Source organism: Panicum virgatum, chromosome 9N (genome assembly GCF_016808335.1).
Source record: "Panicum virgatum strain AP13 chromosome 9N, P.virgatum_v5, whole genome shotgun sequence".
Classification (NCBI taxonomy): Eukaryota; Viridiplantae; Streptophyta; class Magnoliopsida; order Poales; family Poaceae; genus Panicum; species Panicum virgatum.
Window position 1 is genome coordinate 75,800,643 of NC_053153.1, and position 60,948 is coordinate 75,861,590.

The 60,948-nt window shown below is 47.2% G+C and overlaps 8 protein-coding genes and 1 long non-coding RNA gene across 29 annotated transcripts; 4 read left to right on the forward strand and 5 right to left on the reverse strand.

Annotated features, from left to right (window-relative positions):
* Positions 1 to 12,981: 12,981 nt before the first annotated feature.
* LOC120691483 (cytochrome b561 and DOMON domain-containing protein At4g12980-like) lies at positions 12,982 to 15,323 on the reverse strand. Its single transcript, XM_039974556.1, has 2 exons — positions 14,575 to 15,323; positions 12,982 to 13,807 (listed from the first exon to the last, which is right to left on the reverse strand). The coding sequence occupies exons 1-2, from the start codon at positions 15,190 to 15,192 to the stop codon at positions 13,253 to 13,255; spliced, it is 1,173 nt and encodes a 390-aa protein (XP_039830490.1). The 5' UTR covers positions 15,193 to 15,323; the 3' UTR covers positions 12,982 to 13,252.
* Positions 15,324 to 22,668: 7,345 nt separating this feature from the next.
* On the forward strand, positions 22,669 to 24,217 carry LOC120691486. The gene is made up of 2 exons (XR_005682258.1): positions 22,669 to 23,596; positions 23,928 to 24,217. It is a non-coding gene; the product is annotated as an uncharacterized LOC120691486 (long non-coding RNA).
* A 660-nt stretch (positions 24,218 to 24,877) lies between these two features.
* LOC120691485 (cytochrome b561 and DOMON domain-containing protein At5g35735-like) lies at positions 24,878 to 25,836 on the reverse strand. The gene has a single exon (XM_039974558.1). It carries the CDS (start codon positions 25,689 to 25,691, stop codon positions 25,059 to 25,061), a length of 633 nt encoding a protein of 210 aa, XP_039830492.1. The 5' UTR covers positions 25,692 to 25,836; the 3' UTR covers positions 24,878 to 25,058.
* Positions 25,837 to 26,318: 482 nt separating this feature from the next.
* On the reverse strand, positions 26,319 to 27,151 carry LOC120691484 (cytochrome b561 and DOMON domain-containing protein At4g12980-like). Its single transcript, XM_039974557.1, has one exon. The coding sequence runs from the start codon at positions 27,121 to 27,123 to the stop codon at positions 26,470 to 26,472; it is 654 nt and encodes a 217-aa protein (XP_039830491.1). The 5' UTR covers positions 27,124 to 27,151; the 3' UTR covers positions 26,319 to 26,469.
* Positions 27,152 to 27,704: 553 nt separating this feature from the next.
* LOC120691616 (mitochondrial import inner membrane translocase subunit TIM22-3-like) lies at positions 27,705 to 30,512 on the reverse strand. Its single transcript, XM_039974755.1, has 5 exons — positions 30,239 to 30,512; positions 29,430 to 29,494; positions 29,251 to 29,323; positions 29,113 to 29,166; positions 27,705 to 28,189 (listed from the first exon to the last, which is right to left on the reverse strand). The coding sequence occupies exons 1-5, from the start codon at positions 30,411 to 30,413 to the stop codon at positions 27,960 to 27,962; spliced, it is 597 nt and encodes a 198-aa protein (XP_039830689.1). The 5' UTR covers positions 30,414 to 30,512; the 3' UTR covers positions 27,705 to 27,959.
* Positions 30,513 to 32,707: 2,195 nt separating this feature from the next.
* LOC120693444 (protein ROOT PRIMORDIUM DEFECTIVE 1-like) lies at positions 32,708 to 43,835 on the forward strand. 21 transcript variants are annotated; one of them, XM_039976877.1, is made up of 14 exons: positions 32,708 to 34,412; positions 35,066 to 35,215; positions 36,316 to 36,438; positions 37,656 to 37,789; positions 37,886 to 38,395; positions 38,499 to 38,588; positions 39,417 to 39,518; positions 39,589 to 39,690; positions 40,055 to 40,109; positions 40,198 to 40,245; positions 40,391 to 40,476; positions 41,427 to 41,501; positions 42,515 to 42,788; positions 43,417 to 43,835. In XM_039976877.1, exon 1 carries the CDS (start codon positions 32,753 to 32,755, stop codon positions 34,100 to 34,102), a length of 1,350 nt encoding a protein of 449 aa, XP_039832811.1. In that variant the 5' UTR covers positions 32,708 to 32,752; the 3' UTR covers positions 34,103 to 34,412; positions 35,066 to 35,215; positions 36,316 to 36,438; positions 37,656 to 37,789; positions 37,886 to 38,395; positions 38,499 to 38,588; positions 39,417 to 39,518; positions 39,589 to 39,690; positions 40,055 to 40,109; positions 40,198 to 40,245; positions 40,391 to 40,476; positions 41,427 to 41,501; positions 42,515 to 42,788; positions 43,417 to 43,835. The 21 variants fall into 21 exon arrangements, with proteins under 21 accessions (XP_039832811.1, XP_039832808.1, XP_039832812.1 ...); XM_039976874.1 differs by having other exon boundaries at positions 32,708 to 34,647; positions 37,886 to 38,588; XM_039976878.1 differs by having other exon boundaries at positions 37,886 to 38,588; positions 40,198 to 40,252.
* A 2,568-nt stretch (positions 43,836 to 46,403) lies between these two features.
* Positions 46,404 to 47,804, forward strand: LOC120687281 (probable long-chain-alcohol O-fatty-acyltransferase 4). The gene has a single exon (XM_039969265.1). The coding sequence runs from the start codon at positions 46,522 to 46,524 to the stop codon at positions 47,530 to 47,532; it is 1,011 nt and encodes a 336-aa protein (XP_039825199.1). The 5' UTR covers positions 46,404 to 46,521; the 3' UTR covers positions 47,533 to 47,804.
* A 1,923-nt stretch (positions 47,805 to 49,727) lies between these two features.
* LOC120691916 (N-acetyltransferase 9-like protein) lies at positions 49,728 to 53,134 on the reverse strand. The gene is made up of 6 exons (XM_039975119.1): positions 52,082 to 53,134; positions 51,911 to 51,982; positions 51,155 to 51,242; positions 50,459 to 50,591; positions 50,347 to 50,385; positions 49,728 to 50,131 (listed from the first exon to the last, which is right to left on the reverse strand). The coding sequence occupies exons 1-6, from the start codon at positions 52,323 to 52,325 to the stop codon at positions 50,066 to 50,068; spliced, it is 642 nt and encodes a 213-aa protein (XP_039831053.1). The 5' UTR covers positions 52,326 to 53,134; the 3' UTR covers positions 49,728 to 50,065.
* Positions 53,135 to 56,470: 3,336 nt separating this feature from the next.
* On the forward strand, positions 56,471 to 58,351 carry LOC120692628 (cytochrome b561 and DOMON domain-containing protein At2g04850-like). Its single transcript, XM_039976010.1, has one exon. The coding sequence runs from the start codon at positions 56,777 to 56,779 to the stop codon at positions 58,001 to 58,003; it is 1,227 nt and encodes a 408-aa protein (XP_039831944.1). The 5' UTR covers positions 56,471 to 56,776; the 3' UTR covers positions 58,004 to 58,351.
* Positions 58,352 to 60,948: the final 2,597 nt, after the last annotated feature.

Here is a 60,948-nt window from a genome sequence, read left to right on the forward strand (position 1 = left end):
ATGCAGGTGCCTTTTCTCCAGGCAGGAGGCCGGTCGGCGAAAGCAAGCCGGCCCGTTTGTTCGGCGAGAGGGTGGGTCGTCGTTTCGCGGCTCCTGCTGCGTCGTTTCCACTGTTGTTCGGCGCCATCTGCTCGCTCGTACGAGCGGACGGCGACGTCGCGCTACTGGCCGGCTGGTGTCCGAGATGGCTGGGCTGGATATCCGGTGGGCTAGCGCGCCGCGGTGAGAGTTCCCATGCGAGATATGCCTCCTCATCGAGCGCTCGCGGCTCGTCGCTGGTGTGGAAGGGAGGCTTCCTTCCTCCCGAATTTCCATCCAGGGCGCGTCCCTTTCCCCGGCCGGCCGCCTCCGCGTGCGTGCACGCATCGGGACGAGCACGGCGGCGCCGCGTGGCCGGCCGCTCCGGATCGGACGAAAGGAAGGAAGACGAGGGAACGGGCCGGGCGAGGAGACCGGCCGGAGCCCGCGGGCCCACCCGAGTCGCGCTCGCGCTTGTCTCCCCGCAGTTGGAACGGGCGGCGGCGCTCGACCTGACCAGAAATGCGGTCGCGGACGGACGCGGGCCACCACGTGCGCGCGCGGGGCGGCGAGAACCCCACGCAACGCAAGCTTGGGGTGCTCGTCGCATTGACTCGTGCGGTCGTGGCGGCCTGACGCAAGCGGGGATCCAGCTGATGACGTCTCGCGCGCCAGCGTGTCTAGAAGCAGGACGGTCTTCACGGACTGGCCTAGCCACAGGACCAGCACGAAAGAGTGACAAGGGTAGCTTGCGTTTGAACCTGACGGAATGGACCCGACCCGATGCATGGAAGGGGTGTGTTATTATGCAGTTCTTGTTCGGAGAACCGAAGGCGTTCCAAGTTTCTCTTCTCGTGTGGACCATGGACTTGAATTTTGAACTGAACGTCCTGTTTGATTTCTGGGAATTTATGGTATTCATGTAGCTGAATTTTGAACGACCCTTTTCTTTCTGAAGATTTTTGACCTGGTCCCTTTTTAAACTTTGGAATGGGTTCCGAGGTTCGTTAGACCAGGCGACACGTTACTGTGGTGAGCGTAGCTCCTGACGCAATTGTCATGTTCATCTCTGGAGCTGACATTGTCAAAAAATCAGGTCCTTTAAAAAAATTGCCGAAAAAAGAGAAACAAATTACAAATTTCTCGAGTCTTATAAGGCCGGAGCAGCGGAGTTTGGGCCTGCCCTACCAGGCTACCATACTGTCGTCCAGAGACTCCTTCCTGTTCACTTTCTGCAGGCCCATCTACAAGACCAAGTTGGCGCACAGGCCAGAGATGATGGGCCCGTGTAAGCCGTCCCACGCACTGTTGGTGAGTCGCCCGCACGGCACGACCGGGCCTCCATCATCGTCTGGCCCAGTCTGCTTGACTACACACAACAATGGGGTAAAATCTGTTGACGGGCCGAATTTATTGCGGCAACTACTACTCCGTACTACATTTAAGGAAATAAAGCACGCCTGGCCACGCTGCCACATGCGCGACCCGCCAATCCTATGTATTTTCCGGAAGGTAGGAACCCCCCTCACCTTCCGATGTTTGAGATTCGTGCGGGCCACGGGAGCCGCACGATCTCCTTCTTCTCCTCTCTTCTTGCTCGGTTCCTTCCTCCGCCGAGCGCCGCCGCCGGCGTCCGCCACCGTTGAGGTGTTAGGGTTAGGGTTCGGGGTTGGGGGCTGGGGGCAGGAGGTGGGGGAGCGGCCGGCGGCGAGGTCGCCGTCGGCCGGGTGGTGGTCGAGGCCGGCGGCGGTTAGGGTTTGGGGTTACCGGGGTCGGGGGGCTTCAATGGCCTCCAGCCATAGAAGAGAAGGGGGTGGGGGGGAGGAATCGACATGCGGTGGTCGGTGGTTGGTGGGCGGGCAGCGAGGCGGCGGAGCGCCGCCGGCCGGGGTGGTGGTTGCCGGCGGTCGGGCCAGGTCCCGGGCGGGGAGTGGTGCCGGAGAGGTTAGGGAGGGCGGGGGTGCTACAGTTTACAGTACGTATTTATTACATATTTAAATTTAATTGTTACAATTCACATGTTTCATTGTCAGTTGAAACCATTAATCTTAATTGTTTATGCAGCCTGCTCTGTTGGCTGCGGATGCCGACGAGTACAGTGTGACTAGATTACTGGATGCGTACCTACTTTGGTTGTTTGGTTACATCATGTTCAACAACACTCATGGCAACTCGGTCGATAGGATTCTCCTTCCGTATGCACGGGAGATTGCGGATGGGGACGAGGACGTACCGCCCTACAGCTGGGGTGAGGCGGTACTTGCAGCCACTTACCATGGACTCTGCGACGGCTGCATGAAGACACATGGGAACGCTATCCTGGCAGGGTGCCTACTACTGCTACAGTTTTGGTCGTACGAGAGGCTAGCCGTTGGTCGGCCCATGGTCAGCCACGAGCCTTACCACGGGGCCATGTACGGCGACGAGGAGGACGACAGGCCCACTATGGGAACTATCTGGCTCTGGCATCAGGTACGTTCGCAACAAATTTAATTTTGTTATTCATTGTTACATGATGCATTAGTGCACTTTTAATTTTACTTATTCGGAATGCAGAGGTCCTGGGCGCATGCGCAGGTTCGACGCGCATATCCTGACGCCCGAGGACATTGTCTGGGAGCCTTACAGCCCAGAGGTTGTGGCTACCCGTGCACCAGCAGGCCTGTCTTCGCACTGCTCCGCGAATGCGAGCCTGTGGCTTACTACAGCCGTCCTGGTTTATGACATCGCGGTTGAGGCATATTGCCCCTGGAGAGTCAGGAGACAGTTTGGCCAGCGCCAGGAGTTTCCAGTGCCCACCGCATTGGAGCGTGTCAGTCGCCAGGACCACAGGTAATTATGAATGAACTTGGCTCATACATTCGTGTCGAATGTAACGATTCTTCATGGTCCACTTTTATAGGTTCTCAAGGAGTGGCTTGTCGTGCTCTGATGATTGGCTCACCAAGATGCAGCCGTGGCTGGACCAATGGGAACAGGTAGACGAGCACTTGGTCCATCCAACAGGACCACACGAGCGTACGCTAACATCCGCATTTTATGCGTAGGATTCTACCCCGATGCGGGCGCCGGACCTTCTTCTTCCTCCTTTCCACCAGATAACGAGGGCTTCACCTTAGACGACATCGACAGCTTGACTCCAGACGAGCCTGCCGCGCAAGATGACCCCGATGTCTTGTGGTATTCACAGCTAGGAGGAGCACCACTTGGGATCTCTCAGCAGCAGACACTGCAGCCCCTTTCGTGTCCTGAGCGACAGGTGAGGTCTCCGGATGTTCTCACCTACTCCGAGGGCCATGTCCGTGCCCAACAGAGGGCTAAGAGGGTCCGACGCCCTAGGGGTGGTTAGATATATCTGATGTTTATTTGTAATGAGATAGCTGTGGACCGCTTATTTGTATCCGATGTTTATGATTTTGCTAGTTTACTTGTCATTTGTTTCTATAGATACTATTGATGTGAACTTGTTATGTTTGTGGGTTCCATAATGCTCGTGAAATAAGGGAAGTTCTGGCGAATTTTTTCCGTGATTTAATGAAGGACAAGTTAGGTGCGGTAGGAGTTAGCGGCCGAGATCCCGTCGACGATGACGACGACTACCGCATACAGTGTAAACTTCGTGACACGCTCGAATAGCTCAAAATAGGAACCATAGTGTATCTAGCTACGAGTACGAGATCACAGGTTGCCACTGCTCAGCACGGCGATCACGGGTTTCCCAAATGTCGCATTCTTTGCCCAGACATACGTGACAAAAGATGACAACCCAATAGCAGTGCCCTTCCACCATTTCAAAAAGATGTGACAACACGGCAACCACACCAGCTCACCTTCAAAGCTGTCTCTCTGGCGAGGACGACGGACCTGTCATTCTACAGCGAAAGTCTGTGGCCTGTAGTAGGGAAGGCGGCATCTAAGCGCGATCGACCGAGCCGTAGCAATGCAGTGCTGTGAGTCTGCATGCACAGAGATGCATCGAGTAGTCATTTCGAGAATCGAATCTAGCCTTTTCAGTGTTAGGTCAGCTAGTCTCTTCACTGTGTTGTCATGTAGGATTTTTAGGTGCATTTACACTCCACACTCCGGGTATCAGACATTTGTGCGCCTATAAATACTCCGAAGTTTGTGAATTCCCAACAGCACTCAAACACCAAAGCTCATTGTATACCCAATATCTGGAGGTGGGTCTAGCGGGAAGAATTACTACGGTTTTGGGAAAGGAAAAGAGGGAAGAAAGGGAGACCCCATAATATGAGAGGGGCATCTTGGACCTGATTTCTTTCCGGAACTAGTGTTTGAGTTTCCGCCACAGCACAAGAGTGAATTTACCAATGAAAATCCTTTTCGACAATACGATAACCGTAGAGAACCATGGCCAAAATGCAGACATGGTGAGGACTGCTTAGTGCAGATGTGCACCGACGGGATGGATGGAGGTCGGCGTTTCTTTAAATGTCCACACGCATGGGTTACACTCGGTTGTTTCATTTCTTTATCTTCAATGAGACACCTTACATGAAATTTGTTTTGCAGTATTCCAATGCTGTCGGTTCACAGGATGAACCATGCACTATTCCTTACTGCAACTGCCCTTGTCACAAGAAGAAGGGTCCTGCGCCTCCGGCACCACCGCCTGCACCACCTGCAATGGGTGGATACTGCGGAGAAGGCTCAACGCAGTTTGCTACGTGGGGGTACGGCTACTAGGACTACCCTAGTGCTAGTGACATGCTGCATCGTTGTGTTTGTTGTGTTTTTTTTTTAAATTACCTAAGGCATGTTAGGTTAGTCCAGAATCTATTTACCGTAGTTTGCAACGGGTTCTGCCATGCCACTGCATGTGTGATGTGTGTTCCATTATCGTTGTATTATGATGTAAATTTGATGGTTCAAATTATGTAATACATTTCTTAGTTCTTATTTCTTATCGTTATATTAATTAAATGTGTGCTTTTTAGTATTCTAGTGACATGAAAAACTCCGAAAATATTAAGGACAAGTTCAAAGATTTCATAGATTCCCGGCTACAACTGCAAATTAATGGTAAAAGTTACAACACACTGAGTCAAGCTCTCAACTGAAAACATAAACAACTAATTGTATTGACATGTGCACGCGACAAGGTAATTTCTTGTTGCATCTAAACCTACCATGCCTTATGGAATGTAAAATGTCGGGATTACATGGTACTACTCTACTGAGTGCACCGAGAATATTTGCCCTTCCTAATTGCTTTGGGCCCGGCTTCCTTCGCACGGCTTGCCCTCTATCGCTTTCTCTCTCTGTCAGCTTCACGTTCGGCCGCCACCTTACGATCCATCTCCTCCATCCTCTTGCGGATCTCTTCTTGCTCTTTCTTGCGCTTCTCCTCTTGCTGTTCCTCGTGCTTCATTCGGCGCCAACGTTCTGCAACCCACCTTGCTTGTTGTTCCACAAAGTCCTTTGCCTGCTGCGACTGCACGGTGTCGAACCACTGCATAAAATCACAAAGATGCGGAGGAGACTTTATCCAACAAAAGTTAGAATCATAACTCAATGTTAGGTCACAAAGAAAAATAGCGTATGTTGTCCTGCTACCTTGGCCCGGTCTTTGCCGTATCGCTTAGGTGGATCATATTCGTAGTTCTCACACATAAATAACCTCATGCCGTAGTCATCTCCTAAAACCTCAGATTGTATGAACTTGCATAACGAATCGCAGAAGCACATTGGCACATCAATTCCTTCAGGTACGATGGCTACACACTTGCTCCACGGAATATAGGTTGATCCTGACGAAGACATTGGTGCTATAGTGTGGTGCGCCAAATGATGAACAATGATTTAAATAATGCACATATCGTATACCAAATCGATGCGTGAAAATATAGGCACTGTCGTAATTCTATTGTCTTATGCTGCAATATCAATAAGGTACTGTCATAATTCTATTCTAATAATTCTATTGTCTTATGCTGCAATATCAATAAGGTACTGTCATAATTCTATTCTAATGCATAATTAATTTAAAAACAACTCTGTAATAGTACTCAAATTGTAATACTAAACGAGTGTTCTAAAGCACCAAATCTAATTCAGCTAATCCGCTAATTAAATTAAATTGTTATACAATATCAACGGATTCATACGGAAGTTACCGGTAGATCACAAGTGCGGAATTCGGCAGAGCTTCGCCGCTTTCCTTCTCTTCACCCCTCTCTTTTTTCCCGAATTTTTAGGCTCAAATGACAAGGGAATGGCGGCCAGATCTTATATAGGAGGGAGGGACTCTGTCGCCCCTGGGGTGGGTGACAGGCCCCTGTCGCCCGTTGGGGGGCGACAGACCCCCTTTCAATTTTTTTCGGTCATGGACCTCATTGCAAATTTGAAAAAAAAAATTACAACTAGGGCCTGTCGCCCCCATAGGGCGACCGGTGGTATTTTTGAAATTTTTCAAAACAGACATATATTTTTAAAATTTTGTTTTTTTTAAATATAAAAAAGAAAAAAGTCCGCGATTGGTTGCATGAATGGGCTCATGTGGATGCAGCTTTTGTACATACATGTGCTCTCGCTGCGCCCGCGTGAGCCAGACCCTATGGAAACGGCCGATTTCCACGTTTCCTGGAGCCTGGCCGCGGTGCTGCTTTTGCATGCGATGGGCCTGGCCCGATACCTGGTGCACCTAACCAAACTAGCTAGCCAGTGCTCGCTCCGTTCAGGCAACCAATCGCCTCAGTATTTGCGTCGTGGCGCAGCAATCTACGTGCCATACTATGCTTTGATCTGCTTTATGTCTACGGCCCAACATCCCACGCCCATACGCGCTATTTATAGTTGCCCATGCACGCACCATGTGTGAGTAGGCAATGAACCTTTTTTTCTTTATAAAACTATTCTAAAAATATTTTATCTACTTCATATTAATCTGTTTGCATAATCGATTGCACTAACGTATTCTACTTGACGAGACGAATAAAACAAGACCCCACTTACATATATTTTAATAATATCTTATACTAATAGCAACTTATGTGATGACTTGCTCTAGTTTTCGTAGCAACTTATGTGTATATCATATTATTGTAGTAATAATTTATGTACATGACACATTATATTTTTTGACAACTTGTGTCTATAAAAAAAAGCTTTTGTGCCCACTTTATTTTTATAACAACTTATAAATATTTTTTTATAAGTATTATCTTATATGTGTGGCAGCTTTTATTTTAGATTTGTGACAACTTTTATGTTTGATAAGTATTATCTTATATGTGTGGCAGCTTTTATTTTAGGTTTGTGACCATTCTTATAAGTTCGATACTTACTCTTTTTTTACTATTTATGTATATGCTATTTTTTGTTTGTGACAACTTATGTATATGATAGATTTTGTTTGTTACAACTTGTGTTTATAACAGATTATGCTTTTATGGTAAATTTGTTTTTTATGATAACTTTTATCTTATATGTGTGGCAACTTATATCTTCTATGCGTGACAAGTTATATGTATAAAATTTTCTGTTTTGTGGCAACTTATGTGTATAACATATAACAACTTGCTATCAATGTAAAATATTCTCAAAATATATGCAGGGGATCTAGTTTTTAACGTCTCATACACGTATAACACAACGGTGCAATTGATATTTAAAACTGCACTATACAAAGGTGATAATTTTTTTTTGGAAAGCTAGATATGAATTTGAGTAATACTGCGAATGGAAAGTAAAACCAGAGAGCGCCCTGCGCCTGCCGCGCGACCGGTCGCGCGCATCGTCCGACGTCCTACGTTTAACATGGATAACCAGCCCGCCCATCGACGTCATTACAGCATCATGCTTGCATTGCATACACCGTCTTGACCTTGGACGAAATGCATGAGCAGGTCGATTCTTCGTTGGCGTGTCAACCATGGCAACTCATTCCCTGCGACTGTCTCCAGAGAGTCAGAGAGACATTCGTAGGCAACTTTTTTATTAAAAAGAAATCGTAAAGACTAGGACCGGGTTAAGATAGGATTTTTTTTAAAAAAAACGGCCCTGTAAATTTACTCGTGTGAGGATTCAAACCTGGACTTACTAGTTGCTACTCCGATTTTCTAACCGTTGGATTAAAGGCTCTTTCCCAAGAAATCGTTTGAGACCAACAGCAATACCACTATGTCAGGGCAAGAATCATTTAACTCGCCTTCATCTTCAGGGACCGTATACCATGGTCCATGGCCGAATGTCTGATAGACCAGAGTGAACCGCCTCTACATGTGTACAAGTTTGAATTCACAAGAGGATTATTTTCGTCCTTTTATTGTCCCTAATCTATTATCTTAATACAATAGTGTTAAAAGAATCCACTACGTTTGCCGAGAGGGTCTAGAAATTCTCACGTTAATCCAAAAAAAGAAGGATATATACCGTTAGATTTTATAAAGATCTAACGGTCTATATTACTCTAAAGAATTCATATCACATAAATATTGGATAAAAGGTTTGTATTTCCTATTTGACTCAGCACGTCAATTAGACTCGGACTCCAATTAGAGACTCAGCACATCAATTAGACTCGGACTCCATTAAGGAAACATCACATCATAGATACATGTATGTCCGTTTATGGATACAACAAAGTTTGAGCACCTTTTGTGTCCAGAATTTTTTTTAAAAAAAGAAAACGTCACATCATAGCTTCCACCGCCAAACCTTTAGATAGATAAACTTGGAACTAGAAAATAGTGTTAAAAGAAGCCACCACGTTCGCCGAGAGGGTTTAGAAATTTTCACGTTAATCCAAAAAAGAGAAAGATATATACCATTAGATTTTATGAAAATCTAACGGCCTATATTACTCTAAAGAATCCATATCACATAAATATTGGATAAAAGGTTTGTATTTCCTATTTGACTCAGCACGGCAATTAGACTCGGACTCCAATTAGAGACTAAGCACATCAATTAGACTCGGACTCCATTAAGGAAACATCACATCATAAATACATGCATGTCCGTTTATGGATACAACAAAGTTTGAGCACCCTTTGTGTCTAGAATTTTTTTTAAAAAAAAACGTCACATCATAGCTTCTATCGCCAAACCTTTAGATAGATAAACTTGGAACTAGAAAAATAAGAAAATTAGGATTTAATCCAATTATTAGTAAATAGCTAATTTAAGAATTAAAAAATTAGAAAAATATAAGACAGGATCAAAGAATCCATGTCAAATACGATTAGTAGATAACTAAATTAAATAAAAAATTAGAACTTAACACATTTGAAATTAAAAGATTAAGAAGCCACTACGTTCACCGAGTGGGTCTAGAAATTAGCTCGGTCTATAAATTACCATGTCAATTAAAAAAAAGGAAAGAGTTACACTATTGGATTTTTATGTAAATCTGTCGGGTCTACTCAACTAACATGTATATTATCTTAATACAATAGTGTTAAAAAAAGCCACCACGTTCGCCGAGAGGGTCTAGAAATTCTCATATTAATTCAAAAAAGAGAAGGATATATACCGTTAGATTTTATGAAGATCTAATGGTCTATATTACTCTAAAGAATCCATATCACATAAATATTGGATAAAAGATTTGTATTTCCTATTTGACTCAGCACGTCAATTAGACTCGGACTCCAATTAGAAACTCAGCACATCAATTAGACTCGGACTCCATTAAGAAAACATCACATCATAGATACATGCATGTCTATTTATGGATACAACAAAGTTTGAGCACCCTTTGTGTCCAGAATTTTTTTTTAAAAAAAAAAGAAAACATCACATCATAGCTTCCACCGCCAAACCTTTAGATAGATAAACTTGGAACTAGAAAAATAAGAAAATTAGGATTTAATCCAATTATTAGTAAATAGCTAATTTAAGAATTAAAAAATTAGAAAAACATAAGACAGGATCAAGGAATCCATGTCAAATACGATTAGTAGATAACTAAATTAAATAAAAAATTAGAACTTAACACATTTGAAATTAAATGATTAAGAAGCCACTACATTCACCGAGTGGTCTAGAAATTAGCTCGGTCTATTACCATGTCAATTAAAAAAAGGGAAGAGTTACACTATTGGATTTTTATGTAAATCTGTCGGGTCTACTCAACTAACCTGTATCTGATACATCTAATATATATATATATATATATTCAAAATTTAACAAATAATCTTTCTCTTCCTAACTTAATTGGTGTCTTGATCAACCTAGATTTCGAAGTTCCCACATTAATTAAAAATATGACCATCTATTTTTAGAATCTTTTTAATCGTGTGATCAAGATTCAAGCAGATGTATTATATAATTTAATTCGGCCACCTCATCTTGCTGTTGCACCAAAACAACAAAAAAGAAAGTACATGCATTATAAGCATCCACTATATGGATTGAAAGTTGCAAAGAAAGAGGAGAGTCCGGCTAGAGAAAAAGCAAATGCATTTGATTGCAAAAGCAAACCACGCCAAATAATTGAACTCAAATTTTGCAGCCGACTTGCACAAAAGACCAAGCACCCGAGCTAAACTGTCACTTCGATGGATTAGCCTTGAGCAAAAAGTTACCACACGATAACCTCATATTTATACATTTGACATAATTCAGCAAACCTGAATTACAACTAACGGTTTGACATTATAATTTGCCGAATGATGCTTTGATGTTAATTTATGGTTATGGTGTAACAAGTGATCCATGTTCGATTAGACATAGCATTACCATGGTGCCAGAAAGCAATTGCGGGATTTGACTAGCAAACAGTCACCCGTAAAGCTGCCCTCAACCAGGGATCCAACTAATCGAGAAAAAACCAGACTTCTATACAAGATGGATTGAATCAGTACCGTTATTCCTAAGAGAAACCTAGACTACGTCTAGCAATTTTTACCATAGCATACGAGACTAATCAAACGCTACCAGCGCTGATGGAAAGGGAACACATCATTTTGTACGTACCGGTGTGTAACTTAAAAATGTAATAGCTGATTATATGGGTAGCTGCAGTGCAGATCACATGATGCAATGATGGTTCACATACGCGAGCTGTGATCTTAGATGATGCTTATAGCACATGTATGTGCTTCCTACGATAAAAAGATTTATAGTTATAGCCTTTGTTGTCCTAGAGGAACAACCCAAGGGCATATAATTTTTGGAATCAAAACTTAAATATGGTTAAAATTTGTTGACTGTCTTACCTTCAAATTAAAATTTTTGAATTATTTTTAAACACTAGAGTCTATTTAGGTTGTTTGCCTTGCACATTACCATGCTCACTACGTTATGGATGTGTAATGGAGGGAAATAATTGCCAAGTTGGACAATGTGCATTGTGAAATAAAATTTGGGGTACGACTATATTAGTAAGGATGCTATATAGAAGCATAACTTAGTAGCAACAGTTTATATGGAACTATGATAAAAATAGAGAAAAAAATCAGCACGGTCCAATTACAGGATGGCCGGGTGATTACTATCATGGAGAAAAAGTATTTTGTTAGCAAAAGTAAGTTTACGCAGATAGCAACATATAGAGAATCAACTGTACAATCAGAAGATAGAAAAAAGAAGCACACAGTTAAGAATCGATTTCAATCTGGAAAGCAATGAATTGATAAGAGTATCTAGACTTGAAAAGCACAACCGTAATAAGAGTATGAAATTAGAGCATGGCAATGATAGCATGATGGTGACCCACAATATGATCTCAACCCATTCACTAGGTTGAGCATTACCTTGCGCAAACTACACTGTTGCTATTATTAAAGTATGGTATCACCACTAGCGACAATGAGAAGCATTGTGATTAGTTGATAGCTGAGATAAAAAAAATTTAGGAGAGAAAAAAATTGATGCAATCGTAGTAGAGGGCCAACGCGATCTAGAACAAAAACATGTAAGGAAATTGATGTTTAACATGCATGCAGTCTGTAGCAAGCCACAGGTAGGGTTCAACTAAAGGAAACGATGTGCTGCACCATAATGGTGCATCTTCCACGACCATTGTATAGCTATACCTAAGATAATATGGGAGTATGCATATATGGGGCTATATTAATGGGTGATTGAAGGACAAAGAAAATAAAGTATATTTTTACTTTTAGCACAAAATACCTAAATCTGTTTATGAAAATCTAGAGATAATTTATCATGCATAGTAACTAAAACATTTTACTCATGTCAAAAGTGTTTGCCAGCTTGGTTTTTAAAGATGCTCATAGGGGTAGGGTTTGCATTCGTGCGTACATAAGAGTGAGTGTGCATGCATTTGTGAGTGTCTGAGTCGTATTATGTAATTTGGAAAAAGTAAATATTTAGCCTTACTTTCAGTAAATACCCAAAAGATATATTTTTGTATATAAGGTTCATTTCTCTCTTAAGTCATGTAAAAACACCACACTATGTTTGTAATTTTAGTACAAAGGACTTATAATTATATATCTAAACAAACTATTTGCAACTATTATTTTGAAATAAAAAAATCCTAAATATTAAAAACAAAAACTAGGTACCCGTGCTATTTGCGCGGGCCAACTTGCTAGTTTTGCCGACACAAAGGTGAAATCCTACAAATTAAAAGGTCAGCTTCAGGAAATCTCCATGTGATCTTTCTCAAAGTTGGTTTAACTAATTAACTGCATCGGCTACATCATTAAAGCATTGCTTCTCTCTCGTCTCTATGTCTGCTACGGTGCTCCTTTTCAAAAAAAAAAAGTATGCTACGATGCCATCAAATGGAAAGGGCATAGAAGACATGCCCTGATTGTCCCCCCGTGACGACATCCGCCCCCTCTGCTGTTGTTTTCGCGTCTTCTGGTGAGCACACGACCAAACTGCAACAGCTGCAGGCTGACTAAAGAAGTTGGCTGAAAGCAACTGTTTAGTCGTTTTTGCTGCTGTGACTGTGACAGAAACGTAAGAAGACTTGTACTACTCAGTAATCTGTCAATTATATATCAGTAAGAGAAGAAACCAGTAAATGATCGAAGCCATACACTATGCATATAAATAAAATTAATCATACATCAATTAGAAAGAAGAAAAAGTGTGTACAGATGCCATCATGGAACCAACCCTATAAAAATTAAAATAGAAGAAAAGAGAGCTACTCGATCTCTACAGAAGCAGGAACAGGAAAGGTACACCAACATCTCGAAAACAACATCGATCGATATCACATCGCTCCCTCGCTCGCAGCAAAACTAAGCACGCGCGCGCGCACTGTGGCACCTGCCGGAGACCCCGGTGCTCACGCGCCCTGTTGCCAGCCGGCGGTGCCGTTGGACGCCTGCTTGTCGGCGGCGCGCCTGCGCTTCCGGATGGCGATGGGCCAGGTGATGGCCTCGAGGCAGAGCGCGATGCCGCCGAGCGTGGCCAGGACGACAATGTAGGCGGTCTTGTAGCCGCTGGCCGGCTTGAGGGCGTCGAAGCCCTTGAAGATGTTGATGGCGCTGAGGATGATGACGGAGTAGCCGACGGAGTGGTGGTAGATGTTCCAGTAGAGCCTGTACTTGTTCTTCTTGTCGGGCCTCAGCAGCAGCGCGAACACCTGCAGCGTGGCCAGGCAGAAGATGGCGATGCCGATGTTGCGGTGGGGCTGGTAGGTGATGCCCACGGACTCGCTGCCGAGCTTGAGCCCCAGGCCCCAGCCGGCGACGCCCAGGATGTAGCCGGAGCACTGGCAGGCGATGTGGAGGTAGAACCACGCCGGGTCCGCGGACTCGAACACGCGCAGGTACCGGGCGATGATGGCGCCGGTGGGGATCAGGATGCCCCAGGCAACCGCGTTCAGAACTCCGTGGATCTGCATGCAAATTTAATTTGGTTAGAAATTGCCAGAATCCTCTGTGTGACGTTTCTAACGAGTCCCAAAACTCTGGTTTTACTATTTTCAACTCTAAACCTGAACCTCTGTGCTTTGTTTCCTTGAAATAAAGCGGGAACCTCCTTTTCTCTAAAAAAATCCTCTGTGTTACATCAGAAATTAAAGCAGGAAATTTGTCAAGCATCAACTTTTTAGGTGGCTGGCTAGCTAGGTTCGCTCAGTTCAACTACTACTCTCATCAGGTAGAAATCTGAAACTGACGCAAGTAGTATTTCTTTGTGCTGGTGCGGTGCAGCTCCCCTGAAAGAGGGGTTGCTTCTTGGAATTGGATTCTGACCATGCCTTTTGATTTCTAGGATCATATATGAGAAAAAGGTAAACAGCCACCCCGTTATCCCACATCAATAGAGTTGGTGAAGCCAGCAAATCGAGTTTTAATAAACCATCTGATCTGCCAGATTTTATTTGTCACGTCTAAACTGATCAATCATGCAGTAGCTAGCTTTCATGATTCCTGCCATCTCCAACCCAGCTGACTCCTAATCAACACAACGTCGCCGTCATCTACTTGGTCGCTTATCCTAACTTACCTAACGTCGTCTGAACAAGTCGACAAGAAGAGGCAATCATCAAATCAAACCTTTAAAAAAAATTGGAGAAAATATCGTCGTGTTCTTTGTTTCGTTGGATTGGATAATTTGTCAAGGTAGCCGGCGAGGGAGAAGAGAATAGTAGGAGGAGCTTACATTTCTGCGGTGGAGCCTGGAGTTGGACACCCCGGTGCTGGAGCCGGAAAGGAAGTCTAGCCTCTGGGTGCTCGCCAAGTTCGCCGGCGCCAACGGGTGCGGCTGTATGCTCCCGCCGCTGAGCGACCCGGCCTGCCACACCGTGTTCTGCTGGGTGGTGTTCCCGGGCAGCGCGATCGTGGCGAAGATGGTGTAGGCGCCGCCGGAGTAGTCGACGCTGGGCGCGACGGGCACGCCGAACTTGAGCGTCGCGGGCTGCAGGTTGGGCGACGTGGTGCTGTCCAGGTTGGCCATGAGGACGGACGCGGTGCCGCTGCCGTCCTGCGAGGCGATGAAGACGCTGCTGCCGGCCATGCCGAGGCGGCCGGGGTTGATGCCCCAGCCGACCCAGCCGTCGGTGCCCGAGCGCGCGCGGAACGCGACGTCGGCGGTGCCGTTCTCCGGGTGGTACGTCCAGTGCAGGCTGGCGCCGAGCGTGGGCATGCTGTTGCACCGCCCGAAGGTCCGGCCGCCGCTGAACGTCGCGGACAGGCAGTCCTGCGCCGTCGCGGCGGGCGCCAAGAGCAGCATGGCGGCGGCGCCGAGGAGGAGCCACGCCGTGTGGCCGGGCCGCGCCATGGCTGGTCGCAGCAGGAGCACCTGGCGCGTCTCGCTTTCTTCTTTCTGAGCTGCGAGAGCTGCGATGGTGATGACCGAGAGAGAGAGGTGCCGATGCGACGGGAGGCCAAGGCTTGAAGCTGCAGCTGGTGAGGGAGGGAAATGGCCCGGACCGGATGCTATATGTAATGGTCGTGGCACGGTGAAGAGCTTCACGCGCGCGGTTGTTGGGGTTTTGGCGTGCGCGTGGAAGGTTCCAGCCTTCCAGGTTGACCTGGTCAATCATTTTTGCAGCCTCATCTGGGGATTTCATTTCCCATCTTTGTGAGACCAGTATACAATGGCCTGGCCCGGCTGCTACTTTTAAGCTTTTGAGCGTGTTGGTACGACAGGGTCTTCTCTTAGGAGCTGAATAATCGAGGTAGTATAGTTTTTTTTTTTAAATTTCAGACAAGTGCCAGTTGAATGTTCTAGGGAACATATAGTGCAAGCTCAGATTATTTAGACTGTAACAACTGGACACGCTGTAAACATGGCATGATTACAGGCATATGCTAGCTCTAGGGTTCTTGGTTATTTTCATAACAGATGAATGAAGTCATCTTCCATTTCAGCAAAGAAGGATGTGCTGCTGGACAGAACTAGATTCTTGGATTGTTTCAGGTTCACAAACTTGCCCCCGCGCATGTCCAGACAAGGGGAACGGATCCGTTGCAAAAATCTGAAGACCTCCTCCATCTGAGTTGGGTTGGGCGCCGAGTCATGCACCTGCCCCGGAGTGCGGGGGCATACCTTTTCCACGTTTCAGCGGGGCCGTGGCCCGGTTCTACGCAGCCGAGAGTTGTTGAGGCCGCCGGCCAACAAGGCAACTAGGCAGCGATAAAAGAATTTCAGGTAAGAGGATTAGGTGAGGCTGCAGGGGGCAAGGCCGTGACTGTAGACCGTGTGCTCCGCTCGGTCAACTCAGCTCTCGTTCTTGTGCTATTTTGCAAGTAGCTTCCTTTCCTTCTCCTGCCGCTATCCTTTCCCTACGTGAGGGACCGAAGCCGGCGACCAGAGGGGAGTGAATGGGAGCCGATCAAAATTTCTTTGAAATTCGAATCATCGGCCTATATCCCAAAATCACCGCAAGCCCTCGAACCTAGATCAGCGAGAATAGCTATGGACAAGCTATCTCGAAGCAGAAGACCCGGGTCGCAACGCGAAAGCAAAAGCGAGAGAAACTTCTCAAATCGCAGCACAACACACAGAGACCGGTCTGACCGGTGCACTGGACCAGTCTGACCGGTCGGGCAATTCAAACCCTGACTGACCGGTCTGACCGGTCACGCCCACCGGTCTGACCGGTCTCGTCCAGAAAACCCGCAAACAAACCTTCAACCCACGAATTTTGAGCAAACGAAGTCCAAATACAACCAAACTTGGTGGAAAGCTCCGTACCTACCCCGTGAACATATCCCCAAAAGATCTCACTCAAAAGATTCACGGATCAAGAGAAAATCGAGGAGAGATCAAAGAGGATTGGAGTTTTCTCAAGAACACAAAATCGCCAATTCGTGAGAACTCATGATTCCAGGGGGTTTAGCACTAGGCTATAAGCATAGGAATCATTTCAAAGAGTCCATCAAACCACGAAATCAAGGGTTGGTCTCCTCCAAACAAGAAACACACCAAAAGAGGAGAATTGTATCCAAAAACGCAAGAGAGAAGGGGAGGACGAGATGCTCAGCACACACAAGTGAATTTCAAACACATTTCATCCATTAATTCACAGAGGAATTCACCTATACAACAGCTAGAGCCATCCGCCCATCATCCACCCTCTAGATTGGAGAGATTAGCTATAATCTAACTCTCTTTGCGTCGGAGTCCTTGGCCCTAACCTAGAACAGGGGCAGGAAGAAGGAAAAACCCAGAGAAAACAAAAGACTCCAGAGACTCACCCAGCCACGAGCTAGTGGAGCTTTTTATACCCAGCTGCTGCGGCCAGACCGGTCAGACCGGTCTGGCCGGTCAGATCGGCCGGGTCTGCAGCAGCCCGCTGTACACCCTCGATCGACGGCGGAGCTTCTTTCTTCGACTCGAAGTCTTTGCTGCGATGCCGCCACGTCGACGAAGTACCGGTCCGTGGTTTTGGAGGGTCCGCGAAACCCGGGTAGGTGGCCGGTTTTGAGAAAACCGCCAAAACCTCACGCGCGGGAAGATTCCCGCCTCCACGCCGTGGCCCTAGACGCCGTTCCCGCATCGGCCTTCTGACGGCCCTAAACGCCGCCCGACGTCCGTCACCTCCTCGCCCGCAGCGAGGCCCTAGACGCCGTTGACGCTCGTCGCCTCCGCCAGTCCCGAGACCGACGCCCGTCACCTCCACGACTTGTCGTCTTCAACCGCCGTCCGCCTCCTTGGTTTTGTGGCGCAAACCAAGAAACCCGCCTTCCGTCGCCGCTTGCGCCCTCGATCCAGGAGTGGACGCCACAGCTGCCGCCCGGTCCGAACTCCGGTCCCGGCTGCCCTTCACCGCCGTCCACCGCATGGTCCATCAGCCACAGCACCTCCACGGCAGCTCCCCGTCGACACTCGACGCCCGTGTACCTGCAATGCAAAGACCAAGCGCACGATCACACCGCACAGTTGACAATTCACTCATCACAGGCAGAATAGAATACTCTCGTTCCTCACTACGCTTCAGGCAATAGCATTGTTAATTTGGAGATTGGGCATGTGTGTGTGCTTTCTTCTTTGCAATTGTTTGACGAGCAGTCGAGAATGCTTGGGAATGGGGACTCGGGACAGCTCAGTTTCGTTTCAGATTTAAAGCGCCCACCGTGCTGTATAAAGGCTCCGAAATATCTCCAGCTCTAGCTTTTGGTACAAGCTTATCTCGAGCTTGCCGCACGTTCTAAGGCCAGTCTCAGTGCACAGTTTCATATCACACTATAGGTAATTGTGTCAAATTGATTTCATGATGATAAAACTCTTCTCAAATTTCATGAAATTTCATCATTTTCTCTCCTTATCATGTCAGCAAAATTGATGATATTTAATGCCATGAAATTTTTTATGAAACCTCTGTTAAGACTGGCCTAAACCCCCGAAAATATCAAAATTGTCCCACTTGAATATTCATCTTTTCCTTTGACAGGTCCTCTCCCACTTGCATCCTTTTCCAACAAGTGTTGCTGTAAATTTGATTGGCCGGCGTTGCTTTGCCGCGCGCGCATGAGAGCACGCGACATGGCCGGCGCGGACGGGTTCGTCTCCCAAATCTACGCAGAGCGCACGGACGACAGAAGTTGGAGGCGGCCGGAGGTAGTCATCCAGTCTACACCAAGTCATCGTCTTCCTCAGGCGCGTGCCATATGGAGGCCGACAACGCGTTCCCTCTCGGATCACCAAGTCCTGGTTAACAGCTACTGTAAAAGACACCATCCACGGTCGACCTGTTTGTTCATCAGGCACAGACTAGTCGTGCTCTTGTACTCCAACGCAGCAGCTTCTGCTCATGGCTTCATGATGCAATCTACTAGCAGATCCTGCATCTGTGATCTTCCGTGTACGTGTCTAGCAGATTTGTTGGCTTGCACGGTCGACTTTGACTACTGCTTGTACTGTCTGTATTTCAGACTGTGTAGAGATGCTTGTAGATTACGATACAGAAAGATTGGCAACACTTCAGTTGTGCCGTAGCCTAATTCAGATCAGACTCTGCGGTGAGGTGGGCCGTCGACCTGGTCGTACATGTTGACGGCCAGCTCAGCTCTGGGTTCAGTTTACATCGCGAGTTGTAGGTGCCCGCAGCTCAAGGTTTTAAATCGCCGGCTAAGACGTTTAGCGGCAGAGCTGCCGTTATAGCATTTAGCGGGCTATAGCCGGAATTTAGCGGGCTATAGCCGGCTTTAGCGGGCTAAATGCCATAGCGGCCGCCCTCTCTAGAAGCTATAGCAGTCTATAGCGGAAGCTATAGCCGGCTATTTAAAACCTGGCCGCAGCTGCAAGGACGCCACCTGGATTGAGTAATTGAGCAGACCGACTGAAAGGGCTGAGAATCGGAGATGAGAAGCCAAATAAGAAATCACCGCGGCGACAAAACCTGATGACTTTTGAGATGAAAGTCGCTTTCATATCCCTATGTAGAAAATATTATTCAACTTTTGTAATTGGCCATATGAGGATTGCAACTGCGCACGCTTGTGCTGTTTTGAACAAGCCACACGCTAAAATCCCGGTGCAGGATGAAACGGAAACAAACAAGCAAACCGAGACAGTAACTGGGTTGTAAAATTGTCACTACTGGCCTACTGGGTACTAACATTATTACTAACAAAGCAAGAAATCACGGCTTTGCCAAAACTGGCCGGCCACTAACTACCGGTCCTCCTCACCATAATGAGCTCTTTTTACTGCATTTCTTTTTCTCAGATCGGTCTTTTTCGCTACTACGTATATCTGATAGTAGCACAATCAGGGTGCTGATTGTTGAATGAAGAACAAGTGTCAAAAGCATCACAGTTAACTCGCGCTCTGTATTACGCACGGGACATGTCCCACACATTTTGCTCGAGACACATCATCATTCGATGTTGATGTAGCAGTCTTCACCACCGTTCCACACATTGATCAACTATCGGGCGGCACATCTTCTTCTAGCTTGCGAGAACGATCTGACGAGATAATCCATATGCAGCCCAAGAATCACCTTGTTGGTGTATGTACTTGTATATTTCAGTGTGAACCGTTGGCACACATCATCATCCATTGCTAGCTGCTGCATATTTGCCCAATTTTTTTTGGAGGGAGAAGTCCGAATTATACCCTCGAATTATCACAGAAATTTGATTTCAACCTTCAACTACAAAACCGGATAATATAGACCATCCAACTGTCAAAACGGGGCAAATTTTACCCTTGGAGTGGTTTCCAAGGTGGTTTTATATTTTTTTAAAATAATTCTAATTACATTTAAAAAATCAAAACTAATTCATTTTAAATCAAAAAAATATAAAAATAGTACCAATTTTTTTAAAATGTAACATATCTATTATTGCTCTATTGGAATCTTATTTATTCAAAATAATAGACATAACTACAAGCAACCAAATATTATAAAAATAGAAAAAATCCAATATGAATAACTGAAAAGTACCATGCCAATAGATATGTTACATTTTTAGAAAACTTTTTATACCTATTTCGTATTTTTATTGATTTAAAATAAATTAATTATAAATTTTTAGTTTAAATTTGAATATTTTTAATTCTCATAAAATGGAAAACCACCTTCAAAACCACCTAAGGGGGCCAAATTTGCATGGTTTTAACAGTTGGATGGTCTTTGTCATCCGGTTTTGTAGTTGAATGTTGCAAATTGGATTTTTGTGTTAGTTCGAGGGTGTAAACCGAATTTTTCCTTTTTTGTCTATGCATTACTACTGTTTGACTGCCTGTTTGTTTATAAGAGAATGAAAGCATCACGTTGATTAAAAATTAATGCCGTTGCTTGCATGTCGCTGCAAGGCCCTGATGCATGGCTAGTAGAGTATTTCTTGCTGACCTTCTGACCTACAATTCTTTTGGACTAACTGTCTTGCAGTTGCAGCACGAAACGCGCTTTCATCGCTCTATATACGCCTGGCTGGGTCGTCGTCTGTTGCTAATTGCTCAGCTGTGAACAATCTATATGTACTGATGATTCATACATGGATCCATTTTATTTTTGTAATAAGCTCGTGCATCCGTTGTTGCGTGGTTTGCTTACAGCTGCTTGATTTCCCTTGTGCTTCGCCCTTATTCTTCGGTAGTAGTTGGCACTTGGCAGTTGGCACCCGTAAAGAAACATTGGTTCACCTAATATTGATCCTTAATCGTTCCGTAATGGTCAGGATCTAGAAGGTCGTCGAAAGTACGTTCAACTGCCGTATGGTGCTTTTTATCGGCAAGACAGTGATCGTCTTGAGGGTTTTCGTTGGATTCCTGGAACCTACTATTCCTACAAGGGCATGACTTCATCTGGCGTTTCATTTCTTCAGAGCTATGCATGCTGTCTGCATTTGGCATTGGCACCGGCGCTGCAGCAACTAACACAAGCCAGGTGTCATGTAATGGCAGACACACATTCCTAGTCAGGTTGCAGCCCGCAGAGGTTATCTGAAGAAGCCTTCATGCATCCTCGCAGCAGAAGCCGGTGCCGTGCACGCGTGCAGTCGATCGCCTCAAGAAAAAAACATCCGGTCAGGGTGTGTCACCGGTACATGCAGCCGGCCGTACATGCATGCCGGAGCAGGTCAGCTGCTGCTGCGGCTGAAAGTCGCGTTACAAGATGATACCTGATGAACATTTCGCTATCCGGTTCAGGTCGGGTTTGTTTTTTCCCCTTCCAAACCTCGGCTATCGTGTTGCCCCCGGCAACGCCGCATGTGGTGCGAAGGCGTTCGTCAGCTCGTCCCCGTGAGTCACTGTGCCTTCAGCTCTAAGCCGGGAACATCGGAATGAGATGCTCCCATTCACACCGCGTAGTGTTAGCTAACTATCCTGTCATGTGGCAACAATGTTCGAAGCCTAGGCCCTGTTGTGTTTTCTAATGCTGGAGGATGATGCTTTGGTCCAGGTCCAGAGATGATGGAATGGAATGGAACCTTCGGCGCCGTGCAAACGGCTTTACAGACTACAGGGGTGTTCGTATTATATAATTATTAACTCCGACGAATGATGATGATGCTGCTGCTGCTTGGGCGCGCGGTTAAGCAAAGCCGGCTGCCTTAAACGGGGTCAAGGCACCTACCCGAGAGGTCGGGCTCAGACAGGCTTTTCCCCACGTTTCACCGCGGATCAATAAAATAAAATTATTTACCAAACATCACGTCGTGACCGTGCCAAGGGCCAAGGCGCGTGCGATGGGGTCCGTCGGCCTGGCAAGCATGGCGACTGGCGAGCACGCGCCAGGCACGGCACGGGGACTCGGAGACCCCGGACAGAATGCTTGGCGACGCTCCCGTGCGTGGCATGGGGAATTGGGGACGCGGGCTTGGGCCTTGGGCTATGGCCTAACGAGAGGGACGCGGAGCCGACCCAAGTCAAATGGGCTAGGACCGGCCTGCCACTGCGTGATGTTCCCCCGACAGCGCCACCACCGTTGCGTAGATAATGTACGCGCCGTCCGAGTACTACACTAGCGCGGTGCCCGGCCTGGCGGGCTATGGCCTAACGAATGCACGCGCTCTCCAGGCAGGTCGTCACGACGGAAACCGCGCCGCTGCCGTCCTGCGAGGCGATGAACACGCTGCTACGGTGCTACCGGCCATGCTCCCGGGGCGCTCGGTGTTGGTCACCCATGCGACCCAGCCGGCGCCGCTCTGCAGCGCCCGGAACGCGACGTCAGCCGTGCCGTTCACCGGGTGGTACGTCCAGTACAGGCTGTCGCCGAGCTCGTGCTGCTGTCTTGCAGAACTCGCAGTCCGTAGCGATATGGCGGAGCGCCAGGGCACCATGCTGGGCGGCTTCACTTGGATTTGCTTGGAACTTTGGATTGAGCCTAGCAGGCAGCTCGCTGGCCAGGCAGCGATCTCAGCTCCAGGCGATCAAGATCGAACGCCTCGGAGCGCTGCCTGGCCCAGGCAGCTTTACCAAGCCTCAAACCAAACAGGGACCAGATCAAGGCCCCGATCGCGCTCATGGGGACATCCGTTATAGCAGCGACGACCTGCTCGCCCTCGCGCGGCGCGGCACCACCGTTGGCCGCGCCCTGTTCGAGCTTCCCTTCCAGTGCTTCCTCCTCCACCTCCATGGAACCGTAGCAGATTTCCATGCCCCGCCGCGTCAACCCGCCCACGACGGCATCTGTTCGATCAGCGAGGCAGCCAAAACCCGAGCAGCAGGCGGCGCAGCGGGCACTCGCGCCGTGTTTGAAGAAACGCCGAACCGGGATGCCGTCTCCTACGCCGCCAAGGTCGCCCTCCACTTCCAGCACCGCAGCCTGCCCCGCGGGGAGGTGCTCTTCCGTGCGGCGCCCGCGGCTGCTCGGGGGGCTCTATCTGGGTACCATCATGCTCGAGGGGTACGTCAACGCTGGGCGTATCGACCGCGCGCGCGAGCTGTTCGACGGAACGCCGATGGAGAACGTCGTCTCCTGGATTTTCATGGTCTCTGCCTCTCTGGTACTGCCGGGATGGCGATGATGCAGGGTTACCGCAAGCAATGGGATGCTCAGGGAAGCCAGAGAGATGTTTTAACGAATGCAATGGTTGAGAGTAATGTGGTCGCTTGGAATGTAGGCAGTATCCACTAAGTAGGCCCCTGGTGAATGCTAGAACCTCTGCGCTGAATCAAAACAATCATGGTCATGGCCAACAAATAAAAGATCAAAATCCCATAAAAAAAAGATCAAATAGTGCAGACATTTTGAGATGCTGGCAGTCAGGTTGACTATGTTGAGGTAATTTTCTTGGTCTTTCCTTGGCTGTTCAATCCATCTGTGTACTTAGACTTTTATCCAGTGTTCATGGTGGTCGTCGTCGTTTTCATTGTTTTGTGGTATACTTATTCTGTTTTGTCCTCGAAAGCCTTTGAAAGCTTCCAGTGTTTATGGTTTGTATCTGAAACAGCAACATTCAGAAAACCTTTTGTCATTACACTCAACTTGTGGGAAACACCGAATGTTTTGTTGATTAGGCTACTTCGATTAGAAAAGTGTGATGCCTTCTCAGGAGAGGCCTTACGGTTAAGTGACCGATAACATGTAACGAATCCCTGTTATATGAATGCAGATTGTGGAGCAAGAAAGCCTGACGCCTGATGGTTTGGAAAGGTGAGGTTGATTGACAATATCGAGATCCAGGCACAATCTTGAGATTCAAAAATCAGATGAGCCTCCAAGATGTGATGTGTTCATGGAGGGCGGCTTCTTGTTCTGTACCGATACCGATGCTGTTACAGTTTCAATTCAGTCCCTGACTTTTGGCGGACTATGGTGATGCTGCTGCATGTACACCGTGCAACCACGTTTAAGAGCTAGCAGCCAATACGACTTGATCATGTTTGGACAGTTGTCTGCCTACATCGACACTGTGTCAACCTTTCGCAGTCGCATATACTAGGTCAGACCATGCTGCGCTTGCAAATTCTTCAGGTTATCTCCGTATCGTCACAAGTAAGTCTGGAACGAACAAAAACATGGTGATGACTTCGTCTCCTCGTATCGGCGTTTGACTAGCTCCTCGTGGCGTCTGCTGTCTCTGCCTTGCTATCCTATCTCACAGGGGGCTTCCGTACAGATCCCCCTCCCCAAAAGAACCTCTCATATTTTTAGATCAGGTGCTATGTGGTGCTATCGCAATTCGCAACACAGGCACAAAAGTTCTGCTGTCCAGATAGACCCCATTTTCGCTCCTGCCACCATGTTTCGTTTGTTGTTTTGTTGCCATCATTTTGCAGTTGCCCTGTTCCAGTGTTCATCTAATTCCCATCCTCTAGAGGGGAATTCAGGACTTCGCCACTTATACGGTCTGAAATGACACCTTATTATTGTTGTTCCTTGCAAACTATAGGAGAGAGAAACTTTGCCAAGGAATAACGTGCCGCTCTGCAATCTTTATTTTCTGTGAACGGCAATGGCATACTCTTTATTTTTTATGAACAAATAATTTATCATGCTCTTTTATTCTTATTTCAAAAAAAACTTAATATCAACGATATACGAAGTGTGAAACAAGATGAATGTATTCAACTCATCGAACTTGATATATCATGAATGGAAACATATAGTATGTACAGAGCCTATGATCAATTTAGAACTGGATCGATTTTTATGGACAAACAATTTATCATGCTCTTTTATCCTTTTTTTCTAATTTTCTTCACTGGAGGCATGGGATAGACAGTACGTAACCACCGGTATTTTATTCCAGAAATTCCCTCAAGTTACGACGATGCATCCTAGGTGCCCCTGTACTCCGGCTGCCGGACAGGAAATCCAGCTTCTGGGCGCTCCGCAGGTTCGCCGCGGACGTCGGGTGCGGCGCTATCTGCCCGCCGCTGAGCGGCCCGGCCTGCCACACCGTGTTCTGCACTGTGCTGTTCCCCGGCAGCGCCACCGTCGCGTAGATGGTGTACGCGCCGCCCGAGTACTCGGCGGCTGGCCCGGCGGGCACGGCGAGCTTGAGTGTGTTGTTGGTGAGGCTGGGCGCCGTGCTCTCCAGGTAGGTCGTCAGGACGGACACCGCGCCGCTGCCATCCTGCGAGGCGATGAACACGCTGCTGCCGACCATGCTGCCGGGGCGCTGGGTGTTGATTCCCCATGCGACCCAGCCGCCGGCGCTCTGCGGCGCCCGGAACGCGACGTCGACGGTGCCGTTCACCGGGTGGTGCGTCCAGTAAAGGCTGGCGCCGAGCTCGGGCAGGGCGGTGCACCGCTGGAACGACCGCCCCGCGGGGAACCTGGCGGACGAGCAGTTGTCCTGCGCCGTCGCCGTGGCAGCGAAGAGCAGCGCGGCCGCGGCGAGGAGCCACACCGAATGGTTTCGCCTTGCCATTGGAACTGGAGAGCACACGGAGCACCGGACACGTACGGATGCGCTCTTGTGCTGCTTCGATTGCTAGCTCTTCTGCACGGACGCGCCTCCTGGGGATCCCACTCGAAGCGAGAGTACAAGCCTTGAGGTGTGGCCAGAAGCTGAGCTGCTGGTGCTTTTTGTTTCTTGGAGCTAGAGGCAAAGGGAGGCCTGCTATATAGAGATGGCCGGTTGGATTTCAGGCGAGGTTGTTTGGACATTTGACTAACTACTATGTCGACAGTGTCAAAGTGCCAATATTTTGCACTCGCATACCAAGTCAGAGCCTGAAATTCTTCATTCTACACTACACACCAAAAAATTTCATCTCCACAGACGTGCCGTATGTACCATCCCTTCTCCAACACCTGGAAACCTGGAACAAGCAAAACATGGTGACTTTTTAGAGACGAGTGACGACTTGGTCACTTCGTATAGTATCTGCGTTCAACTTCCTCCAGGTGGTGCCTGCTACCTGTACGGCTGTACATGTACACATTTGATATTTTTCGGTGCCTGCACAATTTTTGACAAACTTATGATAGTTTCATCACTTAGAAGTTAGGACAAGAAATCTTTATATATATGCACACAGCACACTTTACACATTTAGCATTTGATCCACATTGTCTCCACAATCAGTTTGGGACTCAAACTTGGGAAAGTGTGAACAACCACTAGCAATAGTTTAAGTGGATTTGAATTTACTATTTAGTGATGGCGCTGAGATTTTCTTCGCTAGTGTCGCATGTGGGCCTTTTCATCCCTGGAAATTCCTGAGGTTACGACGGTGCACCACGGAGTTGGAGGTCCCTGCGCCTGCGCTTCTGCCGCCGGACAGGAAGTCCAGCCTCATGGTGCTCTTCAGGTTTGGCCCGGACATGGGGTGCGCCGCTATTCTCCCTCCACTGAGCGGGCCGGCCTGCCACACCGTGTTCTGCACCGTGCTGTTCCCCGGGAGCGCCACCGTCACGTAGATCGTGTACGCGCCGCCTGCGTACTCGGCGGCGGGCGCGACGGGCACGTCGAACTTGAGGGTCCCGTTGGTCAGGCTGGGCGACGTGCTCTCGAGGACGGTCATCAGGACGGCCAAGCCGCCGCTGGCGCCGGGCGAGGCGACGAACACGCTGCTGCCGACCATGCTGCCGGGGCGGTCGGTGTTGATGCCCCAGGCGACCCAGCTGCCGGCGCCCTGCGGCGCCCGGAACGCGAGGTCCGCGGTGCCGTTCGCCGGGTGGTACGTCCAGGACAGGGTGGCGCCGAGCACGGGCAGCTCCGTGCACCGCTGGAACGACCTCGCCGGCGCCTGGAACCTGGCGGCCGCGCAGCCCTGGGCTGCCGCGGCGGCGGCCGCGGACAGCAGCATCAGCATGGCCCCGGAGAAGAGCCACACCGAGTGGTTTCGTGGCGCCATCGCAGGAGTTGAACACGTATGGCAGCAGTGACTCTGGTGAGGTTGTCGGAATACGATCGAATCGTGATGCTTCCGAGAGCAGCAGGGAAGAGAGGCGTGCTATATACATTTGGCTAAACTACGTCCACATCGCAGCGTTTTGCCGTCTAAACTAGGCCAGTATCTTAAAAAAAAAAAGTAGGCCAGTTTATACGATTTCTTGAGGTTCTTGTACGCTATGCAGCCTATGCGCCGGAACCACCGCCGTGTCGCACCGTCCAGGGACTTCGGCCTCCTCTGCCGCCGTGTCCGCGTTTTCTGAAGAACCTCCCATTTTTTTACGTTTTAGCCGGTGTTGTCGAGCAGGATATTTCTTTTGTAAATTTCCCAGTACATTCAGACGCAAAGTGGAATCTGCTGAATGCCAACTTTTCTGCGTTATCACCAATGAGCAAAAACATGCATTGGAATATCGTGAACTGCCCCAAGGATGAAAGGATCGACGGTTCGGCCAAATTTGTAGTGCAAGGATGCAAATTAGCTATGTGTAACTTAGCCAGTTATCAATCTTATTGAAAACTGAGTACTGACACTTAAATGTATCAATGATGGCCAAACGGCTGAACATCGAGGCAAGTATTTATGATTTTAATAGTGCCAGAACCAGCGAAATTCGCAACATGAACACATCAAGAAAACCTGTCCAGTTACTGAAAGCAAAACTAGGTTTTAGGCACGTTCCACAGCTTGTCCAGAAGCAAAATTTACATATGCAGATATGCTAGGTCAACATAATAAAGAAATGAAAACTGAAGCTAACTTTCTTCAGCATGTCTCTCTCCCCCCTATCCTGTAGTCTAGTGCTTAGGCTTTACTAAGGCTTGGCAGCATGAAGCTAAAGCATCTGATGCATCCAGAATTGGTGGAAGTGTGAATGGGGGCAGAACACCTCCTTTATCATGCGCAACCGTCAATGCAGTTGTGCCAAGAGTGTGAGCCATTGCAGCCTGCTGCTTGTTGAGACCCTCCATGATGCAAGAGAATGCTGCAAAGGTGGCGCAGCTCTGAAGCAACGCTTGTGGTGCCCCTGATAAAACAAAAAAACAAACATGTAAGAGAACTATACACAAAAATCTCCAAAGAATCAAAGATTAGTAGCCCTATGTGTTTTCCTCCTTTTTTTGGTTATTGTAAAATTGCGGTTCAGGGCAGCACATCACAAATGTCGAGATCCACCTTAACTTATACACTTGGCCAGATACTATCAGCACAGTGCTAAAAGGTAATGTAAATATAGCCATTGATTGCATTACTAAGGCATAATGACATAAAGCAACAAATATGCAGTGTAAACTAAAAAGAGAAGCGAATAACAATGCTTTTAGCATATCAGAACACGAAATGAGATTGAGCACCATGTGCAACTGAACAACATATATATACGAGAACACTAGTTGAGAATCCATTAGCAGCAATGGATTCTGATATAACTTGTGCAAAGTCATTAGTCAGCACAAAATGATGAATTGAAGATTCAGCTTTTTATTGAATGTAAAAATAATGCAGCCATTAATTCATGGGGCAAGGTTCATGAACCTTTTCTCACAAATTTTCCCAGTGTCTAACCCTTGAAATAGATGACTGCAGAGTAATTTTAAAAACTAACTGCACCTAAGCACAACCAAGAAACATTTCAAATTCATTCTCCAAATGGTATATCTAACCATACATGAGACTCTCGAAACTATTCATGTAACACATAAATTTGCCCACATAAAAAAATTCTATGAAATGACTGCTGTTCTATTACAATTTATGAGGAACGGAGGAACCTAATGACAAGGAGAGCTAAGCACAGCAACAAGATTACCACAAAAACACAATTGCAACACTCAAACCCCCAGAAAATGAGAACCATGTGGAAATATGACATTTCTGAAATAGTTAACTGAACTAAGATATATAAACAGCATACATAAAACTAGTAAAAGAAGGGTTAAATGTAAATACCTGGGAAGCTCAAAGCAATGCCAGTGCAACAACCAGCTATACCAGCATTGACAACTGCCAACAGAACATGTCAGTTCATGCACACATTCAATTCCAGATATATGTTAAACAGATTGCCAGCTAACATGGTATACATACTGTCATCTTTCCCACGCAGCTTTCTCAACAAACACACAACCAAACTCTGGACGCCAGATAGAACTGCAAAAGTCTAATCAAAGATATTTCTGTTATGAGCAGCTGTCCAGGAAAACAAATAGCAATATTGTTCTCAAGGAAAATATTTATATTTACATTAAACATCGCAGTCAACTAACCTTAGCGGAGGAACCAGCATTGCTGAATGAGCCCTTGAAACCTTTCTTAGTGATCAGGCCTTGTCCTGAGCAAGGAATCCAACGTGCACCATAAGAACTTTATCTCAGGGAAACAGCAACACGTGTGGCAAAATATAAACTTAACAATTTTGATGGCACTCTTGGCAACTAGAGTGGTAAGGCCCTCATCGACCAAACAGAATAAAGATTAGAGCATCTCAATCTCCAACAGATTACTCATCCCTCTTCCCAATACCAAAAAAATAAAAATTAATGTTTTGGTGATTGGAGGTGCTCCAGCAGGTTACCAATCCAATCCCCATTACCTAAATATTTTTTGGTAATCACCAAAACACACCACCCTCTCACCTAAACGAAGGGGATTTTCCCTCTACCCTATTCTTGGTACTTGGATTTTGGCAGTCTGCTGCAGCAAACATTACCAAAAACACAAAAGTAGTTATTGGTAATGGAGAGAGAGTATGTTTTGAGTATGGGTATGAGTAATCAGTTGGAGATGCTTTCAAATTGTAAGTGGTCATGGGATTTCCACAAGACGTGAAATTACAACCGAAAACGGTACTACCAAGGAGGACTGAAACAACTAATTATTGGGTGCCGAGAATAAGCAATTCGTGCTGTGGAAGGAAAGGAATTGGGCAAATATTAGAAGGGGAAAAGCTTTATATCCTTCGTGTGCCCTAGGAAGTAGGAACCAAAACTCTACAAAACCGTAACTACCGAAACGACCCCAGAAAAATCAAAAGGGCAGTAGGGTAAAACAAGGGAATCGGAAATCGTGGAATTACCATATCCAACGATGGATCCGACGAAGGCGCCGCCGGCGAAGTCCCCAGCGGAGCGGAGGAGGCAGACGACGGGAGCTGCGGCTAGGGGCGGCGGAGTCGCGCCACCGCTGACAGGGTTGGAGTCCTCGCCGCCGAGCTCTTCGCGGTCCGACTCGGTCTCGCGCTTCGCCGCCATCTTCTTCTCTCCGCCCGGAAGCCCTCCTCGGCTCCTCCTCCCCCACTTCCCGTCTCGTTATCGTGTCCAGTTTTGCCCACAGGCGGACAGGCCCAAGGGTTTGTATTAAGTGGGGGATCTTTTTCATTTTTATATTTCAAAAAAAACAAAATTTTAAAAATATAAGTTGTATTGGGAAATTTTTAAAAATGAGTGTTTGTCGCCTCTCTAATGGGCGACAGAGTTAAATAGTAAATTTGTAAAATTGATATAAAATTGTAGAAAAATCGGAAAAATATAAACTGTTCTGGATTCTATGAAATAATATTTACAACTTTTGTTACATAAAGTTTTTCATTTTATTAATGTATCTAAATCAAAAAAATAGTTCTTGTACCTAGAAAAAATTGAAATAATTCATTTGGTCTAGTTGTGCTTATCTAAAATTTACCAAATTTTTTTATAGCTCTTAGGAAATAAAATAATGGTACTGTAAAAGTTATGGCTTCTAATACTTAGTATAGCAGCATGGATAAATAACCCATTTAAACTAGACATATTGCAAGATCTAATTTAAAAACTTATTCTATAAATATTTTCTGGGCCTACCAATTTTGTACAAGCTTATGCTCATCATATGCAACACTCTGGCCAAAGATGACATGCATCCAAAGGATGGATCTTGAGATTTAAATAAAAGTGCATTAAACTGGTATTTAAAATAGAGCAAGATACATTAATCAAATGAAAAACTTTATGTAACAAAAGTTGTAGATATTGTTTCATAGAATCCAGACCAGTTGAGTTTGTATTTTTTTTTATTTTTTCTACAATTTTATATCGATTTTACAAGTTCACTGTTTAATGCGCCCTGGGCGCTAAGACCTAAATATAAATTTTTTTTACATTTAGGTCCTGTCGCCCATTAGATGGGCGACAGGCACCCTGTCGCCCATTAGGGGGGCGACAGGCACCCATTTTTAAAAATTTCTCTATTCTGCATATATCTAATGGGCGACAGGCACCCATTTTTAAAAATTTCTCTATTCTGCATATATTTTTGAAATTTTGTTTTTTTTTAATATAAAAATGAAAAAAGCGCCCTATGGTGCTGACAGAGGAAGACGGATTCTGCGCTTGGGCCCCGCATCTCACCCCATTATATCTGGGCCGGCCTGGTTGACTGCTACGGAAATACGGACTACGAGCCCAAGTGCCAAAAACAAGTATACGAAGCCTTCTTGCACTATATGAATTCTGCTAACAAGCACCGGCGGAGCCAGCGGCCCTCTTTACCCAAATGAAATCATATAGGTATATGCAAAAACTAAAGCCTTGATTCCTCGAAGGCCCATCTCGTGTACAACTCACCCAGTCTGGCAGAAGTTGCAGACCGCACTACATCCCTGCCAACGCTGAAAAATTGAGCTTCAACTGCTTCATTTCTAGCTCCGCCATTACGTCCCTGCGAACGCTGAAAATGCCCCCCCACCCCCTACGATTCATTTCTACCTCCGCCACTGCCAACAAGGTCGGATTTTGGCCCCGTTTGGGATGGCCTTGGCGATGCTTAAATGCAGAACGTGAAAATAATCCCGCTGAATGGCTCGTGTCATATGTGCATTTGCCGAATGTCCTCAACACAAAACACAGAAGTTTGAACTGCGCGGGAGAAAATCGCGTAAGCGACGTCCGAGCCGCGTTGGCATATAAGCATCGCGCTCTTGGTGCTCGCGGTCCCAAACAGGGCCTTGTTAGCCATTGGGTGGAAGCAATTATGAATTGTCTGAATTTCATGAGCCCTCCTATTATTGGAATAGTGGAATGTTCAACTGAACTTTGTCAGGTTTTGAAACTGTGCAGACTGCATTGCATGCCTACGACCAACTTTGTCGTCATATTCTGAAGAACTACATTGATACAATGTAATGTATCGTGCAAGTCTCTAATTTGTAAAGGGTCATGTATTACCGTATCATTTTTTAGATTAAGATGTATTACCGTATCATGATTGAGGAAGAAATGAAACAAATTTGGCTATTTTTCATCTGCCAATAGTTGGTACGTGGAATAGTTATATTGGATGCACAAATTGACGATACAGATACAAATTTCAGGAGTGTTCACTAGTCACTCCCTCAGAAATTGCGGATAAGTAGCAGTTTATTTGGCAACATCTCAAAACAGCAGATAATAGAAAATTGGAAAGATTGCACCAACTGACAGAAAACGGCCCAAAAACTATATACCATCTGAGCCCAACTAAAAGCCTGACCCAACCCATCACAGTTCAACCCCTATGACCCCTCACGGCCTCACCCACCAACCGAGCAAAACCCATCCCAGCTCGGCAAGTCTCCATGCTCCGCCGCATCGCGGCCCTCCGGCCGCCGCCATCGCCGCGTGCGGCCACCTATTCCTCCAAGTCCACCTCCATCCCTCAGAAGCAGCAGCGCGTCCGCGACCACGCCTTCGACGGCATCATGGAGGTCCAGAAGCGCGTCCGCCGCTTCCACGCCCTCCACTCCCTCCTCCTCTACGCCGCCGCCCCGACCGCGGGCTCCCGCGGCGGCGGAAGCGGCGCTGTGTCCGTCCCCTTCACCCACCTCGGCGCCCTCGCGCGCCGCCAGCTCCGCCTCGCGCCCCTCGACGCCGGCCGCTTCCTCTTGCGCCACGCGCACGCCTTCCACCTCTTCCTCCACCCCGTCCACCGCATGCTCCACGCCCGCCTCACCCCGCGCGCCGCCGCGGCGCTCCGTGCCGAGGCCGAGGCTGTCGCCGCCGCCCTCCCTTCCGCGTCCATCATCCGCCTCCGCAAGCTCCTCCTCCTCGCGCCCCCGCGCCGCCGCCTCCGCCTCGAGCACATCCACCTCCTCCGCCGCGACCTCGGCCTCCCCGATGATTTCGCCGAATCCGTTATCCAGTCCAACCCCTCCCTCTTCCGCCTCACCCCCGACGGCTTCGTCGAGTTCCTGCCCGTTCCCACAGACCCGCCCGACCTCACCGGCGCCGCGGTCGAGCGCGCTCGGGAGCGCCACTACCGCGAGCACCGCGCACCCGGCTCAGGCGAGGAGGATGCGCGTTTTGCGTTCCCCATCCGCTTCCCGCCAGGGTTTAAGATCGGCAAGTACTTCCGGATTGCTGTCTGGAAATGGCAGCGCCTCCCCTACGCGTCACCCTACGCGGACGTCTCGGGACATGACCTGCGCTCACTTGAGGCTCAACGCCGCATGGAGAAACGAGCGGTCGCTGCCGTCCATGAGCTGCTCTCGCTCACTGTCGAGAAGCGCACTACACTGGAGCGCCTTGCGCTGTTCCGGGAGGCACTCGGTGTGCCCAAGAAGATCAAGGAGTTCTTGCTCAAGTATCAGGGCATATTTTACATATCCACCAGGGGAAATCAGGGGAAGCTGCATACAGTGTTCCTTAGGGAGGCGTATTACAAGGGGGAGCTTCTTGAGCCAAATGAGATACACGAGGCAAGAAGGAAGCTGGAGGAGCTGCTCATGATCAGCCCACAGAAGGCGAATTTAGACCGGATGTTCACCAGCATGGGTCGTGGATGGGATGAGCTTGGTGGTGGTCGCCGTGGTGGAGCTGTATTGAGGGACGAGTTTCTTGGGAATGGAGGTGGCCAGAAAAAGCATGCTGATACTCATGGTGCTGATAGTGGGGAGGACTCGAGTGTTGAATCACTCTACATTGATTGAGGAATAGAAACTTATGGTGGCATTGGGCATCGACTTGGAAGGGAACAGTCACTGCCCCCATTTGGGGCAAGGTTAACTTCATGTATTGGTAACATCACTCTACATCTGATTGGAAGTCTCCAAAAGGAGCAGAGTCTAAGGTGAAAACTGATGGCACCTTGAACTGGGGGGAAGTGAAAACCCTATGATGGTTGGATGGCTCCTCCCCTTGCACTCCATCATGTGAAGCATGCGAAGACAGATTTCAGGGGCAGGAGAACACCTTTCAGAACTCAGAGCTTTTGCTTCTAAGCTTGATTGGTTAAGTGCTGTCAGTACTCTAGCACATGGAGTGGATCTCTATCTTCGTTTGGCCCACTGAAAACCGGTGTACATTTAGAAATTAACATTAGCTATGTGATTGTTGTCTTGATTCTTCCTTGCACTATGTATGCAAACCATTAAAATGTTGTGGGTAATAACACCAATAGGGATGTGCTTATCTGAATCCACTCATTATGAACAGAGTGAATAAACTATTGGAAAGGGAAACAAACACAGTATAGGTACTTCTTTATTCATTGAAGTAAAGGGCTAGAGGCAATCTTTTATTTCAAAACTAATCTTTGTCATGCTACATTTGCACTGGTTGAATAATTGTTTCACATTACACTATTGCCTGCCATTATTTGTTTTCTCCCTCCCTCTCTCTCTTGCTATATCGTGAGTAACATATTTTGGAGGTCCAATGATTGGGCCATAAAAATTTGTAGATGTTGATTTTAATCTATCAGTAATACATGCAAAGTTTTAGGGGTAACTGTTTGGTACATTTTTGATTCCATATAGACCAATAACCTTATGTTTGGCCCTATGCCAGTTTTTCTGATGTAATCAGAGTTTGTAGATTGGCCCGGGATTTAGGTCAGTGTCCTTGCTATGTACTTATGTACTTCGCTGAGGGTTGTTGCATTTGACTTGCAGTGTTTAGGCATCGCCATTCAGTTGATTTGTATGTCCAAAGCCCATTGGAATATCTGTTTACTGAGCAAGTCTAACCTGATTGTGAGGTTCAGTAGAAGAAAGGTTCAGCTCTTGGCTGCTAATAGCCTAATAGTTCATCAGCTAAATGATGTAAGTCAGTTCTTTTGCTTCATTTATACTCTATACTCAGTAAAAGGAGGTTGCTATTATCTGCTATGCAACTGTAAATCGACTGATCAGCATCATCATGCTTGCTAAGTAGCTGACTGAAACCTGCTAAAGAAATGCTTCTATTGCACTCTGACACACTGTAGCTGCACGCCAAACATACAAACCTACTCGGCTTTAGCGATCTTTCTGACATTGGTCCAATCATGATGTCTACAGTCCCTTGATTATCAGCTGGGACTCTTTCACTTTCCTGTTCAAACTAAAGAAAAATAGAAAAACCAACAAATGTTTTGATCTGAATGTCAGTGCAAAGCTTGTCGTTGATGCAGTGAACCGAGCTTTTCGTGACTGAAGGAACAATCCATACACTGAGCAGAAGGCCACAATGAAACCTGAGTACAAACTGTACCTGACTAGTCTATTCAGTTTGGAACAGAATGATGAAGGTTCTTGTAGGCTGTAGCACTGCAGTTGGTTTTATTCAGGTCTGGTCAAGTGTTGGCTTGAAGCCGGATGTCATGCTGATAGGCCATGGTCATGGCCTCATGGGTGGTCTGTGTTGTCACTGTTGGACCTCTGCCCTATACACTGAGTTGGTGCACATAGTCAATCGACGTGTCTAGTGGTGCTTGTGTTACTCTGTAGTACTGTAGTACTATCATTTTAAAGGTCCCAACTGCAGCTACGAAAACAAAACCTTAGGGGGCCAGTAGTTGGTAACTTGGTATATGATGTCACATACAGTTACCATGCCTCAGATTTTCTGGAAAATATAATGTGCCCTAAAGATGCTGTGATTTCCAAAAATTGTTATTCTGATCACTGCCCTGAAGGTGTGATTTCCAAAGCGTTGATTTTTTTGATTTTTTTAAGCATGGATGACAAGCTTGGTTTTCAAAGATTGTTTTACTGATTCATTCAATAATACTTGAATAATAATAATAATAATAATAATAATAATAATAATAGCAGTGGCTGAAGGTCTTGTTTGCTCTCAAGCTATGTCCCACATGTCTACCTGCTACTATTTTTAGATGCTAGCGGATAATGGTCTATTTCCTGTTTGATTTATTTTTTAGGAGCAGTGGCTGAGGGATATTGTCTTGTCCATCTATCAGGCTCAAACTTCGTTATGCAAAACTGCAGAAGATTGAAATGCACAGAACAGGCCACGTTGCGCATGATCCAGATGACACATCAAGGTCACATTCCTTTTCTTTTGTCTCTCTTTTCTTTTTGAAGAATTGCATCAAGGTTGTTTTCGCTCCACCTAATTCTATTAATAATTTGCATTCCTATCTACATCATAGCGCTGTTTTCAGTTTTGGATATGTCTTTGGCCCTTTAGTTTTCCTGGTTCCATTATTGCCTCTTATGTGGGAATGTTCAAACATACCTTTACTTTTCTGCACCAACTATGCAGTGTCTTGTTATAGTGTCTGGCGCATAGCTAATCACATTTCTGGAATGATCCGCACAAAGAGATGTGCCATGTGTTCTGCACGATAACCATCAGTTGTGGTGGAGGTTCATATATGTTTCATATACTAGCTTGATTCTTTTGGGGTGACTGGTATGTTGGAGCCATGTTATCTAGTCGTCCGACTAATCGCGATTAGTCGCGATTAGTCGGGCTTATCGGTCCGATGACCCCGATAAGGGACACCGAGTAGGTCTAGGCGACTAGTTTTCTAGTCGTCCGACTAGTCGTCGACTAGTCGCGATTAGTCGCACGATCAGGTTGGAAAACGATCAGGTTGGAAAACGATCAGACTTGAGATTGTTTTGTGGGCTGTTTGAGTTGTGGGCCTCGGCCGGTGATGGGCTGGCAAGGTGGCCCATTAGGTTTTTGGTATATAGAGGCTGAGAGATAGGAATATGGACTATGGGACAAGAATACAGAGTTCTGGACAGTTCACAAATCATCTCTCACAAATAAGTGAAAAATCGACCATTATTGTTGCCTTCATACTTGCTTTTTATTAAGTAATATGTAGTACATATATCATATCGGTCTTGGGACACATAGGACGACTAGGCAGACGACTAGGACCGACTAAGCTCGACTAATCGGCCTGATCGACGACTAATCGCGACTAGTCGTCTGATCGGTCCCATGGCGACTAGGTTCGACTAGACGATTTGAAAACATGGTGTTGGAGTTAAGAGGTACTGGACATTGTAGGCAGGCTTGTTTGGTGTGGTTTAGAGTAACTGCCGTCACTGTTGAGCCTCCGCAATTGGTGGCTTGGATTATCCACGGCTAGCGTGGCACAAGCCTACCCCATCATTTGAGGTGATTCAATGGCATTAGGTGCATCTCCGGATCTCTACTCTGCTGAGTGCTATGGTTCAACAACCTTGAGTCGCTTGGTTGATATTCTCCGTGGAGTGAAAACGAATATGTGATCACTCGCAGGCTCTGATCTGGGAGGCAGGGAGGGATCAGGAAGCTGACGCGGATGCCCCATACCCGTACAGTTTGCGCTGAGGTCAAGGAGGCCATGGTTGGAGGATCTCGAGCTCCAGAAATTTTTAAACAGCAAACCAGTGGTAAGGAAGAGCTGAACGTCAGAGGATTTCTTGTTCTGCTTTCAGAAGTTAGCGTGTTGATGGTCTGTAATAAAAAACAATGCACCCATCCTGCAGGACTTTGGTGTTGCCAGCGTCAATCAAACCTGATGTAACTTGTGCTGAATCTTCTTGTTCGCCTGTGAAGAAATGGAACCCAGAACAAGCTGCTGGTCCATAGCTGCATGACTTTTCCAAACCGGCCGTACCAGGCAGTGAGTGAATAATCCTCGTGCCCACGGCCGTCAGATCGAGCAGTCTGCTGCAGTTATCCATCGGATTCCAGGCGTCCGAGTAGCGTGTTGGACTACTGCAACTGGTCAAGGGTGCATTTGTAATTGCATTTGCTACCGCTGATGCTGCGCGCGGTCCCGGTGCTTGTTGATGTTTGCCTTCGTGGATGAACACCTGCAGGGGAAACACAAAGGCAAACATCCCTCTGCTCCGCACCTCGTGGCGTTGGAGGAGGCCGCCGCCTTCGCGAGGGTCCCTGGGCGCTGCTATTGAGCGGCCGTTTCTCAGCGGCGCATTTGCTCTGTCGAAGGAGAAAATGAATTTTTTTATAACAAACTAAAGCAGATCCGCACTGTATATGGGATACTCCCCTATACTTGATTATTTGTTGACAACTCCTTATTTTTTCAGTATTGTTGCCGCTAACATATGTATATATCTCTGCATACATGTTCAGTGATTGCACTGAGGCTTGGGAGAGCCTATGGAAGGTGATGGACGTGTTAGGAGCGTAAGAGGAAACTGAGCCTGTTCTTGATCATCTCAAGTAAGAAGTTGAATTCTTTCTTTAGATAAATGAGCATCTGATCCTTATAAAACTGAATATTCTTTCATGGTCAGCTCTGCTCTTTGGTTGATCCCACCTGTGTTGGTCTGACAATCGATCTTGTATTACCTGCTTAGTGCTTACCAAGTAAAACAATTACCAATTTTGATGTGTGCAGATAGTTCACGAAAACAAATGTTCTGAAAATGCAGCGGCTACTTGTAGTCCGGAGATTATTCTAAAAAATGAGATGCTATGTTTGAAATTCTTCTGAAAAATGTAGCTACTATGTATTTTTAGTTCTCAAATTGTTCTGAAATGTTGCTACGAATTTTTTCAGTATGTTTTGGTCCATTACTGGTTTACAGCTTCGAGTGTGTGGTCACCCGGAGCTGGGTTAGAGTTGCCTAGAACTTCTCTCTCTAACTCTCCTGCTATGTGCCGTTTTCTGTTGATTCATGTCTTTTCCGCCCTCTATTCTTTTTTCATGACCAAACCACAACTCTTTGCCGGTTGTCAACTACACAACATACTATTTAAATCTTCTGCTAAAGTGACTTGAGATCAGGTGAACACTGTACCATGTCACCATGGTGGCATGTGCTGGCAAAACAAAGCTAGGCTGAAGCCTTGGTTTGTATTATGTTCTTTAGCTATTACACTTCCATCTTTAGAAAAAAAGATATTATGTTATTTTATTTGAACTGTATATGACTTGGTTATTTCTGAAATTCTTTCATCTGTTAATGTGTTGTTGCCTCATCGAACTTTTATCTTTGGCAAGCATTATATATTTCATGGTTGGATTAATTTGTCTTCATGATTTAGGTTGGTCAATATGATAAAAGCACAAAAGTTAATCTGAAATTAGATGGTGACAAGAATGTTGGGCGAAAGAACCGCAATGCTGTATCAAAGCTATACAGCGAGGTTAGTTGTGATATGATTTACAATATGTTTGTTATGCTCTTCTGAAGCTTAATCTGTATTCATGATTTAGGTTGAGCAGTATGGTAAAAACACGAAAGATAAGCTGAAATTAGATGGTGACAAGTCTGTTGGGAGAAAGGACTACCTTGCTGCATCAAAGCTCTACGGCGAGGTACGTAGCCGTCGCCCCTGTTGGAATATAAGTGAATTGCCCACCTCTCCCCATCAGCTTTAGCTTTTGGGTTGAATTGGTTGGTGCATGCAACTCAATATGGTATCAGAGCTAGAGTTCTCGAGTTCGAATCCTGGTTAGCGCAATTAAATAAAATAATTGCTGCTCGCTCCTATTCCACGTCTGAGGCCTGAGGGAGCCTCCACGTGAGGGGGAGTGTTGGAATATAAGTGAATTGCCCACCTCTCCCCATCAGCTTAAGCTTTTGGGTTGAATTGGTTGGTGCATGCAACTCAAGGCACCTCTCCGATATATATGGCAATCCGGGATTACATGTCCTAACCTACCAAATATACTCTAACAGCCCCCACCTCCACCAAGCCATCGCCATCACCATCGCCCCCTATACCATGAACCCGGTACGTGACCATTGGCTCCGCTAGGGCGAATGCCTGTGCATTGAACTAAAACCTGAATGAACTGCTCATCCGTTAAAACCGCTCGCAGGGAGGGCGAGCAGAGTCGAGGTACCAGCCTGCAGTCTGCACTAGGAAAGTAATGAGTTCAGTATAATTTTTTATCTTATCATTTTTACTCAGTCTGGTGATTCATGGTGGCAGTAGTGTATAACTATTCTATCCTGGTAGTGTCCTACGCCATTTTATCATTTATACTGATGAAACCAAGCTATGGAATGCAGGTAACAACTATTCTGACATTTGCCGTTGAGCTCTGCTGGTTGTGCAGAAGTTACTTTTTTCAAAGGGATGTGCTCTTTAGCATAAGGTATACCCAACTCCAACCGTTTGTCTCTGCCTTTTAAATATTTCGATGAATGCCAAAAACAACAGCATCTTTAACCACATCTAATTGAAAAAGTGATCATTGGCAAGACAAAAATTTATTTCTTCGTTAGGAGGAGAAATGATAACATAGTGAATATGAATTGGTTATCCAAAATCCATATCTTGAGGTGCAGTGCTGGTTTGATTGAAACAACTGCAACTTATTTAAATGGCACACTATATTGTTTACCAGCACCTTCTGAATATCTGAGGAGCCAGCATGCAGTTCTTAGGCTTAGCACTGACATGTGGTACTATGTCTTCAGTAGTTCAGTTGCATGGTCTGCGTATCAGTGCATTTGAATTGAGTTCATGTATGTGTTTTCCATCTTTTGACGAGATATAATAGTCTAATTTGGGATGGATTTTGCACCATAGGCTGTTATTACATTGGATTTATAAAGTATCACTTCAGTTGTAGATAATGGTATTTACCATGCCTGGTTGCTTAGTTTTGTTCTGATAGTTCAGTTTTCACCTCCAGCTAATTGCTTCTCACATGTCTTTGATTGAAAAATGATCCTTATTCTCAAATGGCTCAAAGAGTAAGCACATGAATCCCTTCATAAACCATGATTTTTAGGTCATTATTAACCGCTTCCTGATTTTTTAGGTCGTTAAGCGCTAATCCGGCTATAGTCTGTTCAGAGCAGACAGTACAGATTTGATGTAGATGGTTTTGTTTGATTTTTGTTTATATCACATAAAACTAAAGTCCTTAAGATAACAAGCAAACTGGACCATACAAAATGAGAATGTCAAAGGAGATGCCATGCTTGACATATCCAAACTCAATGGAGTTTTGTCTGATATGACATAGTAGCCTAAAGGAGTTTTGTCTGATATCCTATCTGCATTGTTGATTGTTGAAATCCTAATTCTTTTCTGCAGAAATTTTGAATATTTGAGAAGAAGAAATAAGTTAGCAGGAGAGTGACAGATTGCTGCAACTACTGAGCTCATGAGGTGACCATCAATCTGCATGTACACTTATGCTCTCTCTCCTTTTATTTTGTTTCTCAACAGATACTGAAAATTCTCATATTAGGTTGAGATCTAAACTAGGATCAAGGTTAGCATTTTAAGTTTCTTAATATGCAACTTCTAGCATGTAACCTTTATTAAGTTGGAGGGCATATAGGGGCTGCTTTTTTTTCTAGCTGTGAAATACATATCCCTGCTGCTTGACTAAATGGTTTATTACATATCCCTGCTGCTTGACTAAATGGTTTATTACATATCCCTGCTGTCTCCCTGACTTGGAAAGGGCTTGTAAGGACCACTTTAGGAGGACTTGTTGGGGCATATGGTTGGGTTTCGGTTTCAGGGTTGTGGCCTTGGACCCTCATTTGGGTGGTGCTAGCGCCCACAGTTTGAAGAAAGTCTGTTTAGTTGTGTGTACCTAGGAATCCTGGGTACACCCTAGGAATCCTGGATACTCCCCCTTGCGGTCGCTCTGACCTGAATCGGGTTCAGTTTGCACCATTAGGCTTCCCCTTTTTTCCCTCTTTCTTTGGCCTTGTGCCGGACTATCTGTATTTCCGTTGAAAGTAATGGAAATGGCGTGAGCCTCGTGTTGAAAAAAAATAAATAGCAAGAGCAATACAACTTATCCTTACCAAACATTGAACTTAGTTAGCCGATATGGTTTTAAGTGGTTTAATTACCTATGTAACAAAAAGCTGCTTCGAACTGTGTTTGTCATTCATAACTTTTGGTCAAGATAGTATTTGTTTTTTTTTTTTGTTTTTTTGGGGGTTAAGTTGGCCCTCTATATTTGGCCTCTTAAGGATCGCTTGGAATATTAACTTTACTTTAACCTGAAGGTCTCATATGAACATGAATGTTATGAATCAATTTAGGTTGTTTGTTTTTTTATTCATTTAACAATAGTAATTGGTTTTACCAGCTGCTATAAAAATGCCTATTTCTCTAAACTAGAAAGGGTATTTGAAATAAGATTTCAAAATTTGTTGTAGGTGGTCGAAAGATGAAGAGTGGCAAACCTGCACCCAGGCTTTGGACTTTGAATGGATGGAAATGGCATAGCCAGTGATGAATTTGTACACAGAAGCAACTGATGGATAATCCATTCAGACCATGGAAAGTGCTTTGGTGTGGCACCATCAGGATGCTGACCCAGGCTTTGGATCATCACAGGCAAAGGAATTGCTTGATCACCTGGAAAGTGTACTAGCAAATGAACCAGTCACTGCTAAAAGTGGCCAGTTCATTGTTGAAGTCAAACCTCAGGTTTGTTCATCTATTAGTTTCGCAAAACCTTTCTTGAAAGATCTGTGCCTTTTAACATGTAAGTCCATTATTTGTGCCTTTGAAAACACATTTGGTATTTTATTTCAATGTGTCTATAAAGTAATGTTGAACTGTAGACCACTAGATAGCAGCCTAGCACCTTCATGAGCACCTTTGTTTTTCTCACATTTGATATGATCATCAGTTTCAATTTTTAAGCACTCATCATTGCAGTTCTTTTTCCTGATATAATTTTTATTCACCATTAGGCTATTAGGTCCACTCAGTTATAAAACACCTCATTAGTCCTGTTTTGGCTTCTATCTATCTGGTTGTGGGAGTGCTTTCTGAAGCAACTTCGAAGAAGTAATTTGGTGATACTTTTGTGGTTTTAGTATCTGTGCTTTGTAGCTGTTGCTGAAAAGCACATTTTTGTTTGCCTTATTACCTACTATGGGGCCTTTGGTACTTGCAACAACAACAACAACAACAACATAGCCTTTGGTACTTGACCTTCTGTAATTTTAGTAAATTAGTAATATCGAAGTTCGAGTTGTGTCATATGGTTTTTACCTTGCATGATCATCCTTCACTTAAGATTCATTCCTGTTGTTGTGCTCATCTTCAGGGAGTAAACAAGGGAGTAGTTGCTGAGACGATATTTGCATCTATGGAGGGACGAAAGCAGGCTGATTTCGTACTATGTATTGGTGATGACAGGTCCGATGAGGACATGTTTGAAAACATTGCTGATATCATGAAGAGGAATATGGTTGCTCCAAGAATACTGTTTGCGTGCACTGTGGGACAAAACCAAGCAAAGCCAAATTCAAACTAGACGATACATTCGAAGTGGTCACCATGCTGAGCGCACTGGCAGATGCCACAGAACCTGAACTGGAGACTGATTCGGCTGATGAATTGGCTGTATCTATTTCATCTACGTGAATTATGAATTTTGTTATTTATGTAAATTTTATTCCTTTTTAAAGTCGTATTGGATTTCGATGTAGCTCTGTAGAGTTGATATAGAATTAGTTTTAAACATGGGACTAGAAACGTGCGAACCCACTAACCACTAGTTTGAGGAAAAAAAATGAAGAGAACGGGCTCGTTGCGCACCATGGCTCGGCACCCTCCCCGCCACATGGATCCGAGCGGCCCCTCCCCGCCTCCGTGTTGTATGCTCCGGGATCCATGGCTGCCGTGTTGCCGAGATCAGCTGCCCACCGGCGCACATGTCGCGGAGTCGGAGAATAAAAGAAGCTGGAAAGGGTGGAAGGCGATTTTGTTTTCTTTCCGGGGCAACGCCTGCGTCGCTCTCCTCCCGGGGGCGACACGGGTGACACCAAGCCACTGCCGCCCCTCCCCACCTTTGCCCGCGCTTTGCCGCCGCCTGAGCAGGGCTTCGGAAGCCTGCGTCCCTGCTAGGACGGCGGCGGCGGGGCTGTTTCGTCACGAGAGGGCGCGGTTTGCGCGGATCTGGGAGGACGCGCGGGTGAGTGCTAGCGTCGGTTGCCAGTGCCCGGGACAACGGCGCGTGGTACTGGCGGTCCGCGAAGTGAAGGCGTTAGGCGGGGTCGTGGGCGGCGGCCGCGGATGGTGGCGTGCGGCTGCGGCCGCAGGCAGCGCCAGGCCCTTTCAGGGGTCCTCGCCCGCGCGTGCGGCGCCCCGGGGGCTGCGATGGGAGGCCACGGATCCGGTGGCCGCGGGGCCACAGTGCGCATGTGGCGGCGGGGCATCGGCCTGCGGCGGAGGTGGCGATGGCGCACGGCGGCGGCGGCTCGTGGCGGTACATCTGGTGTCTGGGCGACCGGATCCGCCCCTCCTGGGGTCGTGGGACGGCGGGGCGACGGCGGCGTGGTCGCGCGAGGGGTGTCGGCTGCTGGCTAGGCGGCCGCGTGGCGGCGGCGGCGGCGGCAGGGCCGCCGGTGGCCTGTTGCTGTCCCCTCACGCCGCGGAAGCTGCGGTGGCTGCGACGTCCCGAGGTGCTGCCCCGCGACACGTGTGATGGTGAGGCGGTGGCCCCGTGCGGCGGCGTGGCCGCGCGGGGGAGGTGTGGCTGGTTGGTGGCTGCGTTCGGGAGTTGGCCGCGGCTGGAAGTGGCACTGCAGTGGCGCGGCGCCCGGGAGGGCCTCCACGACTGCGGCTCCGGATTCCAGGGCTGAGTACGTGCGGTGGATGGGATTCTCCGAGCGAAAGTCTTGCTGGCGGCGATGGCGATGGCGTCTGAGGGCGTCTTTCTCCCTGTAGGGGGCATCATCAAGGAGCACCATCCGTGTTGCGCGGGTTCTCTAGGTGAAAGCCTTGTCCACCTTTGGACGAGCGACGGCGGCGCCTTCGGCGTCGTTTTCAGAGACCCATCTCAGCCTGTGGCTTTGCCGGTGTCGTCGTGGTCGGGGGTGGCCCTGCCGGTGGTGCGGCAAGGCGGCTGGTGTGGTGCAGGTGGTTGGCTCGAAGGGGGTTGCCGAGCCATCGTGGCGGCGGCCAATATTATGCCGGCTGCCAAGGGTCTTCGCTCGGGTGTCGGTTTCTGGCTGCATGCAGTGGACCGCGGCAGCTGGCGTTGTTTGGCAATCGCCAGTGCGGTGTGGGATAGCATCAGAGGACAGCGCTCGCAGCAACGACATCGTGGGAAGACTAGGTCCGCAGTGGACTGTGGCGGGTTGCTCTGCATCGCTCGGCGACTCTGGTATGGTACTTCGTCGAAAGATAGCGCGGACGACAACTTGGGTTGCTAGCATGATGGCGGTGGCTGGTTGCGTGGGTGGTGCAACGTGATGCTGTAGTCCGGCGGGCGCGGCTAGTCTGCTTCTGACAGGGTTCTTGGAAACGGGGTAATAATGTTCTTCATCCTGGCAGCGACTTTGGAGACGGATTCGCGACTCGAAGTGCTGAGGCGGGCATGGCGAGGCCCCCGCGTGAGGTGAGGCGACGAGTGAGGTGGAGTCCAACGGCGGATGTGGCGAGGCCCCACGCGTTGTGTGTCGTGGTGGCGACTGCGAGACAACCTGTGTTTGGTCCGGATCCGGTGTTTTCACCCTGTCGGATGGTGTGTGGTGTTGCAGCGTGGTGGGTCCCACATGGTGGTGGCCTTCTTCGGTGCGGTGCGGTCTGTTATCTTGTTTCCCTAGTCGGCGCGGGGCCGTACCTGACGGTGGCTACATGAGATGGAGAAGGAAGGTTGTCAGCCGCGGCCTTAGTAGAGTGGTCTCGTTCGTGTCGACGTCCCAATCCAACTGGACAATGTTGTCTCTTGGTGACGTTTGCGTGGCTTGCGTCGACGTCCCATTCCGACCAGCCTGTGGAGTTGTGTTTCGGCGCGTGTTGATGTCCCAATCCAATCCGCCAGTATTGTTGTCAAGTGTTCTTTTCTTATTCCTGGTTATGGCCTCCCATGACTATATTTTTGTATTTTTTTCTACTATATCAATAAAAACGTACTCGTCGAGTGTTCTTCGTTAAAAAAAAACTAGAATGAGGACTAGCAACAGCTGTGAGATAGTGGGCCCCACACAAGTTACGGTCGAGTGTAAAATTAGTTTCCTGCGAGAGAGGACCCCATACCGCAACAAAAACCCAATGCATTACCGCAATTGCTGTTGCTTGAGCGGCATATAGCAGCTCCAGTGCGTCAACCGTCTGGCGCGACGTCCAGTCATTTCAGAGCCACTAGCGGCCTAGCGGGCGCTCACGCACACGCTTGTGCTCTGTTCCACCCGCACGAGACGCCATGCCGCACCACTCCGTCGTCACCGTTCCGCTGGCGGCTGCCTTCGCCATGCTCTATGCTCGCCTCGTCGCCACCTTCATCGGCCCCGGCCTGAGTCGCCTTCTTCTCCTCGCGCCGGCGCTCGCCCTCCTCCTCATACTTTCCCTCGCCGCCCCGCTCTACAGCACTCGCGGCACAGCTGCCTTCTTCCTCACCTGGCTCGGCGAGTTCAAGCTCCTACTCCTCGCCTCCGGCCGTGGTCCGCTGGACCCGGCCCTCCGTCCCGTTCCATTCGTGTTCACCGCCACGCTCCCGGTGAAGCTCCTCCGGCACAGCCCGGATGCCGCGGCAGCGGCGGAGAAGGTTTCCCTGCCACTCCTTTCTTCTAGTGTCAAGGTCGCCATCATGGTCGCGCTCCTCCAAGTCTTCCACCGGAAGGACCAGATGCACCCTTACGCGATCTTTGCCCTCTACGGCATCTTCATTTACTGCTTCCTCGACTTCCTGCTGCCGTGCCTCGCAGCGCTGGGGCGCGCACTGGGCATGGGTCTGGAGCCGCAGTTCGACAAGCCGTACCTCTCGACCTCGCTCCAGGACTTCTGGGGCCGGCGCTGGAACCTCATGGCCTCGGCCGTGCTCCGGCCGGCCGTCTACATCCCTGTCCGGGCGCGCCTCGGTGCCCCCGCCGGCGTGCTCGCCACGTTCCTGTCGGGGCTGATGCACGAGGTGATCGCGTACTACATCACCTTCCGGCTTCCGACGGGGCAGCTCACGGCGTTCTTCCTCTTGCACAGCGGGTCCGTGTGCGCCGAGAGGTGGTGCGCACGGAGGTGGCCCAACGCAAGGCTGCCGCGCGTGGTGGCCACGCCGCTCGTCGTGGTGTTCGTGTTGCGCACAGCGTTGTGGCTCTTTTTCCCACCACTCTTTGGGAACGGGGCGGACGACTGCTTCATCGCCGAGTTCAACGGGTTGTTGGCGTCCTTGATGGATGCCGGAGGGAGGCTGCTCCGGCTGGTCGGGATGGCTCGCTAGAGAGACTTGGTCGGTCCACGGAGAAGTGAGACGTAGGGCGCGGACGACTGCGACGGTGCGGCCGCAGGCTGAGCGTTCTTCTCGGATCTTGAAGCGCATGTTTAGGACTAGAAAATCCGCGTGGACAAAAAAAGGTTATTGGAATGGCATTCTTGTTCAGGGCGCTTGTAATTCTATCTGGTAATTATTGCTCTATTGATTTACTGCAAAGGAGATGGTGTATATATACAGTCGAATTGAGAATGGCAACATGACCATGTTTTTTAGTCTTCGACTCAACATAATAATCGCATTTTTTACTAAAATTGTTCTTTCCGTAGTAGATGGCATAATTTTTATTAATGTCAAAACCTACCATTTTATCTCTTAAAAATGTTCATACAATACAAGTACTTTGTGTGCTTAGTTCATAAAGATGAGAGTATGCTTCCAATAATATCATATACATATTCATATGCGATTTTAAGGGAGCACTTACACGTGACTAATGATCTGTTGATCGCCGATGTCATTTTAGGTTCGTTAGCTCAAACAGTGATGAGTCACGACGCCAAAGGATTCTCTGGAAAAAAAAAGACTAGAGAAATTCTTGGACGGCTTTAATTAGGCCATACCCATTGGCTTGTAGCTGGAGACCGACATAATGCGCGAAAGCAGCTGATAACCAAGGAGTCTCAGCAGTTAAGGTCGGCCTGTAGCTGATAACCATTTTTCAACAACGACCTGTAGCTGGTCACCAATCGATGGGACTCCTAAAAGGAACGTATAATTAATAAATAGGGATTGACTCATATTAGCAATAAATTCAGTCTCAACGAACAGTTTATGATATATTTACCAGAACTGAGAATTAGGTAACTGTGCTGGATGAGTTTTATGGGGATGAAACTCCTCTCTCATTTCATAAAACTTTCTCCTCTCTCATTTCATAAAACTTTCTCCTCTCTTATTGGCATGTCAGCAAAATTGGTAATTTGACATCTTACTACTACTAATTAAAGACTCCTTTAAAGCTTCCACATAAGGCATGTATGATTCTAGGTGGACACTTACAAAAAATAGAGAAATTATAGAAATTCTCACAAAAATCAAAAACATCCGACCATCAATCTGACAACTCTAATCATAATAGTCATTCTATTTATTATCTTTCTAAATAAATTATCCACCTCTGTTATTATAAAAATAGAGTAAAGTAAAGCCCTAAACATGTATCTAAATTACCCCTCTACCATTATAAAAAAACTAAAGTAACCATCTAATCTTTGTGTAAATTACCCACCTATGCTCCTACAAAAATAATGCAAATAGCCTCCCTAAATCTGCATATAAATTATCTAATTATATCATTATTAAAAGTTGAAGTAACATCTTAATCTGAATCAAAATTATATAATTATAACAATTATGTGATAGATAATTAATTTTAAAATAAGAAACATCCAACCATCAATCTGCCAACTCTAATCATAATACATAATAGTCATTGTATTTGTTATCTTTCATAGCATTAATTAGAATATTTAGTAGATGAAAGGGAACATGAGATAGATAATTATAATTAGCTATAACCCTTATTTTTATATTAATTCTAATTATCCCGTGTGGGAGCACAGATTGATAAGCTAGTTTTATTAAAAAAAAGTTTGAGGTTAACACTTAATAGCTGAAGAGATGGCACCCGCGGGTGCGGGTTTGGCGAAAACCCGTCCGCAGGCAAACCCACGGGGTTGGAAAAAAACCCGCCCGCGAGCAAACCCGCGGGTGCATTTCTGCACCTGCATCCGCACCCGCGGGTTTCGGGCGGGTTTCGGGTGCCCGCAGGTCTGGCAACATATATATATAATAAAAATGCATAAATTCATCAATTTAAATAGTCAAACAACACATATTTATAAGTAATAAGGGCAAAATAACAACAAATCCATAAGTTCAAAGTAATAAGGACAAACTAACAACAAATTCATAAGTTCATGTGCTCATTTTATAGTTAGGATAGATGGGATGAACCTTATCTAAGCATATTGGGTTGGGTTTTTTTGTTTCCGGATGGGTGTGGGTCCACCCGCGGGTGGAATCTCAAACCCGCACCCGCAATATGCGGGTGCGGGTTAATCCGCGGATACCCGCATCCGCGGGTGGAATCGCCATCCCTACTCAGGCCTCAGCTGAGGATAACATGTGCACAAGCACCTGTCACACCAACTGGTGCCTCACGCCCTCTTTGAGACAATTTAATTGTGACCATTACAAAGAAGTAAAAATTAAACCCATGCACTGCCTGCAGATTAGTGCAGCATGTTCCGCGTTACCATGTTGTCAATGCCTGAATTCGAGCTAGTAATGGTTTTAGTGCTTACACAATCAACTACAATTCTTTGTATCCCATATTTATACTACATCTGCCAGAGTACAGACAAACAGTAGTCAGTTTCTTGTGCTAACGCACGGAATTAGATCCGCCTTCCGCTCCATGAAAACCAATTAGAGATGCTCCACAATTAAATGACAACAGCTTGGGCCACATGAGATGTTACCAATCTCCTACGGTTAGAGGAAATCTCAACTGGAGTTCATCAGCAGGTACCTCCAAAGTCACCTACGAGAAAGAAAGTGAGTTTTGACTGATTGTTCTTATTCAAGATGGATTTGAAGTAATTTGTGCTCTTTCAGTGGACGAATCTTCGTTTTTTGACTCGCTTAGACTCAGGGGGCACATCACTGTTGATGTCTTGTGATGTAGTTTAGCAGAAACGTTCTCTGTAATGCTTACAAGTTATTTGCAAAAGTGAGATAAAGTATCACAATTCATACCTCCTTAAACACTGCACTGTATGAAGCATCCTTGAAGCCCTGTATCCAAACCAGAGAAATATATAAGCAAACTAGAGAACAAACAAGAATATGAGGAAAGAGAGATACTAACCAGCTTTCTGAAAAGCTTAAGGGATGCCATATTTGATTCACTAATTTTTGCTCTGAATGTGGCAATTCCATATTTCTCTACTGCGAATGCCATCATCAGTAATATCACTTCTTGACCGATTCCCTTCCCACGGCTGCGACAAGGAAAAGTGGATATTTTAGTTAGCACGACCAGATTGTATCACTATGCCGTGCCAAATCAGCCATTCTGTTCTCAGTTCAGCATCTACTTTACTTTCATGTGACATATGTAATTATTGCTTCAACTACTCTGCCCCTACATAAAAACAAGATCATGCCAGAAGTTTTCAGGACCAGGAGCCCTGGCGCAAGAGGTACAGAACAGATTCACGTGCTAAGTAGAGTTTGTCTCTCTTGCAGTACAAAATGAGTTACCTAGCGATAACATAATTTCGCTGGATTATCACATTGTTGCAGATTAGCAAACTTTGATGTGATACACTATACAGATCTGGTAGTGAAGCAACCGACAACTGAAAGTAAAAGGACTAGCAATTCAGCTGCAACTATTTGTTTGATCTCTCAAAAAATTATTCAGGTCATAAGTAACCAAGTATGTCCACATTACTCTGAGCCAAGTAAAACTGTATACATGCAACTGCCTACAGAACAGAACTGTGTAAATGTCAAAAGAATGGTAAAAACAGTGGCATGATCAGTATTGTAGAGAAGGTACCTCTTATGTTCAGCTATCATAATCTCTATTTCCGCAAGCTGCATATCATCAGGGTCATTCATATATATGTTCACATCACCAACCATAGCTGCAGTGGATAAGGTAGAAATGAATGCTAGCAAGAAAAGAAAGCTATTGGCAAACAAAACCAGAATGCAAAGTACAAACAGAATATAGAAGTTGAAAAGTTCAAGTGAACTAATAAACCAAACCTAGCAGAAACTTGTATGGTCATTCTACTAGATACATTGCACCCTACTCAGCTCTTGGAAAAACATTGCTTGAACAAAAACAATCTACCTCTTGGATACTGTTGACACATACCATGTTTTGATGTTGGGACCAAAATAAATAAAGATGGTCATGTGATTATTAAGGGGGAATAGCAGTATCATTAGCCTAGCTATTGTGCCTGACAAATATTTTAAGGAACAGATGAACAATCATTTAAGCAAAACAATAGATGAAAATTTGCATAAGATTTTTAGTCAAACCCTCTATAATTCACAAGGGTTGTGCTCCCTGCCGATTGAAGTTGCATACCAAACGCTTGTATGATTGTACAGAGAACAAAGGTACTAAATTGACAAGATCTTATAGGTTATATATTTCTCAAACATCCTACTGGCAGCAACCGAGACACAATTTCCGAAAGTAAAATCAAGTCAACATAATCTGTCCTCCCGATTCATGATCAAACAGTTAGCTAAACTAGCCGCGGGCTAACAAGGAAATGGGCAGAACAGGGGAATGAACCTTCAGTGTGCGGATTGCCGGGTGCGAACTCTCCCCCAATCAACTCCTTGTCCAACACTATGAATGTATGCTCTGCGGACAAGCAAGCAAGCAAAAAAGGAATTAATCGAATTAAACAGAACGCCTCAAATCAAATCGAGGAAAACTGGGAGGAGGGATGCGGTGCGAAACTGAAGGGATCGAGGGTCCATGAGCGGTGCACGTCGAACTCTTGCTCAAGGGAGAGGGGCTCCGACGCGGTGGCCTCCAGCAGCGCCGGGTCCTGCATCCACTCGTGGTACCGCGGCACGTGCTCCCGCAGGTAGGGCACCAGCACCGCACGCTTACCTAGCACGTACCAGCTTCCCTTTCCGCCGCTCATGCCCTCTGCTTCTACGCCGGCGGCGGCCGCCGGTGCCGCCTCGGGCACCTCCATTGCAGCACGGATTCGGCTCGGCACCCGGCAGTGACGTCAGCTGGCAGTGACCTAAAAGGAATACCTTGGAAATACGCGGACTCCCTTCGGAGGCGGATTTATGTTTGATCTGAGCGGCGCAGGTTTCATTACTTTTCTTCCATTCAAATTCAAAAAAGCTCTTAAAAAAAAGATAGCGAAAGCTCAATTCACCAGCTTTATCTCTAAAAGGAGGGATATTGTGATAATAGCGGCAGCAAACAAGAACTTGAGGATAGGGCTGGGCGTTCGGTTATAACAGAACCAATCGGTTCTTCGGTTTCTTGAGAAGTTTGGTTTCTGAAAAACAGAAATCGTTCGGTTTTTTTTAGACTAGGAATCGAGAAACTTCGGTTTCGATTCGATTCCGGTTATAACCGATGGAACTGAACTTCAGAGATGTAAAAAAATAGCTCACTCAATATCAAATTTCGACAACATTTCACCTTACTTTCATGCAATCAACAAGCACAATTAAACATAAAACAAGAGCACAAACATTTCACGGTCTCACGAACGAACAAAGGAGATGGGGCCATCAATGAGTAGATCCGTGGAGGCGGGGACCGGCGGCGGCGTGCGCTGGCGACGCGAGCACTGGCTGGTGGCGCGCACCGTGTGCTGCTGGCGGCGTTGTGCTGGCGGCGAGCGCTTGCGGCGGCTAGTGCTGGCGGTGGCCTGCGCGTCGGTCAGTGCTTGCGGCTGCCGGTAGGTGCTTGCGGCAGCCGGCGGCACTGCAGTGGAGGCCTGGCGGGTGGGATCGCGAGCACTGGCGGGTGGGGTGGCGAGCGCTGGCGGCACTGTGTTGTGGTGGCCTGGCGGGTTGCAGACAGGGGGTCGGGGCAGGGTTTCAAAAACCGGTGACACTGTTCAAAACCGGAACAGTAGCACAAAAAAATTACTTTTGTATTTTTTGATTTAGAAGCATAAAATATAAAAAACCGGACCCGGTTTACCGTCCCGGACCGGACCGGGAACGGAAAAAAAACCCGGAAACCGGCGGTTCCCGGCCGAGATTTGAAACCCTGGGTCGGGGTGGAGGGTGGCACTGAGAGTCTGAGATTGACCTAGAAAGTTAGGGATTTTTTTGGGCCTTGGGCCAACTGTTGGGTTTATGGGCTGAATTTTGATGACATCGGTTCCTCGGTTAACCGGCTTTAAGAACCAAACCGAACTGAGAATTTCGGTTTCTGAGAACCGGCTCCGGTTTTCGGTTATTTTGCCCAACAGCGCTGTTTCGAGAGTACGTATTACAAGCCAAAGACGTATTCCGATGGAACTTCCTGCTCTGTAGTTTTTTTGAATGTTTACTCGCTCTGCAGTTGGATGGATGCCCTGCTCAGCTATGTTCTGGAGCTGTTCACAGCAACTGAACTGAATGATACATGAAGGCAGACTGAGACAGTTGTTCATTTTCTTAGATGATGGAAATTATTATGGCCTTTGTTTGTTTGAAAGCATTCAACTTATTACAAAAGTTCCAGCACCAAGGTGAATTCATCACGCATCTATGATGAGATGAGAAAAACACCTCGTTTGATGAGAGACGTTACTCCTGTTGCTGAACCTTCACCCAATCACCCCTGGTAGTTGCTCATGTGAACCAACAGGGGGAGCAACCACTGATAAAAAAATAAAAAATAAAAAACAGGGGGAGCAACCACTGATAAAAAATAAAAAATAAAAAACAGGGGGAGCAACCATTGGTAGGTCCATGAGCTGATGAGCACTTGTTGCTTTGTAACATTCTATCTTGGATTTGTCTTTCAATCTCATGCAGATTAAGGGCAAGCCAAATGTTCATGTTTAATTTGACCTTAAGATGGGCCACTGTGTCAGAGCACAATAGTGGTTGGCAATTGCACAATGTTTAAAGCTATGAGAGCAGGTATTATAACCGGTGGGGAGCCGGCGAGATTCCAGGTGGCGGAGAGAGAAATCAAGAAAGAGAAGAGACCGAGTGTCTCGCGACGCGCCGGCTCTCAGCCGGCGGATGCGGGCGCTGCGTGCTCCCATTTGCTATGCTGCTGCTATGCTTGCAGGTGATTGGCGACATGCGCTGGCCGCTTGCTGCCGCCGCTGCAGCAGTAATAAATGCAGGCCACGCTGGCGTTTCATTTCGCCCGCTGCTGGCGTATCTATTAGCGTTGCTCTGAATGGACTTCGAACGTGGGGCCAACCGAACCACACCTCTCTGTCTCTATCTTCTTCGCATGAAGCCAGGAAGAATCTTTGATTATTTTATTTGCTTATGTTCGACAGTAAGACTATGGTCGATTTTTTTGTGGTCACGCTTACGGTTAGCTCCACAATGGCTATGGTCAATTTTTCAGACCCTAAAGTTACTTTTCTGCCGCATTGTGGCTGCCCAAACAAACGACTGACGAGTGACACCTTGTTCAGAAATAAGAAGTCATGCTTATCGTCACAGTATAATTAGCCAATCAGATATATATTATATTGTAACTGCAATAATCCTTAAACACTGCGTTCGGCAGGCTGGAGCTAGAATAGTGTGAGAGAGAAATACTATTGGGCTGGCTGGAGCTGGAGCTGGAGCTGGTGGCTGGAGTAGTGTGAGAAGAAAATACTATTGGACTGGAACTGGAGCTGGAGCTGGCTGCCGAACGGAGTGAAAGTAGACTTGCTTTTTCCCGGGGACGTGCATCCAATTTGATACTTGACGCGCCCATGCTACTTTCTTCACGAATTCAGCTCTTTCCGAACTGAAATCCCACGATGTCGCAGCCGTGCCTTTGAAGCCATTCACAATGACAAGGGCCATCATCGTCATTGTCATCATGGTCATCGCTATCATAACAGCAGCACCACGCATGGCTTAAAAGCCCCAAGCTGGAAACAAATATTCATCGCATCGACGCATCCCCTTACCAGTTTCTCTATTGCGCTCGCCAAACATTCCATCTCGAATTCAGACATTCAGTTAGCCTTAACGAGTTCACGCCAAGGTTAACCTAACCGGTGGGAACCGGTCCGGTTTGACCGGTTACCGGTCAAACCGGTCCGGTCCGGTTCCGGTTCCGGCCGGTATCCAACCGGCCAAAATTCAAATTTTAAATTTGAATTCAAAAAATGAAAAATTCTCAAAAAATTCCTAAAAATACTTCAAGGTGTGATGAATCTAATGGTGTCAAATTTTCTCAAAAATTCATTCATTTAGTATAGTTTGTGGGAATTTAAAGTTAAATCAAAAAAGAAAAAGAAAAAAAATAGGCCGGCCCATGAAGGCCCACCGATCAAACCGGTCAAACCGGCCGGTAAACCGGTCAAACCGGTCGGTAAACCGGTTGTACGGGAGCGTTTGAATTTCAAACCGGTCAAACCGACCGGTAAACCGGTAAAACCGGCCGGTAAACCGGTCGGAACCGGTTGCACGGGAAAATTTGAATTTATTTGAATTTGGATTTGAATTCAACCGGTTTCCACCGGTTACCGGCCTAACCGGTCCGGTAAACCGGTACCGGAGGGTGGCGGTAACCGGTTTCCTATTGGGAAATAAAACCCTGGTTCACGCACTGAATGACTGAATGATCGCTGAGTTCCACGTATCTGAAGCTGACCACTGCACCCAAAAAGTATATCAAGCGTATATCGATGATTATAGCATGGCTGATTTCATGTACAGTTTGGTACATCCCGAAGATTGTATATAAAATATTATTATAACTAACATTATAAACTCACTGTTCTGTCGGCCGGGCGACCACCACTTGGGCCGTGTTCAGTTACAAAATTCCAAATTCCAAATTTTTTTTTCAGCACCTGCATGGAGACTTAAATCTAGACGAAATAAAAAACGCATTGCGACTGCTGTCTGTAAATGGCGAGACGAATCTAATGAACCTAATTAGGCTATAATTAGATGCTAAATTGCTACAGTGATGCTACAGTAAATAACCACTAATGACAGATTAATTAGGCTCATTAGATTCGTCTCGCGATTTACAGACGAGTTCTGTAATTATTTTTGTGATTAGTCTATGTTTAGTACTTTAAATATAAAAAATGTCTTTTTAAAAATTTTATAGGCTGCAACCAAACACGACGTTGAATTTGCACCTACTAATCCGACTAGCCAAGAGCTCGGAGCAAAGGATGGGGGCCAACCTAGGGTCGGCACCACACAGATCCAGATCACAGCTGACAGGCCGGCCGCATGTAGCCTTCTTTTTGGAGCCTTTCGTCTCTTGCCTTCAAAGCTAAGTACCCATCGAAACAAAGGCGACCAACAAACGCACATCCTCAGGGCCATCATCACACTCGCACCCCCCGAAACGCCCCACTAAAACCCCACTTACGCGCGCAACGCAAACAAAGCGCAACAAACTAAGCACACCTCACTGCACACTAGCCCGTGCCCGCGGGCGGCTGAGCTTGGTCGCGCCACTCGCCGTGCGGCACAGCGCGCGGCAATGTGGCAGGCGCGCGCCTCGCTGCTCGTGGCGGTGACCGTCGTCGCCGCCGCCGTCCTTCCCGGCGGAGCTGGGGCGGTGGCGGCCGGGCGGTGCACGACGTCGACGCCCGTGAAGGCGTACGACAAGTGCATCGCCCTGCCGACGCAGGGCGCGACGCTGGCGTGGACCTACGACGCGCGGAACGCGACGCTGGACGCGGCGTTCACGGGCTCCTTCATCTCGCCGTCGGGGTGGGTGGCCTGGGGCGTCAACACGGACGCGCCGGCCATGACCGGGGCGCGCGTGCTCGCCGCCTTCTCCGACCCGTCCACGGGCGCGCTCCTCGCGCTCCCGTTCCTCCTCTCCCCGGACGTCAAGCTCCAGGCGTCGCCGCTCGTGTCCCGGCCGCTGGACATCCCGCTGCTGGCGTCCTCGGCGTCGCTCCTCGCCCCCGCGCGCACCGTCCGCGACGGCGCCAAGGTGACCATCGCCGCCACCATCCGGCTGTCCCCGAACCGCGCCAGGGTCCACTTCGTGTGGAACCGGGGCCTCTACGTGCAGGGCTACTCCCCGACCATCCACCCCACCGACGCCTCCGACCTCGCGTCGCACGCCACCGTGGACATCCTCACCACCGCCACCGAGGCCTCGCCCATCGCCTCGACCACGCTGCAGTGGCTGCACGGCTCCCTGAACGCGCTCTCCTGGGGCCTGCTCCTCCCGGTCGGCGCGGCGGTGGCGCGGTACCTGCGGCCGTGCGCGTCCACGGGGCCCGCGTGGTTCTACGCGCACGCCGCAATCCAGGCGACGGGGTACACCATGGGCGCCGCCGGGTTCGCGCTGGGGCTGGTGATGGGGGCCGCGTCGCCGGGCGTGACCTACAAGCTGCACCGCGGGCTGGGCATCGCGGCGGCGACGGCGGGGAGCCTGCAGACGCTGGCAGTGTTCTTCCGGCCCAAGACCACGAACCGGTACCGCAAGTACTGGAAGTCGTACCACCACCTGGTGGGGTACGGGTGCGTGGTGGTCGGGGTGGTCAACGTGTTCCAGGGCTTCGAGGTCATGGGGCTCGGCGCCTTCTACTGGAAGTTCGGCTACTGCCTGGCGCTCGCCACGCTGATCGGCGCCTGCGTGGCGCTGGAGGTGAACGCGTGGGTGGTCTTCTGCCGCAGGCAGCAGGAGGAGAAGCTCATGAGGAGGGAGGTGGAGGGCGTCGTCGTCAAGGACAGGGCGGGTGCGTTCTAGCGCTCGCTTGCGCTGCCTCCGCTGGCAGGAGAGGCTGGCACCTGTGGCTGACGGGAGGCCGGGGCCGGCGAAACCGATGCCTCGAGGATGCAGGCACGTTCACGGGGGGTGCATTCACTGGCAACACAAATGGCGAGCCGTGCTCTGTTTTGTCGCATGATACGAGTTTCTTTTCCTGTCCTTAATTTCTCTCTCTATATATATACAGTAGAAATTCATGTATAAGTTACACATTTGACTTGCAATTACCCAACGAAATCTATGGTTTGTAGGAAGATACAGGTTTTCTGTAGAAAAAAACATGTTGAGCACCACAAGGAAAGAAGAGGACTCTGTGTGTTTGTCTGACGATCACAAAAGTCCATAGTTTGACAAGGTTAACGTCTTGCCTTGCCGACCATGAGGACTCACCTCTGTGAGAGTGCTTTGAGGTGCATTCACTCGCAAGATAAAGGTTGGATTTGCAGCAGGCGTAGTGTAGGAACTAGAAATCAAAGGTAATATAGCAGTCTAGAAATCAAAGGTAATCCAGCATGACAGTAATATCCAAGTTTTTCTTCTAATCCTATCAAACAGGCAAAATCCATATGGCTGACAAAATTTAATGACAAAAAAGGTTTCAGAAAATAACTCGCAGTTAGGTAGTGCGACTATTATCAAATAATGATACTGTTCTCTAGATGTCAACAATACATATGGCATGAGCATCCATTCTCAAACTATTTTTGACAAAACTGAATAAAATTAGCAGCCAATGACAAGGCCAAATGACCGGAATTACAAGAACTATATCGGATCAGAAAGCATGCACAATATTCTACATATTACTATGCATGTCATGTCAGAAAAGCAACATGGCAAGGCAAAATGACACATTTCCATGAGGACCACAACTAGTAGTTTATACAAAATCAAACATATCTGTCTTATGGACACATTTCCATGAGAACACATTTATGAAACTGAATCTAAGATGGCTGCAGCTAGCAAAAAAAAAAATCCTGCTAGCGGCTACTAAGGCATGATGTTATGGCCGAATTCTATCATCACTCCACCAGTAGCTAGCATCATGGGCTGTTTGGATGCTGACTGCCAGGCAGCTCCGACACCAGGCAGCGTCCCCAGGCGTTCGATTTCGATCGCCTGGGGCTGCCATTGATTGCCTGGCAGGCGAGCCCAGGCCAGGGCGCCATCCAAACGAGCCCAAAATGCTCAACACATGCATGCTGCAGTAACTGAAACTGAATCATATCAGTATATCCATTAGTTTAATAGAACTATATCATGTCCATTAGTTTTTCCAGAGCAGTAACAACACGAAAAAGGAGCAGTACTCCTACCAAACAGGAAGAACATGTAACATCTAATAACACTCAGTCACCTTCTCTTCCTTCTCTTCCGTTTTCCTGCTGCTTCACTTTGAAGCTCCAATCCCGTCTGCAGTTTAAGAGTACTAGTACCACATTAGACGGTTAGGCCGTGTTTAGTTGGCGCCCCTGTAAACGCAAAAATTTTTTGCGAGATAATATTGCCAATTTGAAATACTAAATGAAGCCTATTTATAAAACTTTTTGCACAGATGGGTTGTAAATCGCGAGACGAATCTAATGATGCTAATTAATCCATGATCAATCAATAATTAGCGGATGGTTACTGTAGCATCACTATTGCAAATCATGGATTAAGTAGGCTCATTAGATTCATCTCACGATTTACAACCCAACCATGCAAAAAGTTTTATAAATAGACTTCATTTAGTACTTCGAATTAGCAAGATTCCTTTTTACTTTAATGCGTTTACAGCTTTTTTGCATTTACGGGGTGGGAACTAAACAAGGCCTTAGTACTAGTAAGTTCACTTTTGAGGGACCGAAGCCGGCGACCAGAGGGGGGTGAATGGGAGCCGATCAAAATTTCTTCCGAAATTCAAACCGTCGGCCTATATCCCGAAAATCACCCAAGCCCTCAACCGTTCTGACCAAAATTTGGAATAGCTATTGAAAAGCTAAACCAACACAAAAGGTCTCGAATGTGCGAGCGAAACCACGAAGCAAATCGGAAGCGAATCGGGAAAACAACAAACCTCTCTGCCTGGACCGGTGCACTGAACCGGTCTGACCGGTCGTGGCTGTCCAAAGGCGAGCAGACCGGTTTGACCGGTCTTGCCTACCGGTCTGATCGGTGGCACCCAGAAAACCCCGAAAAAATTTGATTCAAACGGTGAATCTCGACCAAATGACCACGAAAATCGATGAAACTTGGGGGATAGCTTCGCCCCTACCCCGTGAACATATCCCCAAGAGATCTCGTCCTAAAGATCAAAGAATCTTGAGAAATCGAGGGGAGATCAAGAAGGATTGGAGTTTTCTCAAAAATTCAAGAATTTCAATTCTGAAAAGCTAGCGATTCCAAAAGGTTGGGCACGAGGCTAGAAGCACGGGAATCACTACAAAGAGCTCGAAGAACCGTCTCGATCATGTGCATAAAAAACGAAACAAAAATCCATTACAAAAGAGCACAAGAGGGATGGCATTGGATTGATTCAAAAGCCCAGAGGGCACAAGGAGGATGGGGCCTCCTTTCCCAAACAAATCCAACACAAAGTCTCACAAATCCATGGACTAATTCTACTCTAAAGAGAAGAACGGGGAGAGAGACACAGGGGCGGCGGCCTGGAGAAACAGAGGAGTCCACGAACAGATTACAAAAGCCGCTATAACCTAATACAAGTGAAGGGGTATTTATACCCGCGGAGATCGGTCAGACCGGTTCCATGGACCGGTCAGATCGGTGCCAGAGACCGGTCAGACCGGTTGGTCTGCAGATTCCCCCTGTACACGATCTCATCTGACGACCGAGGTTCTTTCTTCGGAACGAAGTCTTCTCCGCGATGCCGCCATCTTGATGAAGATCTGGTCCACGGATTTGGAAGATCCGTGAAACCC

Excerpts from the sequence above, each read along its gene's own strand:
- LOC120693444 (XM_039976874.1), top strand. The coding sequence starts at position 32,753 with ATGCTCCGCCGCATCGCGGCCCTCCGGCCGCCGCCATCGCCGCGTGCG.
- LOC120691484 (XM_039974557.1), bottom strand. The coding sequence starts at position 27,123 with ATGGCGCCACGAAACCACTCGGTGTGGCTCTTCTCCGGGGCCATGCTG.
- LOC120691483 (XM_039974556.1), bottom strand. The coding sequence starts at position 15,192 with ATGGCGCGGCCCGGCCACACGGCGTGGCTCCTCCTCGGCGCCGCCGCC. Across the intron at positions 13,808-14,574 it reads CCAGGCTCCACCGCAGAAAT|ATCCACGGAGTTCTGAACGC; the intron begins GTAAGCTCCTCC and ends ATTTGCATGCAG.
- LOC120692628 (XM_039976010.1), top strand. The coding sequence starts at position 56,777 with ATGTGGCAGGCGCGCGCCTCGCTGCTCGTGGCGGTGACCGTCGTCGCC.
- LOC120691916 (XM_039975119.1), bottom strand. The coding sequence starts at position 52,325 with ATGGAGGTGCCCGAGGCGGCACCGGCGGCCGCCGCCGGCGTAGAAGCA. Across the intron at positions 50,592-51,154 it reads ATGATAGCTGAACATAAGAG|CCGTGGGAAGGGAATCGGTC; the intron begins GTACCTTCTCTA and ends TCCTTGTCGCAG. Across the intron at positions 50,132-50,346 it reads ACAGTGCAGTGTTTAAGGAG|GTGACTTTGGAGGTACCTGC; the intron begins GTATGAATTGTG and ends TCTTTCTCGTAG.
- LOC120687281 (XM_039969265.1), top strand. The coding sequence starts at position 46,522 with ATGCCGCACCACTCCGTCGTCACCGTTCCGCTGGCGGCTGCCTTCGCC.
- LOC120691616 (XM_039974755.1), bottom strand. The coding sequence starts at position 30,413 with ATGGCGGCGAAGCGCGAGACCGAGTCGGACCGCGAAGAGCTCGGCGGC. Across the intron at positions 29,324-29,429 it reads ATGCTGGTTCCTCCGCTAAG|ACTTTTGCAGTTCTATCTGG; the intron begins GTTAGTTGACTG and ends ATCTTTGATTAG. Across the intron at positions 28,190-29,112 it reads CATTGCTTTGAGCTTCCCAG|GGGCACCACAAGCGTTGCTT; the intron begins GTATTTACATTT and ends TTGTTTTATCAG.
- LOC120691485 (XM_039974558.1), bottom strand. The coding sequence starts at position 25,691 with ATGGCAAGGCGAAACCATTCGGTGTGGCTCCTCGCCGCGGCCGCGCTG.